Source organism: Cryptomeria japonica, chromosome 7 (genome assembly GCF_030272615.1).
Source record: "Cryptomeria japonica chromosome 7, Sugi_1.0, whole genome shotgun sequence".
NCBI lineage: Eukaryota > Viridiplantae > Streptophyta > Pinopsida > Cupressales > Cupressaceae > Cryptomeria > Cryptomeria japonica.
The window spans coordinates 840,822,131-840,894,219 of record NC_081411.1 but is presented as its reverse complement, the minus strand read 5'-3'; positions in this window follow the sequence as shown (position 1 = coordinate 840,894,219).

The following is a 72,089-nucleotide window of genomic DNA, read 5'->3' as shown; positions in this document are numbered from 1 at the left end:
AAGGTTACGTGGGAATTGTAGTTACTTGGGAAGTGATGACCCTTGAACTCTTTCTCATATCAACATCTAAGTAGGGCCTCACAGTCTAAATCATGCTTGCATGACTACATTTGTTTGGTATCTTGGTGGGCTTAATGTCTCAATCACGCTTGCGTGACATCAAGGAGTAACACTTAACATAAATCTTTACTAAACACCTTGTTTTTAGAGGCCAAAAAACCTTTCTAGTTGCTTGAGAAGGACAAGTTCGAATACTTGGAAGAGATACTAAGTTCGCCATGGGGAGATTTCCATGGGGACTGATGCTTGGCTGTCCTGAGAAGTGAGTGCCATGGAGGGGATCCCGTGGGGTCAAGCATCTATGTATTCTCCTTGAATCCCATAACAAGTCTACCTCTCAAGTATGTACTGTCCTTGCCTACCATAAGAAATGTGTGAATGAGCATGATTTTCTTGAGTCTATGATAAAATATCTTGTCTTCTTTACTTGTCAAAAGTTGAATTGCATCTCATTTCAAAAACAAAACAAATTGATTCAAAACAAGGTCAAACACAAGAGCATTTCATCCAACAAACTTCAAAACATCTTCAAACATGGTTGTCAAACATTTTTCAAAATCTTGTCTCAACATTCATGTCACTTATATTTAGGTTCATCCTAGGTTTGCATTTTGCAAAGTCATTGTCAACTACCAAGGTTAGGTTTCATCTAGGTCATACTCCTTTGCATATCAATAAGGGTCATCCATTTGCATGTGTCCTCTTACATTAGAGTAATACCATTTCATAATTCAACCTAATCTTAGGTCATTATCATTTCATATTAGGGTCATTGGCATAGTAATTGTCCCTTTGCATATAGTGCCAAAACTAGGTTTTGTCATACTTGAGTAATCCAAATCTTGGATAAACCCTAAGTCATTGTAAAGAAGTCTAGACCTTATCAAAACTTTTCTCTTTATGTCATTATTGTCATTTGGTCAAACCTAGCTTAGTATCCAAGAATATAGGGGAGACATTTTCATTTTGTCCTTTGAGGTCTAAACATCATTTCAATTTCCTAAGGGTCTCATTTTTAGAATTGCATTCATGAGTTTGTCAAAATCTTGAAAAAACAACAAAAACATTAAGTTGCATTGTCATCCTTTTAGGTTGCATTTGTCAATCCCATTAGTTGCATTACATAGTGACATGTTTGTTGAAATGAGGTCTCAACCTTCTTACGAAGCCATGTCATCACAATTGAGCAATCAATCATGTCAATCCAATCTCTACATGTCTCAGAACCTGGATCAAACTTATCATGATGATGTAAATGTCCAAATACAAAAACTAGAGGAGAAACTAGCTCATGAAAATGAGATTTTGGAACAAAGAGTGAAAAACATTGAGAAGAATAGATCACAAATGTCCAAAATGTTTCAAAAATTTCCAGGTCAAAATCCAAAGATTGAGCCAATTGATGTAAGATCTCTTCTTGAACGATAAGACATACTAGCTCTCCTCTCCCAAATAGAGATGATGAAACAATTTCAAGAAAGGAGACAACATCAATTTCAACATTATGTGCCTCCACAACAAGAACAAGAAGGTGTTTACTATCAATCACATTTTCAACCATCACAACCAATGGTTCAACAGGTCCAACATATTCAACCAACACAACCAATGGTCCAATTTCAACAATATGTCCAACCAACTATACAATGTCAACAAATGGTGCAACCAATGGTGGAATATCAACAAGTTCAATCAACATATTAATGTCAACAACCACAACAAAAAATTCAAAAACAAAGCTTGCAACATGCACCAAGCCAAATTTTGAGCATGTCAAACCAATTTGAGCAACATCTAGTTCAAAATCAAAACATGACATTAGATCAGAACCAACTCCTTGTCAAACAAGTTCAAATTCCATATACTACCATGTCAAAACCTTGAAAGAAAGGTGGCTTTATTGCAATGATCTTAAGGAAATTACCAAGTGAGTTCTCTGAGGAAGATCAAAATAATACACTTATGTCTAGCAATGCCTCATCCCCTCGCAAGCAAATTGACTCTCCAATGGCATCTATCCCTACACCTTTAGAAGTTTCCCAAGAACCTTCTATATTGTCCTCATTAAACAATACACCCAAGGATGCAATTATCCAAGAGCTATCCATAATTGATTGGCATGATAATCTAATTCATGATGCACATCCTTGTCATGTTTCAGAAATACAAGACCCAATGCCACCATGCACTTTATTGCCATTACCTGTTTTAGAGGACCCCATTCGAAGTCCTTCTTCCTCATGTTCAAGCATTGATTCCTTGCCAAAATCCATCATAAATGTTCAAAGTGCATTTCCTTTATGCCAAACCATTGATCCCTTGTTAGAATCCCCCATTCATATCCAAAGTCTAACCTCATGTCAAGAGGATAATTTAGAGCATGAAGAAATGAGTCCTAAAGAAAATCAAGATCAAGATCCTGAAACCTTATCATCCCATCCAATTGTTGACCAGGATCCCATTTCCCCAGAAACTCATTATGATTCCCCTATTCTTGTCCATCCTATCCAAAGTTTGATTGACACTCCATTCCCTAAGCAAGATCAAGATATCCCAGTTCATCCAATCCCAAACAATCCCCTTCCATTCCAAGAACATAATATCCTTTCAAATCCCATTGACATTCTAGATATCCCTTCCATCCTTTCCGACAATCCCATTGAAAGTCAAGAGAAAAGCACCTTTAAAGAGGATTCCAATGATCTTCCTCCTTGTCAAGATCAAATTATTCCTTTAAATCCTCCACAAGATCTTTTTGTTCCTCCATCTCCTTGTCTTAATGCTCCATATAGACTCCAAGATCGCATTTCTTTTGATGATCCCATTATTTCTCCCATTCCATCTCTTGAAGAGCCTATCATTGAACCATGTCCACTACAAAATCCTAGTCCCTCTCATGATCCTAAACCCCCTCATGATTCTAACATGTCAGTGCAAGATGCTCATGAACCCTCGATATGCATAATGGGTTCTTCCACTTTGGTGCAATCCGATCCACTTCAAGATCTCATTATTTCTCTCATATCATATCCACCTCATAATGGACTCGTGTCTTCTTCCCAAAGAAAAGAGTATCCTACAAGTCAAGATATTCATAAAGGCAAAGGAGTAGATCTCCATAATCAAGAGTCCCTTCATGTTAAAGAAGATCTTAAGGGTCATGTCTACACAACTCACTCTCAAGACGTTGGTACCCCTACTAAATCCAACATCCCTTCAAAATCCAAACATATCCCTTCCCCATCATACCTTCCATCCATCTTAGGTCCTTATATCCCTTCGTCCTCTATACAAGGTCAGCAAAGGCACACATCCTTGAGTAAATTTCATCAATCCAAAATGACTCCATTTCATTCATATCCATCCATGCATTCCTTTCCCCCTCCAAGAAATTTGGATGCCAAGTATAAACGTCATAAGTCTAGCAATCCACATGTATTCAAGGATCAACATGTCCAATATAATTGACATGTCAAAACAAAGAACAATATGATCTATAAAGAAAAAGAAATATCCAAAAGGCCACAAAGGCCCATTGAGCAAAATAAAGCAAAGTCAAAATATATATGGGTTCCTAAATCCCTTGTGCAAGCAATGCACTCCAAGGAACCACAAAAGCATGAAAAATCAAAAACCATGTGGATCCCTAAGTGGCTCCTTGAAGCACAAAAGCCTAAAGAAACATCAAAATTGGCATCCAAAGTTGCTATTCCTCCATCCGGACCTCTCAAGTCTATTCCTCCACCACCTTCTTCATCCATTTTGGGCCCTTATGTCCCAAAATCCCAAGCCTTTCCTCCTTCAAAATCTCAATATCCAAAATACATCTTTCCTCCATCAGTCCATCACCCCTCAAGGTGTGTACCAATGTCGATCTTGCCAAAGTTTCCATCCACTCAAGCCCAATTCTTCCAATACCCTATTCATTATCCAATGCATATTTTCCATCCTTCCATCCCTTTGATCCAATCCTTTGCATAAATCATTGCCTTAGTTTCATCTCATTTTCCATGTCCTTATCCAACCAACGTCTTTGAGCATACTTTTAAAGGTCATGGTCTATTTTTTTTAAGGCTACTATCCAAACAAAAAGATGCTTGAGTCCTTCTTCCATCCCCTATCATGTGTCCATCTTCTATTGAAAAAGTCAAAATACAAAAACAAAAAAGTGAAAAAAGAAAAAGAAAAAAAAGTAAAGAAAAATAATTCGTCCATTGGTGAAAACCTGGCAAACAGGCACCTTGCGCAAGTACCGTGATGAAAACCTGGCAAATAGGCATCATGCGTAATCTATGAACTTCTTGCACACCACACTTGGGGGCAGGTTTTATCCTATCATATCCTTTTGTCCTTCATTGTTTCACTATCCTATCAAACCCATGTCATACTCCTTCATATCCTATTGCCCTTCATTATCCTATCGAACCCCTTTCATTACCCTTCATATCCTATTGTCCCTCAGGTCCATTTCTTCTTTCCACCTTTGATCTTGACAAGGCTGAGGATCATCATGAGCATCATGCATCTTGTTTACATCTTTTAGTCTATCATAGCTTTTGGTCTTTATCCATTTGCTTATTATAACCTTTCATCCATATTCCTTAGCTTATTGCAACTTTCTGCCATTATCCCTTAGCCAATCTCGACTTTCAGTCCATGTCCCTTATCCATTCTTGGTCTTGCTTATCCTATCCATATCTTATCACTATCCATACACTCTTTTTCATTCCTTGATCTTGATCTGACATAAGGACACAAAATTTAAACATGGTTTCAAAAACATCTTGACATGTCCCTCATGCCATGTCACTGCTTTACATTGTCATATCTAGTCTCTTGTCCCATCACGCAATAGCCCTTGAAAATTGCATCTGTATTGTCTCCATAATAAAAGGCCTTTGTCTTCCCTCTATCCACCAACATTTCAAAAAGCCTATTTATTCACCTGTCATATTCCTTGCCTTGCTAGACACTGGGGGCAAAAAAATCTCATAAAAATTGGAAAATGTCCTGAAAAAATCTCATAAAAAATTGAAAAATGTCTTGAAAAAATCCATAAAAATTGAAAAATGTCTTGAAAAAAAAAAATCATAAAAATCTAAAAATGTCCTGAAATAATTCAAAAAAATTGAAAAAATGTCCTGAAAAAATCTCATAAAAATTTGAAAAATGTCCTCAAATAATCCAAAAAAATTTGAAAAATGTCCTGAAATAATTCAAAAAAATTGAAAAATGTCCTGAAATAATTCAAAAAAATTGAATAATGTCCTGAAAAAACCCCTATCAAAATCAAATAAAGTCCTAAAAAAATGAACACAAAAAAATTGTAAAATCTCGAAAAGCAAAACAAAACATAAATAACCCCTCTGTGCATAGACAGCTCACTAAGTATACATCCAACAGCTCGTGATCCAACACTGTACTTTAATGAAATCATGCATAAACAGATGAACTTTTTCAATCAAACCAGACATTCAACCTGATCACAATTGTCATATCAATCGAACGTTACCATCAATATCATTTGTCCTTGTCTCTACTATCATGGGTCTTATACAGGGTGTGGTATACTCAAAACCAGACTGTGTCCTATCTTAGACGGGGTACCGCATGTCCTGAAATCAGACAGCATGATCGTCCTATCAGCACTTTTAACTTTTGACAATGAAGATCAAGATGTTTGTTTGATTTGTTGGAATTTGTGCATCTTATCTTTTTTTCTGATTTATCTTTGGCTTCAATCATGTTCCTATGTTGCTCGATGATGTCACTGAGTGATTTAGAGTGACTGAGATGGATCATGGTCCTTTTCTTTTTGGTTGTGATTGTTGTTTGTCTGTGATGTGTCTGTCTTTTGCAAAAAGGGTTGCATTTCAGCTCTAGCCTTCAATGCCATGATGCTACACATCCATTTTGCTACATTAAAATAAAGGTTCTCACTTACAAAGTGCATTACTGAAAGCAAGTTTTCCTTCATCTTTAACTATCCTCTGTCTAATTTCTTCTTACTAACATTTCTTCCATCAGTCTTGGTAGTCCGTTCGAACCTATTGTCTTCTATCATTCTTATCGATCACTTGGCCTCTTTTCTAGATTTTTCCGGCCAATTCCTCGAGGGGGCATGCATATGTCATTGTCAATGTCTAGGGCATTTTCATTATTGTTGTTTGAAACAACGCTTAAAATCGCATTGTCTCAAAGAGGGGCAAAATGTAGACACCTAAAAATGGTCAATGCTAGCGGAATCATACTTTAACATTTGCGCATTGCCTTATTTTAGGGTTTTTGCATCGCATTAACATTTCTTCTATGTTGTGCACTTGGTCTTTATCATTTTCAAGCATTGAGTCCCTCTTCGACATTCCTCATTTTTATCACTTCCGAATTAGGTCTTGTCGATAACAATCTTTAGTCATGATTTTGGTCAAACCTTGTCCTTGGCAGTCCTTGTCATTTTGCGATCGATTAATCATCAATCCTTGTCTTCTTCAATCATGTCAATTGGTGCCTATCAATTTGGTCTCTTTATCAATCTCAGTCAATTTGTCAACCAAATCTCAATCATTTGTTAGCATTGGTCTTTTATCAAGTCAAAATCATGATCAAATCGATCCTTCAATCAGGACCTAATTGTCATTTTTGCATTTCTAATTCATCTTCTAGGGTTTCATGAGTTAATCATTTAACCTTGTTTTTCATTTCTCCCTCTAGGATTAATAAATTATTTATTTATCCTAAGTCTTCGTGTCACAATTAAATGTTTATTTAATTGGTTAACTTATTCCTCTTTTTGTGAATTAATTAATAAATGACAAATTATTGATTAATTTACCTAATTTTCCAATTTGCCTAATTTCCTCATTTTCTAATTTTCTAATTTTCTAATTCCTAATTTCCTAATTTCTAATTCAATTTCCTCCTATTTCTCTCCTAATTTCATGGGAATGACATTTCAATTTGTCATAATTTGTCATAATTGACAATCAATCAATTTTGACATAGAAAATTGTCATAATTTTGTCATAAATTATCAATCAATCAATTTTGCATAGAAAGTGCATAATTTGTCATAATTGACATTTTTGATTTATAATTTCCTTTTGAATTGAATCATGCTAATTTGATCATCTCTCCAATTTGTCTATAAATTGGATGAATTTCTTCAATCTCGGCTAATAATAACAATAATCACTTTGTCGAATCACATTATCAAATAATAATAATAATCACTTTGTCGAATCACATTATCAAATAATAATAATAATCATTTGTTTGAATCACTTTGTCGAATCAATCACACTTTGAGTACTCTTGTGCTAATTGTCAATCTTGCTTGCACATTAGGTTTATGCAGTTGAAGGTGAGATCCACAAACAAAGGCTATTTGGAGAAGAAAAAAGGACAATGGAGCCGCATGAAGGAACATTCAAATCTACATCTGGTTTGCTTAGTTTTTAGCTTTGAATGTTTTGATTTTCATGTCTCTATTTGATGTAAGTAGGATTGATCATTGCATTTGTGCTTTCGTGATTGAGCTATGACTAATAATGATACTTGCTTGTGATGATTTCCAATTTCCTAGCTACATTAATTCAGATGACACCAAGGTATGTAAGATTAAATCATTTTGAAGATCAAATCATTGGAGATTGGAACAAGGGAGTGATGACAAGAAAAAAATTGGCAAATGAAGTGGTATACCTTATTTCTCAAGTTGAACCAGAAACTGTTATTAAAGCTTGTAAGGATAAACATTGGTTAAAGGCTATGGAAGATGAATTAGATCAGATAGAGAAGATTGAGACTTGGACTTTAGTTCCCTAGCCTAAAAATAAAAATGTCATTGGAACTAAATGGGTTTTTAGGAATAAACTGAATGAGGATGGTAAAGTTGTAAGAAATAAAGGTAGATTGGTTTGTAAAGGATATTCTCAAATGGAAGGAATTGTTTATGGTGATACATTTGCTCCTATATCTAGAATTGAAGCTGTTAGATTATTTCTTGCCTATGCAGCATATGAGAACTATAAGGTTTATCAAATGGATGTTAAATGTGCATTTTTGAATGGTGAACTTGAAGAAGAAGTATACATTCAGAAACTTGATGGATTTTCACTGACAGATGATAAAGATATGGTTTGCAAATTGAACAAAGCTTTATGTGGATTGAAACAGGCTCTTAGAGCTTGGTATGCAAGGTTGGATAAATATCTTTTGAAGCTTGGTTTTACTAAACACAGTGTTGATAGTAATTTATATTATAAAATCATTGATAATGATATTCTAATTATTGAAGTATTTATTGATGATATCTGTATACACATAAAAATTGGCTATGAGCAATTAAATAAATATTTTATATTTATTTAATAATTATTCTTCTATTAAATAGTTAATTTGAAAAGATTAATTTATTTAATTCATTTTCATGTCTTTCTATTAATTAATATTTTATTAATTAATTCATCTATCATGTTCTTTTAAATAATTAAATATCTAATATTTAATAGTTATTCTCCTATCCTATAGTCTCAAATATTAAATAATTCTTAATTATTTAATCCCTTTTCCAACTCACCCTCCATCTCCACTTCATCTTCCCTTTGCCAACTCATCAAACATGTGGCTAAAGAAATTAATATTTATTAAATATTAATTCATCATTTATCTTCAACTTCCAAACTTAATGAAAATTGTGTATGTACACATATTTCATAACCATATTCTATATTCTCTCCAACATCGCTACATCTTAGGAAGGACTTGAGTCCACTTGTCCTCTCATGCCTAAATTTCCTCTAACCATCCCTAGATTCTCTCAGTCAGCAACTCAGTCAAGGTGAGATGAGTGACACTTGTCTTCTCCTCCCCCCTTTCTCTCAACCTTCATCTTTGCTCATAGCCATCCAAATCTATAGATTTGATCAGAACCGTTGATCTAAGCCACATCATCTAATCCTCTCAAAGTCTATAAAATCAAGAGCTTTAGTTGAGAGAGAGTTAGACTTCAAGTGCATTTTGCAAGCTAATCTTTTGCATCTATGAGTTTTTGAAGCAAATAGCAAATATCATATATCATTTTAGCATAATCATGTAGTATTTGCATATCATAGTATCAGTTAACTACAAGTTATCAGTCCATTCTTCATATGCCATCTTGGAAGCCAACAATGCATTGTCTGAGAGCACACCATCTGCAACTTGGAATAGTGGAGTTAGGACACAATGAGACATGAGCCATTAAGGTAAAAATAGCATTTTTATTTCATATGTACTTCATGTAGTTTCATTGGTTGAATTTGGATTTCTTATATGCATTTCCATTTGTATTTTGTGAAACTAACTTGTTATAGGTAACATTCTAAGGATGAAATTCAAGCTCACACATTTTGGCACCCACCGTGGGGCTCATAGACCTCGCATATACCTTTAAAAATCTTGCAAAAGTAAAATTAATGCATTTGTAATGTAGATTCACACATGTGTGAATTCTGATAATGCTTTTGTTCAATAGGTTAGTGCATATGTCATGTAGGTTAGTGCTTTTGTCTGAAAAACTATGCATTTGCATCATAGGTTAGTGCATATTTCATGTACGTTAGCGCTACTATCTCAAATTCTGCACATTTGCATTACAGGTTCGCGTATTTGTGTCTTAGGTTAGTGCATATGTCAAAGAAATCATGCTTTTGTATCCACAAAGTAGTTCTTTTGTAGTCTAGATTAACGCTTTTGATCTGCAGGTTAGCGCTTTTGAACAGAAAGATAGCGCATATGTTAGGTTAGCACTTCTTTTTATAAAATTGACAAAATTTTCTTGCAGGTCCGAATGTCCAAGAAATCAGATTTTTTAGATTACTAACATGCATGTGCAGGATGGCATTTAAGGCAAAATTTATGCATTTCCTCATCTAGTTAATTAAAAGTCTTCATTTGAGAAGTAATATATCATATCTTGTTCATCTAGTTTAACTAAGAGGATGAATTGACAACATGCAACTTGCATTTTTGGTATTTTCTCTAAAATAGTTGCACATAGACTTTTAAAAGGGCTAAAATAAACACCATGTTTGTTGGAGCAACATCTCCAAATAAGAATTAGCCAACAATTGCTTTGAAAAGGTTAAAAAGAACACTTATATTCTGTGTCTCAAAAGTGGTAGGTATATGCTCTCCTTTTAATTAGGTGACCAAAAAACCAAACCCACTCTTTTACGCTTTCTTTGCTTTCAAGCAATTAAATCCTTTAGAGGGCCTACCTTCCCGAGCTACCTTGAGGGGGCCAATGAGAGGGGAATGATCTAAAGTGGAAATGGGCTAATACCGAGTCCTTCCAATCCACTATAAATAAATCGTGTTTGTGACAAAAGTCTCAAACAACATGTGCTGATAAGTTCATACCGACACTATGTTTCCCCATAAACCCTATGGAGCATAACCTCTATAGGATAGGAACCTTTTGTATTTATAGAGGTGAAAGTGCTGCATGTATGGCCAGATGATCGGAAGCCTTTACTAAAAACTACTTATACTAGTTGCCAAAATCCTTCTAGTTGTTGGCGCAAGAAGTTGGACCTCTGAAGTGGCTCACATACATACGGTTCCTAGTAGAGATATGTTAGGTCCAATATGGAAAGCTAATGTACTGAGAGGGGAGGGGTGAATTAGTACTTCAAAAATTTTCTTCAATAGAAACTTTACTCTTAAGCATAAACTGAATATTGCTGAAACATAATATAAAGTTAAAACATATAAATAACATTCATACATGTTTCACTCCATAACACATATATTTTGGTTACGCAGAAACTCTTTGTTAGAGAGAAAAAATGCGGTGGGGATGGCACCCACAACTTCACTGCTACAATAATAAAGGTTGCTCAGTTAGAGTTACATGTTTAGCTATTTCTGATAGCTTACCCTGTTAGGAGTATCAAGATCTTTAGATCTACCTTGCTAAAGGATTTTACAACACTTATACTAAATGTTGTACCTGGTTAAAGGCTTTATAATTTATAGACTTTTTTAGAGTCTTTTACCCTGTTAAAGGTTTCTCTTACAACTCAAAATAATACAATCAAAATCTTTACAAAATATCTGCAACTTCACATCTGAAATGTTATAGCAGATTCTATGTGCTGAATTATGAAATTACCTTGCTCATAGCATACCTCGGTAATTGATAAATCAACTCGGCAAACCCTTATGTTTACTTTGTTCCTTAACTGTTCTCTGAAATCTTTCTTGGTGACCTTTGAATATCTCTGTCAGTCGTAATAGTCACAACAAATTGTGCTTTCTCATGATTTTACCTTTCAGCTTATCTATCACACATGTCTTGCTTCATACTTTATGACCCTCATTTCATGTTGTATAAATAGATCTCTTATGATGGTGATCTATTCATGCTTCGATCTTACAAACATGATTCATCGAATGAATAACCATAGAAATTATTTCATTGGATAGATGTCCTCAAAATCATACAAAATCTTAAGGTGCAATTTCCTATGTGATAACGGATCCTTGTTCCTCGATCTTGTAACACATTTCCACATATGTGTCCAGGTTCAATGAATCTAGTAACACATTTCACTCGGTTCATATTAACTCGGTATACCATCTTTGCTACTCGATAGACATAGAGCATTACTCGGTAGATAGCTCGGTGTATACTAAACTTTGTGACTTTTTTCTTGTATAACCGACTGCTGTAGTGCTTACCGACTAAGTATTTTAGTAGTATTAACTAACTAGAGTATATAGGATGACTTTGGACATAAAACTAATGACAACTTAGTAAATAGTAACAATCTCCCCTTTTGACATTAGTTTGGTATGTTTGACAAAACTCTTTTCAAAGTCATAACTCAAAAATCTATATACTTACAAAATTTGACTAAAACTGACAGTATATACAATTGTCAATAAATAGTATACTCAGATATACTCCCCTTATAAATATATTGTACCTAACTTTGATTTTGCATGTAGCTTTACTATTTTGTATTCATTGCTCGGTGTTCACTGCTCCCCTTGTCAAAATTACCTATACATCTGGATACTCTAATCTGCTTGGCATACTTCCTCTTGTATACACTATACTCCCCCTTTTTGACAAACATCAAAACTAGTTACCATTTGGTGGAGGCAACTGATCAAAAATAGATTTGTACTTAGTTCAAGCATCGGTGAGAGCATTGGTAAGGGCACTCTTCACATTTTCCACTAGGGAATTTTGAGCTATAATATCAGCTAACAGTGAAATCAGACCATCTAAAGTGCTTCCCTCTTGTTGAGTGGATAAATAGGTAGCTCAGTTAATCTTCTCTTAGACGGAGGACAAGTGTGGAATGAATAAGGTTTGAAGAGTCATGACATCCATTCTTATTTTGTGCTCTTCATTTCGAAGTTCCAACTATTGAGCCATGAGAGATTGTAACTTGGTATAGAAATTCTAAATAGAATTGGGCTCGGTGGTCAATTTATTTGAGAGATCGCTGATCTCTTTTTCAATAACTTCGGTTTTATTCTTGATATATTTAATGAATAAAGAAAATATACAGAGCTTTTGAAATAAATAAAGAATATGTTTGAGTTGAGGGGACAACTCAGCAATGAGTCTGGCTAGCTTAACTTTACTGATAGCAATGGCTTTCTATACCTCTTCAATCATTTTGGTAGTGAGCTCTTTGTCCTTCAATTTGCTAAGGTATTCTTATGCATCTACTCATGATGCTTCTATTTTAGTGAGGAGTTCATCCAGTTGAATATGGATGGCTGCTCTTTTGTCATGGTAGCTTCAGGTAGCATTTTTGTTAATAATTCTTTAACCTTCTCAAGTACTCTATTTTTCTTCTGTATAGCCATTTGTCTCTCTTGTTCTGCTTTGGATTTGCATATTTCCCCGAATTCAATGAGTGCTTGCCCTTTCAGTTTTGAAATGTCTACATTTGGCAACACAATCGGCTTTGATAGATCTAGCTTGAAACTATGCTTCTTCATTTTCTTCTCTTTAGATGATGAGGCTTTCATTGGTTGAACCAGTACAATGGCTTGGGAGGTTTTTTCACCCTCAGTAGGTTGCTCGGTAGAGGCAACACTTTTGTCAGTTTCTTTAGCCTCGGATGTAGCCTTCGGTGATTCCTTGCTTGGGGTCTTGGTGGCAATAGTTTCAGTGCTTGTTGGGGCTTGAGAAGTCTGTTCCCCAATGGTCTAAGAAGTAGCTTCTCCTTTGGTAGACTATTGACCCTCTTTACCTTGTTCAATGTCCTGAGGTGTCTCGGTTGAAACATGCTGAGTTATCGGAGGATAGGACTTGACTTGTTCCAAAATTGATTCACTTGATACCAGTTTGGCATAGGCATTCCCTTCTATCATCTCTTGTTCCTGTACCTTAGTGTCCATGATATCCTCATCAAGTTGTATAGTACCAACAGGACCTTGCTTGATGATATCAACTATTTCAACTTCACCTTTCTCATCAGCACTCTTGATTCGAAAAATTTCTTGCCATTTTTTTTTGTCTCTTTCTCTACTTCAAGATAAAGGCCATTCATCAATTTCAAGGCTCTTTGCTTGACTAGGAAGTTTATCTGGTAGTTTTTCAGATGTTCACTTATCTCATCTACCGACATGTCTGGAAAGAGATGTACCAGACTTCTTTCTCCCATCTGCTTTTCTGAGTCCATAGCATATTTTCACCTGTTATCAATGTGTAAGTACAACGCTTTTGGAATAGAATTAGTTACTTCCAATGGGACTAATCAGAATTTAAGAAGTGTGCAAATTACAACTTCTTCAATTTGCCTCTTTTCTGCATCAGTTCTGGATTCATATTTTACATATCTGAATGCTCCAAATCCACCATATTGTTTCAGATTTGCACAAAAATTATCAACACTATGTACATATTTCTTTGTGCTCTTAACAATCTGAAATTTACTTACATTTTCAGATTCGGTGTCACTTGACTCTTTATTCAAAATGAGTCTTCGAGTAGACTTCTTATAAGTTTTTGTTACCTTAGGCATTGAAACATTTTTCTGCTTCTTACTCAATGACACTGCAAATGATCTAGTATTGGGGCGCTTCACTAGAGGAGTAGGTGATACCTGTGATGTATCCTGTTTCTTCTTTTTCAAAATTTTGCCTTTTGGCAACTCGGTGCTCAATGTAATTGCTGCTTCTTGGGCTTCAGATTCCTCCTCAGTGATGACTTGATCACTCTTGATAGGAGTGGAGGAAGAACCTTCTCCAAATTTCTCTATTAATACTTTGGTCATTTTGGTTGCTTTCCTTGTAGCCTTAGGAACTACAATGCTCATCTTCACTTTTTCTTTGACCTCTTCATAGGTACCATACCTGATCTCAGTAGCATGCCTTGGAAGTACAAGAAAGGCATCTATCTGCTGCTACATAATGTCAGAATCAATCTCATAATCCATAGGCGACAAGGATTGAGTTCTTGGTTCTACTGCATTGACATAACAATAGTCGGTGTCCACTTCAAAACATATATTATCCTTGTATTTCTCCACTAACTGGGGTGGTATTCTATGCCTGTTATGCATCTTTTCCTGAAATTTGCTAAAGTAATCATCCATTATCTCATTGAATTTATCACCTGGCTGATTGATGAAGTCATTTATTTGATGGGTGATTGGTCGGTGTAGCTCCCAAACTATGTTATTGACTGATGGAAAGAATTTCTGAAAATAGAAAAACATGCATACTAAGAGTGACCCAAACTTTAGTGTGTTTTCCGAGTTGTTCTTCTTCGGCTTCCTTATGGTGTTGAGATTTTCAAAAAGATTTTTCAACAACACTTCACATAGGTCAATCTTCATACCCTTTTTCACAATTTTGTATGCTAAATCAACAGCTGCACATGGTACACTATTTTCCCTTGCCGACTAAAAGAAACAATAACCTATGACTCTAATTGCAAACTTCAGCTTTGCATTTGTAACATTATTCAATTTTAGACCTCTACAATCATATTCAACTCTGGTTAAAGTGATCAATTCTTTCTGTGAAATCATTTTCTGAGCTCAGGCATGGTCGAATATAAGGTATCCAGTGATTAAGTGGATGATTTCCTTGGTGATTTTGAATGGTTTCTCCTCTAACCACATAAAGTCATCATGAACTCTGCTCCAAACAAATTTAACCCATTGGGGTTTCAAGATGCGCGGGTAGGTTAGGGTTTCGGTCAATCCCTTGACTTTGATATGCTCATATTTGCTATCCAGATTTCCATCGGTGCATAATTCATCATACCTATCCTTGATCTCAATATGACCTAGTTCCTCAACATGACACTTAGTGTAGAATCTGACATCCTCAACCAATAGAATGTTGGTATTTTGGTATGGTTTTGTCATTGATGTCAACACCTACAAAAACACTAGCACTTTGGAGATCCAGCAACATTCACTGGTAAGCAAGTAATTATAGCACAGTTACTGGTATATGGGTCAACGGTAGGATATAATGTTCACCGGCACTTGGAATGATATGGAAGACACTTGGTAATGTCAAAGACATCATGTGGGCACTTTGTTTTGAAGAATTTATCATTGGTATATTCATATTTGTATATTTGCTTTTACCGACAAATAGGTCCAGGGTTATCTAGGGTTACACCGGCAGGTTTATCTTTTCTAGATCAGCATGGCACACTATGGAGATGATTTATTATTGTTGTAAATGCATTAAGCCAACATGTTCAATCAGTTATTGCATCATATATTATATTGTATATAAAATTTTTTTATTGTAATATCTTGTAGAGCCGACCTACTAAAATTGGTCTTAGGTTATGGTATAAATGTAAGATCTTATTTGTAAGATCGAATGTGGAATGCGAAAAAGGATTGTGTGAAGGTATATGCTGTTGGAAATATGGATGGAGTAACTGAGAGGGGAGGGGTGAATCAGTTACCACAAAAATAAATCCACAAGTCCCTTAGATGTCTTAAATATAAACTGCTGAAACTCGGTAAATTAACTTATCATTGTTCATTAAGCATTAACATGCATAAAACAAATAACATGAACACAAGTAACACCAGATATAACGTGGAAACCCAATTTTGGGAAAACCACCAATGTAACTAGTTACTGATTTTCACTCTTCTGAAGTGAGCCCTGTTAGGAGCCAACCCTGTTAAAGGTTACAAAACACACTGTTAGGTGTGACCCTGTTAGAGGATTTAATCACCTTGCTAGGAGTGGCCTTGTGAAAGGTCTTAAGAACAATTCAACCGAATTGTCACCTTGTCAGAGGATTTACAAAAATGGTTGTTAGACCAACTCTGTTAAGAGATTTTGGTATCACTGCTACAATGGTTAGAAAGCAACAATGAAGTGATCTGAATTAAATACAACTTATCTTGCTGATATAGATCTCTGTTCTGCGCCAATAGATCCTTACTGATCACATATATCTTTTCTGTACCTCAAGGATATCACTGATCCTTCATCAGAATTCGCACATTTCTGCTCCTTCACATTTCCATACTTCTCACACTTCACCACACTTCGAAATCGCAACTTGATCTCTCATATATACCATTCAGGTTACCAAGTCGGCCCAATTACAAGTTGCAATAAATATTACATAGGTCGGCTACATATACAAGTTTCAATAAATATTGCTTCGGTCGGCTGCATAAATATTTCACTGATGCTCGGTGAACACTGTTGATTCTTCGGTAACCGACTGAACTCGGTAAGTACTGCGAACTCGGTAAAGACTGACTTTCCTTCACATATTCTTCGAAGACCGACTGAACTCGGTAAAGACTGTGAACTCGGTATAGCATTCTGGAGTGCTAGGTAGACTTTATAACTTGCTTCTCTTACCGTCTGAACTCGGTAGACTCTGTCTAACTGCCTTGCCGAACATTCTGAGCTCGGTAGACTCTGTCTAACTGCCTTGCCGAACATTCTGAGCTCGGTAGACTGATATGACATTTGTGTAACATCAAAGACAATACACAATTAAACAATTGTATCCAACAATCTCCCTCTTTGGCATTGATGGCAACACAACATGTCATAGCAGAATGAAATTTGAAAACATGTCTTTTCTTTTATGACAGCAACATGCCAACATATCTTTCCCTTTGGATAGAGAACACTCCTTCTTTCAATAATCTCCCTCTATGAAGTAACTTCATCTTTGGATGGTAAAACTCTCCCTCTTTATCAAACAACTCTCCCTCTTTATCTTAATGAACTTTCTTTCAAATTTTAGTAGGATATGACAGTAAAACTCTCCCTCTTTGACAACACATGCCAAAGATAATAAGACTTCATCTGAGTTATAATGTACCTTTTGTACTGATTCATATGCAATATTTTCCTGATTAAACTGCATCAACTAGTAGATTTTTCACTTAGGATGAGTTGATGCATCACTAAAACTTTTCTTTAGTGAATTTCAGATAGGGGAGTGACCCCTAACTTACCTCTTAGATACAAGAATGCATCCTTAGCCAATGGTTTTGTGAATATGTTAGCAATTTGTTCCTTTGTGTGAATATATTCCAATCTGATCTCCTTGTCCTGCACCAATTCTCAGACAAAATAATATTTTATTGCAATGTGCTTGGTTTTGGGATGCATCACTGGATTCTTGGACATGTCAATTGCACTTGTATTATCACAGAACATAACAATTGGTTCTTTGGTTTCTATTTTCATGCCTGCCAATAGCTGTTTAAACCAAACAACATTTGAACAATTTACTGCTGCAGCAACATATTCTGCCTCTGCTGTAGATTGGGATATACAGTTCTGCTTTTTGCTTGTCCAGGAAACCAATCTCTTTCCTAGAAAGAATGCTCCTCCACTTGTACTTTTTCTGTCATCAATGTTTCCTGCCCAATCAGCATCAGTAAATACTTTCAAATCAAAATTTCCTCCAAATTTGTACAATAATCCATACTCTTCAGTTCCTTTCAAATATCTCATTAATCTTTTGATTGCCGTCATGTGACTTTCTCTTGGTTTTGCTGAGAATCTTGCAACAATACCAACTGCAAGAGCAATATCTGGCCTAGTATGAACAACATACTACAGCTTTCCAATCATAGATCTATACAGTGTTTGATCTACTTCTTGTGATTCATCTTCCTTGGTAAGCTTCAATCCAGTACACATAGGAGTTCCAACTGGTTTACAATCTTCCATACCGAACTTTTTCAGTATCTCTTTGATGTATTTTGATTGTGTAATGTAGATACCATTTTTGTTCTATTGAATTTGAAGACCAACAAAGAATTTGATCTCACCAAACATAGACATTTCAAATTCCTTATTCATTTGTACTGAAAATTCTTTGCAAAGATCATCATTTCCTGTGAAAATAGTATCATCTACAAATATTTCTGCTAAGACAATTTTGTTATCTGATCCTTCCTTGATATACAAGCTGCTGTTATCATTAGTTCTTTGAAATCCAATCTGAATAAGATAGTTATGCAATCTTTCATACCATGCTCTAGGGGCTTGTTTCAGACCATACAATGCTTTATGTAATTTGTAGACCATGTCCTTCTTTTGTGGATCAACAAAACCTTCAGGTTGTTCAATATAAACCTCTTCATCCAATATACCATTAAGAAATGCAGATTTAACATCCATCTGATAAACTTTGAATCCTTTGTAGGCGGCATAAGCAAGTAAGGTTCTGACTCCTTCCAATCTTGCAACAGGAGCAAAAATTTCTCCATAGTCTATTCCTTCTTGTTGAGCATATCCTTTGCATACTAGTCTTTCTTTGTTTCTTGAAACTTTGCCATCTTCATTCAGTTTATTTCTGAATACCCACTTAGTTCCAATCACATTTTTATCCTTAGGTCTGGGTACAAGAGTCCATGTCTTGTTTTTCTCTATCTGTTCTATCTCTTCTTTCATAGCCTCTGTCCAACTATCATTTCCCAATGCATCTTTGACATTTCTAGGTTCAAAATCAGCAAGTAAACAAGTGCTTTTCAACTTACCTCTTGTCATGGTTCCTTCAGATTTGTCTCCAATGATCTGATCTGCTGAGTGATGTCGTCTGACATACTCGGCTAATATAGGTTTCTTGCCTTTAGAATGAATTTCATCATTGTCCTCTTGTTCTTCAACTGGCTGGTCCGGCTCGGTAAATATTGGCTCGGTTTCTTCAGACTCGGTAGACACTGGTTCTGGTTCATCAGACTCAGTAGATACTGGCTTGGTTTGCTGTTTCTGTAACTTGGTTACTGATGACTCAGGAGTAGAAGATTCCTGATTAGCAGATGTATCTGGTATTGTATCAGGTTCAATAGACACAAATCTTCTATAATCTTCTGGTTCTCTTTTGCTTTCTTCTTCAGATCTTTCTGCAAACTCATCAACTTTCACATGTGCACTTTCTATAACTTTATGAGTAGACAAGTTCAAACATCTATATGCTTTACTCTTGCAAAAATATCCGAGGAATATACCTTCATCACCTTTCACATCAAATTTTCCTTTTCTAGATTTTTTCAAAATGTAACATTTACTTCCAAATACTTTTAGGTAACTTACATTAGGTTTGTAGCCATACCATAATTCATAGGGGGTTTTGAATGAGTCCTTCTTCAGCTATACTCGGTTCAAGGTATGAACAGCAGTGCTGATAGCTTCCTTCCAGTATTTGATAGCAATATTCTTTTCAATCATTAAGGTTCTTGCACAATCCATGATAGATCTGTTCCTTCTTTCAGCTATTCCATTTTGCTCAGGAGTTCTAGGGGCTGATACTTGTCTTTTGATTCCTCTTTCAATGCAAAAGTTATTGAATTCATGAGAGATGAATTCACCACCTCTATCTGACCTTAGACATTTAAGTCTTTTACCTGTTTCTTTTTCTACTCTGGCCAAATACCATTTGAACTTTTCAAATGCTTCTGATTTGTTCCTTAAATACATGACAGTCATCATTCTTGAGTAATCATCAACAAAAAGAATGAAGAACTTTTCTCCAGTATAACTTTCAGTTCCTATGGGTCCACATAAATCAGTATGCACAATTTCTAATATATCTTCAGATTGATAGTTTTTGCTTTTGAAACTAGTCTTTCCCATCTTTCCAATTTGACAATTCTTACATAGACCAACCTCAGGTTTCTTTATATCTGGAATACCTCTTACTTTTCTGAATTTACTTATTTTCACTAGGTTATCAAAATTTACATGACATAACCTTTTGTGCCATAACCAACTTTCTTCAACTTGAGCAATAAAACATAAATTTTCACTTGTTTCAAGTTGGAACAAATTACCTTTTGTTTGAGTGCCTGATGCAATCAGCTTTCCTTGATTATTTAGCAGTTTGGCCTTTCCATGCATGAATTCCACCTTGAGTTCACTATTAAGTAGCTGTGCTACACTCATCAAGTTGTGATTGAGACCTTCAACCCAGTAGGCATCATCAAATACAAGTTCTTTGGTTATAGGGATTCTACCTCTTCCTTTTATGTAGCGAGGTTCATTATTACCAAACCTTACACTACCTCCATCATAGTCTATAAAATGTTCAAACTTGGTTTTATCACCAGTCATATGATGAGAGCAACCACTGTCTATGATCCAAATATCAGTTTTGCTTATATGAGAAATAAGTGCCATCTTATCTTCCTCATCATTATCAGAATCATCTCTTATAGCAATATAAACAATTTCATCTTCACTATTATCAGAATCCTTAGCCATAAAGCATGTTTTCTTACCTTTGAATGATTTGTAGTCCTTTTTGCCATTCCATTTGTGATCTTTCTTCTCATCTTTGCTCTTCTTGTTTGGACATCTAGCAGCAATATGACCGACTTCATCACATGAAAAACAGATTAGAGGAACTTTGCCTCTGTATTTTCCTCTGCCTTTGGAATATTTCCTTACTAGAAGAGCTTCAATTATTTCAAGATCACTGTCTGAACTTGGTTCTGATTCATCTTCACTATCTGACCGAGATTCCTTTTTCTTTTTGCCTTTCTCCTTGAGTGAAACCTTAGCTTCAAATACTGATTCCATGTTTTTGGAAGCTGGAACATAGTTGTCATAGTTGTCTAACTCAAATGCAGTTAATCTTCCAACTATGGCCTCTAAATTTATCTTATGATTTGCTTCACATCTTCTTTCCTGAATTGCAGAAATTCTGATTGCATAAATGGGTAGTAATGTTCTGAGAACTTTGCTTATGACTATTTCCTCTGAGATATCACCTCCAGAAGCTTTGATTGCACTGACACTGGCTTTGACTCTTTCAACATATTTTGCAATATTTTCATCCTCACTCATTTTTAATTGATCAAACTGTCCTCTCAAGCTTTCTGCTTTGGCTCTTCTCACATTGTCATCACCACCATAGATATCTTTCAGCTTGTTCCACATTTCAAATGCACTTTTGCAATCTTTGACATCATCAAACTCTTCATAGCTTAGGGCAGATGCAATGTCTATCATCATGGTGTTATGAGTCTTCTTTGCAGCAATATCAGCAACAATTAGTGTACCAGTGGGTGTCACATATTCTGTGTCAAGATGTGTCAATCCTGTATCTCCAATGGAAGCCAAATGGAGTCTCATGAGACCTTGCCATGCTGAAAAGTTATTTCTGTTTAGCCTTGGAATTTCCCTCTTGTAAGACATCTTGATCATTAGCTTAGATCCTTGAAATCCTTCCTACAAGCACCAAAAGCTCTGATACCAATTGTTGGAAATATGGATGGAGTAACTGAGAGGGGAGGGGTGAATCAGTTACCACAAAAATAAATCCACAAGTCCCTTAGATGTCTTAAATATAAACTGCTGAAACTTGGTAAATTAACTTATCATTGTTCATTAAGCATTAACATGCATAAAACAAATAACATGAACACAAGTAACACCAAATATAACGTGGAAACCCAATTTTGGGAAAACCACCAATGTAACTAGTTACTGATTTTCACTCTTCTGAAGTGAGCCCTGTTAGGAGCCAACCCTATTAAAGGTTACAAAACACACTGTTAGGTGTGACCCTGTTAGAGGATTTAATCACCCTGCTAGGAGTGGCCTTGTGAAAGGTCTTAAGAACAATTCAACCGAATTGTCACCTTGTCAGAGGATTTACAAAAATGGTTGTTAGACCAACTCTGTTAAGAGATTTCGGTATCACTGCTACAATGGTTAGAAAGCAACAATGAAGTGATCTGAATTAAATACAACTTATCTTGCTGATACAGATCTCTGTTCTGCGCCAATAGATCCTTACTGATCACATATATCTTTTCTGCACCTCAAGGATATCACTGATCCTTCATCAGAATTCGCACATTTCTGCTCCTTCACATTTCCATACTTCTCACACTTCACCACACTTCGAAATCGCAACTTGATCTCTCATATATACCATTCAGGTTACCAAGTCGGCCCAATTACAAGTTACAATAAATATTACATAGGTCGGCTACATATACAAGTTTCAATAAATATTGCTTCGGTCGGTTGCATAAACATTTCACTGATGCTCGGTGAACACTGCTGATTCTTCGGTAACCGACTGAACTTGGTAAGTACTGCGAACTCGATAAAGACTGAGTTTCCTTCACATATTCTTCGAAGACCGACTGAAATCGGTAAAGACTGCGAACTCGGTATAGCATTCTGGAGTGCTAGGTAGACTCTGTAACTTGCTTCTCTTACCGTCTGAGCTCGATAGACTCTGTCTAATTGCCTTGCCGAATATTCTGAGCTCGGTAGACTCTGTCTAACTGCCTTGCCGAACATTCTGAGCTCGGTAGACTGATATGACATTTGTGGAACATCAAAGATAATACACAATTAAACAATTGTATCCAACATATACGAGATTAAGCAAAGGTATACATGAAGACATCACTTGAAGGTGAAGCTAGGTTTTTGTAGAAGCAAATCAGCATTACACTGGTACTGAATCCAGCATATGAAGATGCTATTTTGTGTAGTTCATTCTTATTGGATTTAACCAATCCAACTGTAGTCAGTGTGACTCCCATTTTGTGATTAGCAGTGAGCTCTAGGTTGTTGGCCTTTCTACATGTGTAGACCCCATTTATGTACACTTATTATCTGTAGTAGTATCATCTGATTGTGGGTAAGGTTTCCCACCGTGGGTCTTCCCCTTACAGGGTTTCCATGTACAAATATTGGTGTTATGTGTTGTGGATAACTCTATGTTTATGTTTCATGCATTAATCTCTACCGGCATAGCAATTTTTTGTTAACATTGCCTACCGGCATACTTAACTGGTTTACCGGTATTAAGCATTAAACTGGTTAATTGGTTTTTGGTTTGAATTTATTTGACAACTGATTCACCCCCTCCTCTCAGTTGTCTCCAGGACCTAACAATTGGTATCAGAGCCTAGTCCTCTTTTGTAGAAGTTTAACAACTTGAGGAGATCCAATGTCTACTAATTATTTCAGGAAGGATAGTCCTAAACTTGATGGAACCAACTATGGTATATGGAAGATCGCGATGGAGACATATCTGAATTGCATCGGTAAAGACATCTGGGAAGTTACAAAGAATGGTTATACTATTGCTGTAACTGGTCAGACTGCTCCAACTACCTTAGCTAAAGATGAAGAGAATGATTGCAAAGCAAGAGAAGCACTTTTGAGTGCATTATCAGATCAACAAATCATGGGATTATCAAATAGGTCTACTGCTAAAGCTATTTGGGATCATTTGGAGACACTAAATGATAGAGATTCCATAGTCAAGATTGCAAAACCTGAGAGCTTCTGAGTCAGGTATGAACATCTGAAAATGGAAGAAGATGAAAGGATTTCTACTTTTATGGAAAGAGTAAATGAAATTGTTTTGGGTATTAAATGTTGTGGAGAAACCTTGAGTGAGGATGAAATTATTTCAAAAATCTTAAGAGGATTGCCACCGGCATATAAAATGAAGGTTACTACTATAAATGAGTTGAGAACAATTCCTAATACATCAGTAACTAGGGATACATTGATTGGCAAACTTTCAGCCTTTGAAATTGAGGAATTTGGTCCTCTTGCTACTATAAAAATTGATTTGGCCTTTAAAGCATCAACATCATTTGCTCCATCATTTGACAAATCAGACTAGAAAGCCTTTTATGCAAGAGAATTGAAGAAACCGGAAAGGAGAATGAAGAGCTTGAAGAACTTGAAGCACTATTTGCAAGGAAAATGCCAAAAGGTCTAGTTGGAAGTAAGTATGAAGGTAAAGCACCCTTTAAATGTTTCAACTACAATAAGATTGGTCATATGGCTTCGAGATGCCCTAATAGACATGCTAGACTAAGATAAGAAGCTAGAAGAACATACAAACCTAATCCTGAATATCAGAGATAGATTTAAGAAGAACAAAGACAAATCTTGTTACATTGCTGATGAAGGTGTCACTGATGATTTTGATGATGATCCACCAGACAATGAATGGTTTTTGTTGCTATAACAGAAGATCAACCGGCATCTACTACTCAACTGGTAGAACAAGCCCTAGCAGCTAAAGTTGAAGTAAAGGATGAATAGATCATTGACTCAGGATGCTCACATCACATGAGAGGAGACAAAGGTAAATTCTTGAACTTTCAAGAATACAATGGAGGTTTAGTAAGATTTGGAGATGACAAAGCCTGTTCAATCAAAGGTAAGGGTTCAATATCTCTTGATGGTAAGCATAGCACTAACAATGTCTACTATGTTGCAGGATTAAAGCATAATCTTTTAATTGTTGGTCAATTATTTGAGAAAGGATTTTAGTTACAATTTAAAAATGAAAAATGCAAAATCATGAATAGAACTGGTTTGGAAATTGCAACCGGTAATCAAACTAGAGGTAATATCTTTCATTTGAATAACAGTGAAAAGGCATGTCTTATTGCACATATAGATGAAAGTTGGTTATGGCATAAGAGACTATGTCATGTAAACTTTGATTGCATGGAAAAAATCAGTACTTCTAAGGCAGTTAGAGATCTACCTAAAATTGTGAAACCTTAGAATACAATTTGTAAGGAATGTCAATTTGGAAAACAAGTTAGAGCTAGTTTCATAAATATTCCAGAATAATCCAATAATGCTCTTGATTTGATTCACACTGATTTATGTGGTCTAGCTAGAACTAAAAGCTTACAAGGTGATAGATATTTCATGCTAATTATTGATGATTATTCTAGAATGTGCTGGGTTACTTTTCTGAGAGAAAAATCAGAAGCACTTGGAAAGTTCAATCTGTTCAAAACAATGGTTGAGAATGAAACTGATAAGAAAATCAAATGTTTAAGATCAGATCAAGGAGGAGAATTCACATCTAAGGACTTTAATACATTCTTTGAAGTGAATGGAATCAGAAGACAGTTATTAGCACCTCAAACACCACAACAAAATGGAGTTGTTGAAAGGAAAAATAGAACTATCTTGGATGCAACAAGAAGTATGTTATCAGAAGCAAATCTACCATGTGTATTGGAGAGAAGCAATTAGCACTGTTCTCTATACATTCAACAAAGTTCACATCAAAGGTGAAACCGGTAAGACCCCTCATGAACTATGGTTTGATAATACTTCTACTCTTAAGTATTTCAAAAATTTTGGAAGTAAATGTTATATTAAAAGAGATGAGTGTATTGGCAAATTCGATCCTAGAATTGATGAAGGAATATTTCTCGGTTATTCATTTAAGAGAAAGGCATATAGATGTTTTAATAAGAGAATGCAGAAAATTGTTGAGAGTACAAATGTAAAGATTGATGAACAATTCAGAGGAACTTCAAGGTATATAGACTCTGAATCGGCAACAGAAATTGTGACAAATGAACCTACACTAAATCCACCGGTATAGAATGAAGATTCAGTTACCCCGGTATCATCAAAGAATTCCATAGTAATAGAAGAACAACAACAAACTAAGACACCCCAATATGTAAGATTGAATCATTCTGAAGATCAAATAATTGGAAACAAATTTAAAGGAGTTATGACAAGAGGAAGATTGGCAAATGAAGAGGTATGTCTTATTTCTCAAATTGAACCATCATCTATCAATGAGGCATGTGAATATAAATTTTGGATTAAAGCTATGGAAGAAGAATTAGGACAAATTGAGAAAAATAATACTTTGACAATAGTTCCCTGGCCTAAAGATAAAAATGTAATTGGAACCAAATGGGTATTTAGAAACAAACTTAATGAAGATGGTAAGGTTGTCAGAAATAAAGAAAGACTAGTGTGTAAGGGATATTCTCAGAAAGAAGGAGTTGATTACAATGAAACCTTTGCACTGGTAGCTAGAATTGAGGCAGTCAGATTATTCTTGGCTTTTGCAACTCACAAGGACTACAAAGTTTATCATATGGATATTAAATGTGCATTTTTGAATGGAGATCTTGAAGAGGAAGTATATATTGAACAACCTAATGGATTTTCTTTGACAAATGACAATGATATGGTTTCCATGTTAAGAAAAGCTTTGTATGGATTAAAACAAGCCCCAAGAGCTTGGTATGCAAGGTTGGATAAGTATCTTTAAAAGATTGGTTTTACTAAAGGAAATGCAAATAACAATTTATATTACATAATAACTAATGATGACATCTTGATTATAGAAGTATTTGTTGATGATATAATTTTTGGAGGAGAAGATGGATTATGTAAGGAGTTTTCTATTAAAATGCAGCAAGAATTTGAAATGTCTGTGATTGGAGAAATAAAATTCTTTTTAGGATTACAGATTTCACAGACTGATAAAGGTATATTTTTGAGTCAATCCAAGTACTTGAAAGAATTACTAAAGAAATTTGGGATGGAGAACTCTAAACCAGTAAGCACACCTATGACTACAAATGACAAATTATCTCAAAGGGTTGAATCTACACCTGTTAATCCAACTAGATACAAATCTATGATAGGAGGTTTACTGTATTTGACACAAACCAGGCCTGATATTATGAATGCAGTATGTATTGTTTCAAGATTTCAGAGTAATCCTAGGGAAAATCATGAATCAGCAGTAAAAAGGATTTTCCGGTACTTACAAGGCACAACAAATCTTGGATTATGGTATCCTAGAGATGACAATTTTTACCTATGTGCATACACAGATGCAAATTGGGCAGGAGATGTGGATGATAGAAAAAGAACCACTAGAGGAGAATTCTTTCTTGGAAAGATATTAGTTTCTTGGTTGAGTAAGAAACAGAGTTGTACATCTTTATCAACAGCAGAATCAAAATATGTTGCAGTAGCAACTAACTGTACATAGGTACTATGGCTTAAGAAAATGTTGAAAGACATAAAGGTAAAATGCAAGGAACCTATTGCTATATATTGTGATAACACTACAACAATTGATATATCTAAGAATCCGGTATTACATTCTAAAACAAAACATGTTTCTATCAAACTGAATTTTTTAAGGGAAAAAGTTCAAAAAAAAGAGATAAAACTGGTTTATGTGAATACTAAAGAACAACTTGCAGATATTTTCACAAAACCTTTGCCTAAGGAGACCTTTGAATATCTGAGAGATCAGCTTGGAGTCATACCACCACTGGTAGAAACTTAGACAATTGATGGTTGTCATCAACCGACAGAATTGAAAGACAAATCTTTTACTCCTGTCTTTGATGAGGAAGCTACTTCTTAGGGGAGTAGTTGGTATTTTGTATATGAACTTGGTATTATTGTAACTTTGGCATTTGATGTCAAAGGGGGAGAGATATCTATGGAAAAACACATTATCTTTTGAGGAGAGATTGGTATTAAAGATTAATCTTTGGATAAACAAATGTTGCTCCCAGGGGGAGAAATTGTTGTTTAAAGGAGATTGCTGGTTTTTGGTATTTGGCATTTCTGTTTTGACACTTTGATGGTTTTTCCATCTTGTGTTGCCATCAATTCCAAAGGGGAAGATTGTTGGTATTTTGGTATGGTTTTGTCATTGATGTCAACACCTACTGAAACACTAGCACTTTGGAGATCCAACAACATTCACCAGTAAGCAAGTAACTATTGCAGAGTTACTGGTATATGGTTCACCGGTAGGATATAATGTTCACCGACACTTGGAATGATACGAAAGACACTTGGTAATATTGAAGACATCACGTGGACACCTTTTTTTGAAGAATTGATCATTGGTATATTCATATTTGCATATTTGCTTTTACCGGCAAATAGGTCCAGGGTTATCTAGGGTTACACCGACAGGTTTATCTTTTCCAGATCAGCATGGCATGCTATGGAGATGATTTATTATTATTGTAAATGCATTAAGATGACATATTCAATTGGTTATTGCATCGGATATTATATTGTATGTAAAATGTTTTTATTGTAATATCTTGTAGAGCCAACCTACTAAAATTGGTCTTAGGTTATGGTATAAATGTAAGATCATATTTGTAAGATCAAATGTGGAATGCGAAAAAGGATTGTGTGAAGGTATATGCGAGATTAAGCAGAGGTATACACAAAGACATCATTTGAAGGTGAAGCTAGGTTTTTGTAGAATCATATCAGCATTACACCGATACTGAATCCAGCATATGAAGATGCTATTTTGTGTAGTAAATTCTTATTGGATTTAACCAATCCAACTATAGTCAGTGTGACTCCTATTTTGTGATTGAGCAGTGAGCTCTAGGCTATTGGCCTTTCTACATGTCAAGACCACATTTATGTACACTTACTATCTGCAGTAGTATTATCTGATCGTGGGTAAGGTTTCCCACCATGGTTTTTCCCCTCAAAGGGTTTCCATGTACAAATATTGGTGTCATGTGTTGTGGATAACTTTATGTTTATGTTTCATGCATTAATCTCTACTGGTATAGCAATTTTCTATTAACACTGTCTACCGGCACACTTAACTGGTTTACCGGTATTAAGCATTAAGTTGGTTAATTGGTTTTTGGTTTGAATTTATTTGACAACTGATTCACCCCCCCCCCCCTCTCAGTTGTCTCCGAGACCTAACATAGAACCCTATCCAGAATGAGAGAAAATGTTGTTTTATCATCGGGTTCAAATGCTACTTTGGGAGTTAAGGAATATTTCAGTGAGGGCTTCTCAATGGTTTCAACAACAACAGGTTTCTGAATCTTTGGAGCCATTTCAAACTTTGGATAATTGCTAATGAAAAAAGCTTAGGGTTTGAAACTTAACTAGAAAATGCTTTCCACTTAGTAAATATAAAGTAGGTATTCTCAACTAATATGGTCAGTTGACTTGCTTGAAAAATGCATTGGGATTGATGAATAAATACCTTGAAATTTGCTCAGGAGGAGTTTGATCACCTTTGAATCGCTTAGCTCTACTTTCTGAAAGCTTGGTAAGTGTAAAATGACCATGCAAAAGGCTTTAAGTACACATTTTACCTTATCGGGCTTCATGTAGTTAGGTCATAAAATATTAAATGCACTCGGTTCCTTTAAACTGATTACCTTCCTTTTTATGCTTTTATCGACTGGATAGGCTTCCTTCATTTATCGACTTCTTTGGTATTCCAAAAGACTAGATAAAATTTCAAAATTGCTATTGCATCTTAGCTATGTAGATTATGGAATAAGACATGATAAAATAGGAACTATTAAGATATAACCTTGAAAGAATGTAGTCCCTTCATACCTTTACTGATTAATTTGAAATAGATGCACCTAACTCGGTAGGTAAGGTTCTTTCTTCATTAGTTGACACATTTTCCTTCCTTTTCCAAATCATCTATAATTTGCTTCTTATTTCCTCGGTATCTCCTCTGGGTTGATCTCTGCAATCTCTGGCCAAGTATCCAACTTTGTGACAATGAAAACATGCCATACTAGGATTTTTCCATGATCTTCGGTTGTTCATTCCAAACCTTATAAAGCAGTTGGCACTTATATGTCCATATCTTCCACAGCGTTCACACCATATCCTTATATTGTAATCCCATGGTACTATAGTATACTATCGGTTAGGATCTGTGTAAGTTTGGTAGCTTCTAGTATTTGCTCGGTGTGCAGACCACATATAGTTCTTCTACTTAAACCAACACTTCTCGGTACTGTGTCCATATTTATTGCAGTTTTTACAAAACCCCTTGAATTTTGCCTTCTAATAATTGCTAACAAACTTTGTCCTACATCAATTAGATGTGTGACCATACTTATTGCAATTGTAACAATAACCATTAGACCTAGTGACATTCAGTTGCTTACCTTTTCTGATTTGGCACATGTTGGTAGTATGTCCTTGTTTTCCACAATAGTTGCAAATAGGATTCTTTCCTTTGATGTTCTTCTTGTTTCTAGCTTGTTTTGATGATTCTCCTCTCTCAGTGATGTGGATTCCTTTCTTGGTAGAGTCTTTTCCTTTGTAACCGAGTCCTGCATCTTTGTTGGGTCTTCTTGTAGTTAGTTGCTCATCCAACATCCTTGATGCTTCATAACTTTTTTTAGTGTTTCTTTTGACTTCTTATTTGTTTCAAGTTCATCAGTCAATCTTGATAGTTCAAGTTTCAATGCTTGATTCTCATTTTCCTTTAGATTTGCTTCGTGCATAACCCAATTGATAAGACATATTACTTTGAATTCCATTCATCCTTGTGATTTCATCATTCTTTTTAGACACCAATGCTTCTAGCTGTTTTTTTTCCCTTTCCATATCTCTTATGTTATCCTCAGTTGTTCTCAATGCATCAAGATTTTTAGTCATCAGTGTGCTGAAGTACTCATGATCTCTTTTCATTGCTTTTAGCTGTTCATTTAGTGTTTTATTCTTTTCTTTCAGTTCTCCAATCATTTCTTCAGTCTCTTTAGATATACTATTCTTAGATGATGTCTCAATTTGTTCCACTAGCTCTTGTGAGTCCTGCAAATCATCAAACAATCTTCTTCTAACTTTCAGTGATCTTTGCATTTTTTTTTGCATGTCTGCAATCACTTGATTAGCATGATCCAATTCATTTTGAAGATTCACAATTCTCTGAGATTGTTTGTAGCCTTCCATTGATAAGATCTTTCTCTTTAGGCAGTTAAACCCTTTTCCAAGATTGAAGCTCTGATACCAATTGTTAGGTCCAATATGGAAAGCTAATGTACTGAGAGGGGAGGGGTGAATCACTACTTCAAAACTTTTCTTCAACGGAAACTTTACTGTTAAGCATAAACTAAATATTGCTGAAACATAATATAAAGCTAAAACATATAAATAACATTCATACATGTTTCACTCCATAACACATATATTTTAGTTATGCAGAAACTCTTTATTAGAGAGAAAAACTGCGGTGGGGATGGCACCAAAAACTTCACTACTGCAATAATAAAGGTTGCTCGGTTAGAGCTACATGTTTATCTATTTCTAATAGCTTACCCTGTTAGGAGTATCAAGATCTTTAAATCTACCTTGCTAAAGGATTTTACAACACTTATACTAAATGTTATACTTGGTTAAAGGCTTTACAATTTATAGACTTTGTTAGAGTCTTTTACCCTGTTAAAGGTTTCTCTTACAACTCAAAATAATACAATCAAAATCTTTACAAAATATCTGCAACTTCACATCTGAAATGTTATAGCAGATTCTATGTGCTCAATTATGAAATTACCTTGCTCATAGCATACCTCAGTAATTGATAAATCAACTCAGTAAACCCTTATGTTTACTCTATTCCTTAACTATTCTCTGAAATCTTTCTCGGTGACCTCTGAATATCTCTGTCAATCGTAACAGTCACAACACATTGTGCTTTCTCATGATTTTGCCTTTCAGCTTGTCTATCACACATGTCTTGCTTCATACTTTTTTATCCTCATTTCATGCTATATAAATAGATCTCTTATGACAGTGATTTGTTCATGCTTCAATCTTACAAACATGATTCATTGAATGAATAACCATACAAATTATTTCATTGGATAGATGTCCTCAAAATCATACCAAATCTTAAGGTGCAATTTCCTATGTGATAACGGTTCCCTGTTCCTCGATCTTGTAACACGTTTCCACATATGTGTCCAAGTTCAATGAATCTGGTAACACGCTTCACTCGGTTCATATTAACTTGATATACCATCTTTGTTGCTTAGTAGACATAGAGCATTACTTGGTATATAGCTCAGTGTATACTAAACTCTATGACTTCTTTCTTCTATAACTGACTTTTTTAGTGCTTGTAAACTAAGTATTTCAGTAGTATTAACCGACTAGAGTATATAGGATGACTTTGGACATAAAAATAATGACAACTTAGTAAATAGTAACAAGATATAAAGTTTGCCATGGGGAGTTTTCATGTAAATTGGTGCTTGGCTGCCCCGAAGAAGTAAGTGCCGAGGGTGGAGCCAATGGGGTCAAGCATCTAAATATCCGCTTTGAATAGTGTAGCCTCGAGGGAAACTCCATGTGAGATTCAACAACTATTGTCTCAGCATGCCATAGGGATTGTACTTACTTGTGCATTTTTTTTATTAAACATTGTGTCTTCCATATCTATAACATGTTCGAAATGGTCAAAAATTGAAGAAAATTATCATCTACGAGTGAGCAAAAATCCAACAAATTTATAAAAAAAAAAAGTTTGATCAAAAGTGTAATACAAAATATTTCCAACACTTGAAACACAAGATCAAAATCAAAGTGTCAAAACATCAATGTCAAAATAGTTCTTGAAGTAGGTTTGTCTCTAAACCATCACATATTTTCAAAGTATCTCAAACAACTAGGTTGCTAATCCAACAGGTTATACTCAAAAGGTTCTATAAACATCAACATTTAACAAGCTATCAATTCAACCATCTTAAGTGCAAAAATAAACATCTTTGTCAAGTTTCTCATCAGTATAATCAAATCTTCTATCACAAAGCTTGATCAAATCTATACTAGGTTCCTAATCTTGGGTATATCTTTCCTATTTTGAACCTAGGTTATATCAAAACCAAATGCGCACCAACATTGGAATCAAATAAACTTGTGAATTGTCAAATGCTTATATGACTTTTAAGTATCACCTTAAGAAAAGAAAACCCAGTTACAAAGCTACTCATAAAAGGATAAGATTCTTGTATATCAATCGCAAGATCTTATTGAAACATAGGACATTCCTACACCATTTTCATCACTACTTATATGGCTGCGGTATAGAATTTGATGGTGAAACTTTACAAAGAGATTCTTTATCCCAACGAAAAAACAATAGTGGTAAGATCAACAAAGCATATCTTTCAAAACCAATAATCACCTATTGACTTTGTCCTTTGAAACTTTAAACAACTTTGAAATAAACACATGCCAGTTTGGACTAGAGCCCAACACGAACAACTTAGAAAACAACAACAAATGGAGGAAGAAGATACTCTTGTATTCCACACTTTTGGATTTACCATTGTTGATGAAGAAGAAGTCAATAACACCATTAGAGACCTTGAGCAAGATTTCAAATTTAATAGGCTAATGGAAAAATTGTTGGCAAAACAAAAAGAAAAATATCTCTTGATGTTGGCAAAATCTGGAGCTAAACTACCACAAGCCTTTAACATGGAAAGCATGAAACAAGATGCAGAGACAAGTAACACCCAAAACACAGATGAGCAAAATAATGAAGATGTGAACAAAGAAAGTAATGAAGAAACAAGGAAAGAAAGGGATGATAAAAGGAAAGAGCGCATTGACAAAAAGACTCATGAAGAAACAAGGAGAAACTATGTAGATAATCCCTTATCAAACCTTACTCAACAAATACAAACTCTACAACAAAAAATACAAGACATGCAAAATGGGACAAGCTCCAAGAAATCTTCATTAGAAGATATATGCCCATATCCTTTTGATAAAAATCTAAATATGATACCATTTCCGCAACATTGTGAGATTCCTAAATATGACAAATACGATGGAAAATCTAATCCTCAAGATCACATTAGAGAGTTTTATACTATGAGCATGGAATTTTCTCATGATGAAACTTACCTTATGCATCTTTTTCCTAGGAGTTTAAATGGACAATCAATGGAGTGGTTTTCAAGATTACCATCTGGAATCAAATCCTTTGAAGAGCTTGTGAATAGGTTTATTTCACAATATTCCTATAATATAAGGAATGAAATAACAATGCTGGATCTTTGCAATGTTAAAGAAAAGAATGGTGAATCCTTTATGATTTTCTTGCAATGATGGAAATGCATGTTTAATAAGTATCCCAGAGATGTACCTGATCAAGAAAAAATGGACATATTCATTGATAATCTTATCAATGAAATGAGCTATCGACTAAAGATGCAATGTCCTCCCTCTTTTGCCAAAATGATTGAAAATGGTCTGAAAATAGAGAACGCAATGGTAAAGAAAGGAGAACTAAAACTTTACAATAATTCATACTGTTGGCATATGCAGCAACTCACCAGTACAGTTCAAAGAATAGAGACAGCAATAAAAGACAATAAGAAGTTTATGGAAAGAATAAATTTGGTTTTGGCGGATCTATTTCATATTGTAACCACCTAGCTACAAGGTTGAGACAGAAGACTACAACTCTATTGACACCTTAACAACCTTTGTCATTGATGCCAAAGGGGGAGTAGTAGTATGAGAAAATAATTAGCAAAAGACTTATCTGCTTAGGGGGAGCTCACATATTTTTGGTAATATTTTGGTACACAATTTTTGGATTACAAGTTTTGGAATTTTCTCATGAGTGTTGCCATCAATGCCAAAGGGGGAGATTGTTGGCATATGCACACTCCAATAAGATATTATAGGTGATTTAAGGTTTCGTCATTGATGGCAACCTTACAATCCTATGACACCAGCAAGGCATTCCACCGGCACTAGAAAGATCAAACTCTACACTAGCGCTCACATCACCAGCACCGACAGTGAAAGGAAGCATACTGGTAGAGAAAGAAATCATACTGGCACAAAGGCTGACAGGATTTTTGTTATATTATATTTTGTTTATTATTGTAAAATCTTTATAAGCCGACTTGGCAAGTTGTAAAATGACTCTTATATAAGAGAGATCATTGTAGAACATTTGTAGGTAAGTAAGAGGAATATATTAGGCGAAATAAGGCAGACCTATTATGCGAATTATAGGTTAAAGGTTTATGTAAGAAGCAGAGTAGAAACTGGTACTGGATCTAGCATTATAGATGCTATTTTGAAGCAGTACAAGACACTGGATTTATATAATCCATTTTTGTAAGTCAGTGAGACTTCCCATTTTGTATTTGAGCAGTGAGCTCTAGGCAATTGGCCTTCCTGCATGTGCAGGCCCCTCTTGTAGTAGTAATATTCTCTTATTGGCTAGTAAGTGAATATTGTGGGTCACAAATCCCACCGAGGTTTTTCCCACATCGGTTTTCCTCATTAAATTCTTGTGTTATGGTGTGTTTTTCATGTGGTCATTACTTTCTACTTACCGGTACACAGTATTAATATGCTCTACATGTTTTAAGCTACGAAATTCAATTCACCAGTCAGATATTGATTCACCCCCCCCCTCTTAGTATCTGTGGGAATCCTAACACATACAACAACAACAACAATGGAAAACCTAAGTTCTGGTCAAAGAATATGAATGTCAACAATGAAGGGAATGACGATAATAGTAATACAAAACAACAACAACCAATTTTCAATCTATCAAGTCAAATCTCAAGCAATAACAATCCAGAAAACAATAAAGCTAAGTCCTTTTTCTCCAATCCATGGAGGAAATTCACAAAAATTGGAGAATCTTTGGAATCAGCTCTAAAAACTTTGCCAGCTAATAAATTGATTGTTTTGCCGGAAACAAGAAATTATGAACCACCAGTCAAGCCCAATTGGTGGAATGACAATAATTTTTGCAACTATCAGCGGAATAAAGGATACCTAACAAATGATTGTCAAATATTGAAACACCTTATCCAAGATCTAATCGATAATGGAACCATCACAGTGGATAGCCATAAAACAAATGAATCACACTTGGCTTTCAAAACTCCACTTCCAAATTATGACAAAGGTGAATCATCTCAATTAAAAGATGACAAAGGAAAAGCCAAAGTGAATTAAACTTATACATATGATGATGTGGTGAATGTAATCATTGTTAATGAAAATTCATCTTCCAAACCAATCAATGTTATCATGAGAAACAAAGCAAAGGTTACTTTTCTAGGTGTATTAAAAGATCCAACACCCAATCCACAACAATACAATTTAGTAGAGCAATTACAAAGAATACCTGCTCAAATATCAATTCTAGAACTTCTCAAGATTTCACCTATTCATAAGGAAATTTTGGAGAAAGCTTTAGTGAAAACAATAGTTTCAAAAGATTTGGATGTAGATCAATTCCAAAACATGGTAGGACACATTATAGCTCCTCATTGCTTATCATTTTCTAAAAATGATGATGCATCCTTACAACATCCTCACAATGCTCCCTTACATGTTGAAGTCTCCATAAATAAAACTCATGTCAAACGTGTGCTCATAGATGGAGGAGATGGCTTAAACATTTGTGCATTAGGTTTGATAAAAGCTTTGGGATATTAAGAGAATGCAGTAGATCCGAAAAGGAAAATAACTATCAAAGCCTATGATGAAACAGAGTGTTCTTCTAAAGGAACTGTTGTGCTACCAATTAAGATAGGAACTGTGGAAAAGGATACATTATGTTAGGTTTTAGATTTAAACCTCTCCTACAACATTCTTCTAGGGAGACCATGGATTCACAAGATGCAAGTAGTTCCTTCTACATATCATCAATGTGTGATATTTCCTCATGAAGGAAAAGAGATCACTATAATTGCAGATTCCAGTCAATATTGCAATAATTTGAAACCCACACAAGATACAAGGGTTCCATATAACAGAGAATCAATATATCCTACCAAAGAAATTCAAGCAAGGTTATGGGAAACTTTTGAAGAAAAGCTCAAGTTAAATGATGAAGGAATGGGAAAGTATTCTTTGCAAAATTTTCCACTTTCCCCTAAGTCATATGGAAAGCCTATAGATTTTAATCAAAGACATTAGGAAAATCAAAACATATGTTTAAAGGAACCTTTGTTAGTGCTGGAACTCTTAAAGAAGAAAATGAAGACAAAGACATTCTTGGTTGGTTGTACAAAGATGAAGATAAAACTATAGCAACAGCAACAAAATTCAATATTCCCATAAAACAATATGGAAAAGGATATGAAATCATGCAAAAGATGGGATATGAAGGAAAAAGACCAATTGGTAAGCAACATCAAGGTATTTCAGAACCTATTTGTCTGCACTCACAATATAGAGAAGATAAATCCAGGTTGGGATATCTAAAGTCTAATAAAAAATAAGATAATCATTAACACCAAAAATGGAGAAAGAAATTAGTTTCTAAAGAAGAAAATGGGCAAGAAAAGCTACATCAAGCGGTAAAAATAGTAGCCAATAAGAAAAAGAAGCAAGAAGAACATAAAAAGAAAGAAGAAGAGACTACCATCAAAGGTGAAGAAAAATATTGTCAACAAGTTTTGAAGATACAAACAAAGGCAAAATCTGAACAAGATATTCCAGAAGCAGTAAAAATAGAGATGGCGGAAATCGGGGAACTTTTTGCACCACACGACATTCTAGTATGGTATAGTGGAGTAATCTTAGATCAGGATTCAGAGACAGATTCCAATGAATATGAATGGAGACCAGATGCCTTATCCACTACATCAAGTAAGGAACACAATGAAGATCAAGAAGCTATCACGAAAGAAGACTTGTCTATTGCAGAATAAAAGATGAAGTTAGAAAGAAGACAAGAGAAACTCAGAATTTAGAGAAAAGAGGCGTATGCAAAAAGAAAAGGGAATGACAAAGATAGAGAAGCAATTCCACAAGAAGTGCAAACAAAGATCAGATATGGAAGAACCATAGAAGAACTAAGAGATAGTCAAGTTGGACTAACTATTAGTCTAGAAGAAGTTGAGTTTGAAAGGAGACAAAATCTATTAAAAGAATCTACTTTACCATGTGCACAAATATGTCTGTTGGTATTTTGGTATGGTTTTGTCATTGATGTCAACACCTACTAGAACACTAGCACATTGGAGGTCCAACAACATTCACTAGCAAGCAATTAACTATTGCACAGTTACTGGTATATGTTTCACCAGCACTTGGAATGATATGTAAGACACTTGGTAATGTCGAAGACTTCGTGTGGACACTTTTTTTTGAGGAATTAATCATTGGTATATTCATATTTGCATATTTGCTTTTACCAACAAATAGGTCCAGGGTTATCTAGGGTTACACCGACAGGTTTATCTTTTCCAGATCAGCATGGCATGCTATGGAGATGATTTATTATTGTTGTAAATATTTGCTTTTACCAACAAATAGGTCCAGGGTTATCTAGGGTTACACCGATAGGTTTATCTTTTCCAGATTAGCATGGCATGCAATGGAGATGATTTATTAAGCCAACATGTTCAATTGGTTATTGCATCAGATATTATATTGTTTGTAAAATATTTTTATTGTAATAACTTGTAGAGCCAACCTACTAAAATTGGTCTTAGGTTATGGTATAAATGAAAGATCTTATTTGTAAGATCAAATGTGGAAGGTGAAGAAGAATTGTGAGAAGGTATATGCAAGATTAAGTAGAGGTATACACGAAGACATTATTTGAAGGTGACGCTAGGTTTTTGTAGAAGTATATTAGCATTACACTAGTACTGAATCTAGCATATGAAGATGCTATTTTGTACAGTACATTCTTATTGGATTTAACCATCCAGTTGTAGTCAGTGTGACTCCCATTTTGTAATTGAGCAGTGAGCTCTAGGTTGTTGGCCTTTCTGCATGTACAGACCCCATTTATGTACACTTACTATCTGCAGTAGTATCATCTAATTTTGGGTAAGGTTTCCCACCCTAGTTTTTCCCCTTATAGGGTTTCCACATACAAATATTGGTGTTATGTGTTGTGGATGACTTTATGTTTATGTTTCATGCATTAATCTTTACTAGTATAGCAATTTAATGTTAGCACTGTCTACTGGCATACTTAACTAGTTTACGGATATTAAGCATTAAGTTGGTTAAATAGTTTTTGGTTTGAATTTATTAGACAACTAATTCACCCCCCCCCTCTCAGTTGTCTCTGGGACCTAACAATTGGTATCAGAGCCTAGTCCTGTTTTACAGAAGTTTAACAACTTGAGGAGATCCAATGTCTACTAATTATTTCAGAAGGACAGTCCTAAACTTGATGGAACCAACTATGGGATATGGAAGATCAGGATGAAGACACATCTAAATAGCATTGGTAAAGACATTTGGGAAGTTACAAAGAATGGTTATACTACTACTATAGCTGGTCAGACTACTCCAACTACCTTAGCAAAAGATGAGGAGAATGATTGCAAAGCAAGAGAAGCACTTCTAAGCACATTAACAGATCAACAAATCATGGGATTATTAGATAGGTCTACTGCTAAAGCTATTTGGGATCATTTGGAAACACTAAATGAAGGAGATTCCATAGTCAAGATTGCAAAACTTGAAAGCTTCTGAGTCAGCTATGAACATTTGAAAACAGAAGAAGATGAAAGAATTTTTTCTTTTATGGAAAGAGTAAATGAAATTGTTTTGGGTATTAAATGTTGTGGAGAAACCTTGAGTGAGGATAAAATTGTTTCAAAAATCTTAAGAGGATTGCCACCGGCATATAAAATGAAGGTTACTGCTATAAATGAGTTGATAATAATGCCTAATACATTACTAACTAGGGATACATTGATTTGAAAACTTTTAGCTTTTGAAATTGAGGAGTTTGGTCCTATTGCTACTATAAAGATAGATTTGGCCTTTAAAGCATCAACATCATCTGCTCCATCATTTGACAAATTAGATTGGAGAGCCTTTTATGCAAGAGAACTTGAAGAAACTAGGAAGGAGAATGAAGAGATTGAAGAACTTGAAGCACTATTTGCAAGGAAAATGCCAAAAGGTCCAGCTGGAAGTAAGTATGAAGGTAAAGAACCCTTTAAATGTTTCAATTGCAATAAGATTGGTCATATGGCTTCAAGATGCCTTGATAGACATGCTAGACTAAGAGAAGAAGCTAGAAGAACATACAAGCCTAATCTTGAATATTAGAGATACAGATTTAAGAAGAACAAAGTCAAATCTTGTTACATTGCTGATGAAGGTGTGACTGATGATTCTAAAGAGGATCCAGTAGACAATGGATGGGTTTTTGTTTCTATAATAGAAGATCAACCATCACCTACTACTCAATTGGTAGAACAAGCCCTAGCAGCTAAAGTTGAAGTAAAGGATGAATAGATCATTGACTCAGGATGCTCACATCACATGAGAGGAGACAAAGGTAAATTCTTGAACTTTCAAGAATACAATGGAGGTTTAGTAAGATTTGGAGATGACAAAGCCTGTTCAATCAAAGGTAAGGGTTCAATATCTCTTGATGGTAAGCATAGCACTGACAATGTCTACTATGTTGAAGGATTAAAGCATAATCTTTTAAGTGTTGGTCAATTAGTTGAGAAGGGATTTCAGTTACAATTTAAAAATGGAAAATGCAAAATCATGAATAGAACTGGTTTGGAAATTGCAACAGGTAATCAGACTAGAGGTAATATCTTTCATTTGAATAATAGTGAAAAGGCATGCATGATTGCACATATAGATAAAATTTGGTTATGACATAAGAGACTATGTCATGTAAACTTTGATTGCATGGTAAAATTCAGTACTTCTAAGGTAGTTAGAGATCTACCTAAAATTGTGAAACTTCATAATATAATTTGTAAGCAATGTCAATTTGGAAAACAAGTTAGAGCTAGTTTCAAAAGTATTCCATACAAATCCAATAATGCTCTTGATTTGATTCACACTGATTTATGTGGTCTAGCTAGAACTAAAAGCTTATAAGGTGATAGATATTTCATGCTAATTATTGATGATTATTCTAGAATGTGTTGGGTTACTTTTCTCAAAGAAAAATCAGAAGCACTTGGAAAGTTCAAACTATTCAAAGCAATGGTTGAGATTGAAACCGGTAAGAAAATCAAATGTTTAAGATCAAATCAAGGAGTAGAATTCACATCTAAAGACTTTAATACATTCTATGAAGTGAATGGAATTAGAAGACAGTTATCAACACCTTAGACACCACAACAGAATGGAGTTGTTGAAAGAGAAAACAAAACTATCTTGGATGCAGCAAGAAGTATGTTATCTGAAGCAAATCTACCACATGTGTATTGGAGAGAAGTAGTTATCATTGTTGTCGATACATTCAACAAAGTTCACATCAAAGGTGAAACCGATAGGACCCCTCATGAACTATGGTTTGGTAATACTCCTACTCTTAAGTATTTCAAAATTTTTGGAAGTAAATTTTATATTAGAAGAGATGAGTATATTGAAACATTTCATCCTAGAAATGATGAAGGAATATTTCTTGGTTATTCATCTAAGAGCAAGGCATATAGATGTTTTAATAAGAGATTGAAGAAAATTGTTGAGAGTACAAATGTAAATATTGATGAACAATTCAGAGGAACTTCAAGGTATATAGATTCTGAACCGGCAATAGAAATTGTGACAAATGAACCTACACTTAATCCACCAGTACAGAATGAAGATCCAGTTACCCTAGTACCATCAGAGGATTCCATAGTGATTGAAGAACAACAACAAAGTAAGACACCTCGGCATGTAATATTGAATCATTCTGAAGATCAGATAATTGGAAACAAATTTAAAGGAGTTATGACAAGGGGAAGATTGGAAAATAAACAGTTATGTCTTATTTCTCAAATTGAACCATCATCTATGAATGAGGCATGTGAAGATAAATTTTGGATTAAAGCTATGGAAGAAGAATTAGGAAAAATTGAGAAAAATAATACTTGGACATTAGTTCCCCGACCTAAAGATAAAAATGTAATTGGAACCAAATGGGTATTTAGAAACAAATTTAATGAAGATGGTAAGGTTGTCAGAAATAAAGCAAGACTAGTGTGTAAAGGATATTCTCAAAAAGAAGGAGTTGATTATCTTGGATTTTGCAGCTCACAAGGACTACAAAGTTTATCAAATGGGTATTAAATGTGCATTTTTGAATGGAGATCTTAAATAAGAAGTATACATTGAACAACCTGATGAATTTTCTTTGACAGATGACAATGATATGGTTTGCAGGTTAAGAAAATCTTTGTATGGATTGAAACAAGCCCCAAGAGCTTTGTATGCAAGGTTGGATAAGTATCTTTTAAAGATTGGTTTTACTAAAGGAAATGGAGACAACAATTTATATTACAAAATAACTAATGATGACATCTTGATTATAGAAGTATTTTTTGATGATATAATCTTTGGAGGAGAAGATGGATTATGTAAGGAATTTTCTATTAAAATGGAGCAAGAATTTGAAATGTCTATGATTGGAGAAATAAAATTCCTTTTAGGATTGCCGATTTCACAGACTGATAAAGGTATATTTTTGAGTCAATCCAAGTACTTGAAAGAATTACTAAAGAAATTTGGGATGGAGAACTCTAAACCGATAAGCACACCTATGACTACAAATGACAAATTATCTTAAAAGGATGAATCTACAACTTTTAATCCAACTAGATACAAATCTATGATAGGAGGTTTATTGTATTTGACACAAACCAGACCTATTATTATGAATGCAGTATGTATTGTTTCTAGATTTCAAAGTAATCCTAGGGAAAATCATGAATCAGTAGTAAAAAGGATTTTCTAGTACTTACAAGGTACTACAAATCTTGGATTATGGTATCCTAAAGATGAAAATTTTGATCTATGTGCATACAAAGGTGCAAATTGGGCAAGAGATGTGGATGATAGAAAAAGAACCACTGGAGGAGCATTCTTTCTTGGAAAGATATTAGTTTCTTGGTTGAGTAAGAAATAGAGTTGTACATCTATATCAATAATAGAATCAGAATATGTTGCAGCAACAACTAACTGTACACAGGTACTATGGCTTAAGCAAATGCTGAAAGACATAAAAGTAAAATGCAAAGAACCTATTACTATATATTTTGATAACACTATAGCAATTGATATATCTAAGAATTTGGTATTACATTCTAAAACAAAACATGTTTCTATCAAACTAAATTTTCTAAGGGAAAAAATTGAAGAAAAAGGAGATAAAACTAGTTTATGTGAATACTAAAGAACAGTTTGCAGATATTTTCACAAAACCTTTGCCTAAGGAGACTTTTGAATATTTGAGAGATGAACTTGGAGTCATACCACCACTGGTAGAGACTTAGATAGTTGATGATTGTCATCAACTGACAGAATTGAAAGACAAATCTTTTACTCCGGTCCTTGATGAGGAAGCTATGTCTCAGGAGGAGTAGTTGGTATATTGGATGAGTTGGTATTTTGTGATAAGTTATTTGAACTAATTATATTTGGTTTTGTATTGCTTTGGAATTTGATGTCAAAGGGGGAGAGATTGATATGGAAAAACACATGGATAACACATATTTTTCCTAGGGGAAGAGACTTTATTCCTTGGGGAGAGATATTATATATTTTTGAGTTCTGGTTATGATCTCTTTGGGAGATTGTTGATTTTTGGGTTTTGGCATTTCTGTTTTGGCACTTTGATGGTTTTTCCATCTTGTGTTGCCATCAATGCCAAAGGGGGACATTGTTGGTATTTTGGTATGGTTTTGTCATTGATGTCAACAACTACTGGAACACTAGCACTTTGGAGATCCAGCAACATTCACCGGCAAGCAAGTAACTATTGCACAGTTACTGGTATATGGTTCACCGACAGGATATAATGTTCACCGGCACTTGGAATGATATGGAAGACACTTGGTAATGTCAAAGACATCATGTGGACACTTTGTTTTGAATAATTAATCATTGTTATATTCATATTTGCATATTTGCTTTTACCAGCAAATAGGTCCAGGGTTATCTAGGGTTACACCAGCAGGATTATCTTTTCCAGATCAGCATGGCACACTATGGAGATGATTTATTATTTTTGTAAATGCATTAAGCCGACATGTTCTATCGATTATTGCATCGAATATTATATTGTTTGTAAAATGTTTTTATTGTAATAACTTGTAGAGCCGACCTACTAAAATTGGTCTTAGGTTATGGGATAAATGTAAGATCTTATTTGTAAGATCAAATGTGGAAGGTGAAGAAGAATTGTGAGAAGGTATATGCGAGATTAAGCAGAGGTATACATGAAGACATCATTTGAAGGTGAAGCTAGGTTTTTGTAGAAGCATATCAACATTACACCGGTACTGAATCCATCATATGAAGATGCTATTTTGTATAGTACATTCTTATTAGATTTAACCATCCAACTGTAGTAAGTGTGACTCCCATTTTGTGATTAAGTAGTGAGCTCTAGGGTGTTGGCCTTCTTGCATGTGTAGACCCCATTTATGTACACTTACTATCTGCAGTAGTATCATCTGATTGTGGGTAAGGTTTCCCATCGTGGTTTTTCCCCTTACAGGGTTTCCACATATAAATATTGGTGTTATGTGTTGTGGATGACTTTATGTTTATGTTTCATGCATTAATCTTTACTGTGTGTGTAAAAAGTGGTATGAGAATCTGTATCTGCAAGACACAACACTTCAATTAAGTCATTACATGTATGGTTAATCAGATATAATCAATGAATAAATAAACCATAACAAATTGACCCATTGCCTTCTAAAAGATGCGAGTATAAGATTGCTCTCAGATTATAAGCAATACCAGTGACTAGACAACATCAAGACGAAGGATTTTATCTATATGAACATGATGAATGCTAGATGGATGCAATATTAATCTAACAACATTTTTGCAATATTAAACTAAATGATTTAATTAATATGAAATAATTAATATGCAATATATCAATGAAATCCTAGAGAAAAAATAGTATAATAACAATATATTCTCCAGCCTCTTTTTGAATGAAAGGTGAGCCTGAATTTATAGAAAATTCAGAAAGAAACCAACAGCTAAGATCAAATGATGATGAGCGGTCAAGATTTTCCAAGAGGAAGCACAATCTAGGTGAATTGATGTGATTGGATGCTTTTCTCAGTTTTAAAGGAAATTGAACTAAAAATAAGATTAAATCAAGAAAAAACTGATTTAAACGAAATTGAACTAAAATTAAGATTAAAATCAGGAAAAAACTGATTTATTCTCTATTTCATTCAATTTTAATATTTAATTGTTTTAATTCTTTTCTTTGAGATTATCTATCAATTTTTAATTTGTTTTTTTCAAGATTATCTCCAATTGATTTCTTTTCTCAAATTTTAATTATTTTTTGTCAATTAATTCTTTTTTTGATTTATTTCCATTTTTGAAGATTTGTGCTCAATTGATTTATTTAATTGAATTAATTCCTCTTTCTTGATTTGTTTCATTTTTTGAAGATTTATGACAATTTGATTTATTTAATTAAATATGCTAAGATATTTAATTAAAATAAATAAGATAATTGTTTAAAATGATTTACTTGGAATGATTTAATTAACTAAATAAATATTTAATTAATATTGATTGATTGATTTGCCATGTGACATTTGATGATTTTATGAATTAATTGTGTGCTCAAGATTGATTTAATTGCCTTTGGTTAGAACCTTGGTGACGTTGTCGAGATTAGGGGCCCATGGTTTAGATGACCATTTTTAGGGTATTACATTTTCCCCTCTTTGAATTAATGTACGAGCAGCACGTTGGTTCAGAGAAAATTTGATGTCTAGGAGATGTCAGTTCTGAACTTGATTGATCACGAACTACATAAAAAAGCGAGGTGTTTAATTTGATTCGAAGCGACAAAGCTGAATAAAGTCTAATTAACGTGATACCGTTCCAGAACTTGATTGAACTTGGGAACAATAGAAAATAATAGATATCGAACTTGAACTTGATTGATCAAGAAGCAGATCTTATTGATCTAGAACTTGATTGAACTTAGATACAGTGAGTGATGATAAAAATCGATCTTGAACTTGATTGATCAAGATACAATGAAGATAAATTGTTTAGCTTGATGAAGAAATGAATAAAATGTAACACTCTTTAAACCCTTAATTGAGTTTAAACGAAAAATCAGCTTGATGAAAAGTGATGGAACTAATTAACGTAAAGAGTTTGATTCAGATAAAAGACAAATATCAGCTTGATATGAAGCGGTGAAACTGATATGCCCCTAGAGATTTATTTGGATGAGATGATTGAGAAATCTCAACTTGATATAAAGTGATGAAGTTGAGATGCCCCTAGCGATGAGGTCTTATTTGATTTTCTTTAGTTGAAAAGATTTTTGCCCGACTTTCGATGAAGATTTAAAAAAAATTTTGACATTGAAGAATGTGAGGTCATAAGGTCATGAGTATGCCCCCTCAGGAGCGAAATCAAAAAATAGCAAGGGTTTATGATGATTATAGGCAATTTTGAGCGATGATAAGTTGTTTTGAGCACAAATGATTCAGAGGAATTTTTGAATTTTAGTGAGAAATTGAGCGCAAAGTTGATTTGTAGAAATTAAATTGAGATTCAGCGTTGATTAATGAGAAATTGAGCGCAATTAGAAGAGAGAATGAACTTTTGATAAAAAGCATTAAGTGGTCCAAATTTTGAAATTGACTAGCAAAATGATCTCAATTTTTGATTTCGATCCCAAAAATGGACTCAGGACAACCGATTTACAAGCTCGTGATTTGATTTCATCGTACTTGTGTTGATAGATTATGAGATGTTGTTCTATATGCTTTATTCTATATGTATGCATTTCTTTTTAGCATGAATGTATGCAATGCAAATGATCATGGATGTCTATTTTTGTTTCTTTTCATATGCAAATAAATGATAATGCAAATGAGTAAGGAGAATGAGTAATGCAAATTTTTTCATCTTTCTATGCAATAAGATGAATGCAAATGAATGATAGTGAATGTATGAATCTATATAATATGCTTATGTATGGAGCTAAACATCTCAAAACACAAGTACTCGATCAGAGAAATGATGAAAAGAGACCACTTAGTGAAGAAATGATGATGCTCCAACTCTCATTCAACAGACAAAGAGGAAGTATTGTTACTATACCGAAATCACTCCAAATTCACAAAATGCAGAATGAAATGCAAGATGAGATGCAAAATGAGATGCAACCTAAACCTAGTCACTAGACTTTGAAAAGCTTAATTGTCATCATTGAGCATTTCACAATTATAGCAAGCAAAATAGAGTTCATTTCTTTTCATGTGCAATATTAATTATCTTGTCCGCAATGACCCTTTTTTCGTTCATATCCTTGGACAAATTATGCATGGACCCAGATTGCACAATGAAGAAATTCCCTCAAAACAAACAAAGAAATGATGGGAACCTCCCTGTAGCATTCAAATAAGTAGAGTCGAGGTATGTGAGGTGATTCCACCTTGATGTGAAGGCTCTTATCATAGACACCCAGCTAATTTAGATGTTTCCAGATCATTGGGATCATTCCTTCAAGCAGCAAGCAAGAAAATATTATGCCCCCAATCCTTGCTCCTCTTAGTCAAGATAGACTTCCTCGAGTTACTCAGAGGGATAATAATCAAAAACCAATATAAAAGAAAGCACACAAATACAATTTTCATGCATAGCTCAAATAGTTTAGTGATTGTTTTCCATTATGTTGTTTTGCTTGTTAATTCAGTGATAAAACTCTTTAGTAGTCAGGAGATAGGTAACTGACTCAGAGTGGACGACCAGGTTTCACTGACATAAGGTTGACTTGGTTGATACTGCTTAGGACATATAATGTGCTCTATGGATTACCTAAGACTATGACATTAATCGATTTCAAGCCATGAGGGTTCCAACGAACCAGGATGTCACAAAAGTGACTAAAATATGTACAAGCGAAAGAAAATATGCAGGAAAGCAAGAATGCCAACGTTGCATTGATAGATGGAGTGCTTGAGTACAAGAGGCACCTGTTTACCAGGTTTTCACCTGCTTGGCAGAGATTCTTTTTTTTTTTTACCAAGGTGCCTATTTACTAGGTTTTCACCAGGGCATTTTCTCTTTTTTTTCCATTTTTTTTTTTTTTTTTGTTTTTGTTTTTCTTTTTTTTTTTGAATTTCTTCAGGACTTTTTCTGCTTTTTATGATTTCTTCAGGACATTTTCTGATTTTTAGGATTTCTTCAGGACATTTTTTTGATTTTTATGATTTCTTCAAGACATTTTCTGATTTTTAGGATTTTTTCAGGACATTTTCCACTATAAAAGTTGCTGGAACAGAGAATATCTAGGTGAAGAATTTCTTCAGATGGATGGTGTTAATTGGTTCACGGAGTTGTTCTCCTTCTGATGTTGAGAGTTGATAGGCACCAGAGCCGAAAGCTGTAGTGATGATATAGGGACCCAGCCAGTTGGGTTCAAACTTCCCTTTGTTATCTCGAAACTGTTGATTTTTAGGATTCTCTCTGAGAACTAAGTCACCAACCTGAAATTCTCGGTGTCGAACTTTCTTGTTATATCCTCTGAACATTCTCTTTTGATACACTCTGAGATGATCAAATGCCACTTGTTGACGCTCATCTAGCAATTCAAGCTCTTGCAATCTAGATATTCTATAGTCTTCATCAATAACAAGACCTTGCAAGGAAACTCTTAGAGATGCTATTTCTATTTCAATGGGTAATACTGCTTCAGACCCATACACCAAAGAAAAAGGTGTAGCCCCAGTAGGTGTTCTGATACTTGTTCTATAAGCCCACATTGCAGGATTGAGCTGCAAATGCCAATCCTTCCCAGATTTGTTCACTGTTTTGTGCAAGATAGTCAGGAGGTTTTTGTTAGATGCCTCTACTTGTCCATTACCTTGAGGGTAATATATTGAGGACCAGTGTTGTTTGATTTTAAAATTCTCACAAAGTTCATCTAGATCTTTGTTCTTAAACTGTCCTCCATTGTCTGTTATAATTGATGAAGGTATACCATACCTGCAGATGATATAGTTAAGAATAAATAGAGCTACTTTTTTTCCTGTTGCCTTGATGAGTGGAACTACTTCTACCCACTTAGTGAAGTACTCAGTGGCAGTGATAATAAATTTATATCCATTAGATGATGTAGGATATATTTGGCCTATTAGATCGAATGCCCACTGTTGGAAGGGCCTATGTGCTACAAATGGTATAAGATCTCTTGCAGGATAAGGTGCCCATGTAACTGACTCTTTTCATAGGTTTTAGAAAATTTTATGGCTTCCTTCTCCATTTCTGGCCAGTAGTATCTAGCCCTTAGTAGTTTTCACGCTAAATTTAGACCGTTTGAATGAGATCCACAAACACCTTCATGAACTTTGGATAATGCGCCTTGGGACTCCTTAGTTTCTAGACATCTAAGCAAAGTATTATCTAAACCTCGCCTGAATAAGTCATTAGCAATGATGACGTACCGAGATGCATTTCGGATTTGGTTTCTTTTTTCCTTTCGAGAAAGATTGGTAGGAACAACTTGGTCACATAGGTAAGAGTAAATATGACTATAATGAGATGAGTCATGTCCAATAATAGAATAGACTACCTGGGACTCGGGAGAATCATAGGCAGGGTAATGTAACTCTTCCACTAGGAGTTCAAAGCAAAAATTAGACTCTTGTAGCTATGGTATAGATGCTAAAGTGGCCATTGCATCTGCCGCTCTATTTGCTATTCTGGGTATCTGCTGAAATGATATGGAGGTGAAATATTTCTTGAGGTCATCCACCATCCTCTTGTAAGGCATCAGTTTCTCATCTTTCATCTGATATAGGTCATTAATCTGGTTGATAATGAGTTGAGAATCTCTATAGATGTGTAATTCCATGATCTTCCACTCGATGGCCAGCTTGATCCCATTTACCAAAGCTTTACACTCTGCAATATTGTTTGTACAAGGGAAGAGAAGTTTGTAAGCTTTTGGAATTGAGTATTTCTGGGGAGTAACAAATAGTATCCCAGCACCAGAGCCATGTTGAGTAAAAGACCCATCAAAGAACATCTTCCATGATTGTTCAGTAAGGTGCATGATTGATTCATTTGGGAATTCTATATGCAGGGGTTGATCATCTTCAAGTGGAGCTTCAGCAAGTTGGTCTGCGATAACCTGTCCTTTGATAGTTGTACATTCTACATATTCAATGTCAAATTCTGTAAAGACCATGACCCAATTGGCCAGTCTTCTTGTAAGCATTGCTTTACTGAGAAGGTACTTAAGTGGATCAATCTTGGCTACCAGCTTAATAGAATGTGCCAACATATAGTGCCTTAATTTTTGTGATGCAAAGACTAATGCTAAGCATGCTTTTTCTATTATAGTGTAATTCATTTCATATGACACCAATGTTCGGCTGATGTAATAGATAGCTCGTTCCTTTTTATTGTCATCTTGCTATGCTAGAAGTGCCCCTGGTGAAGTATCTATAGCTGATATGTATAGGATCAGTGGCTTACTTTGAATTGGTGGCATTAATATGGGTGGATTAGAAAGATATTCTTTGATTTGTTGTAAATGTAGTTCACAATCTTTATCCCAGTTGTATTGAATCCCTTTCCTTAATACCTTCATGAAGGGTTGAGCCTTGTCAGCTAGCTGAGATATAAAACGCCTTATGGATTGAAGACGACCTTGTAGACTTCTCATCTGACTGATATTCTTAGGTGGAGGCATGTCCATTATAGCTTGGACCTTTTCAGTATCAACCTCAATTCCCTTTTTTGAAATTATGTAACCAAGTAATTTTCCTGATGTGACTCCAAATGCACACTTTTTTGGATTTAAGCGGAGCTTGAATCTTTCCATTCAATCTAATATGAGGCCTAGCTCTTGAATGCGTGTAGATCTCTTCATAGTTTTTACCAGGGTGTCATCTACATAATCTTCCATATTTTTATGCATCATATCATGGAAAATAGTGGTTACTGCTCTTTGGTAAGTTGCTCCTACGTTCTTTAGACCAAACGACATAACATTCTAGTAGAAGGTTCCCCACACACATGTGAAGGTTGTCTTCTCTTGATCTTCAGGTGCTATCTTGATCTGATTGTAACTAGAGAATCCATCCATTAATGAATACATCTCATATCTAGCAGTCATATCTACTATCATGTCAATGTTGGGCAATGGAAAATCATCTTTTGGACATGCCTTGTTGAGATCTCTAAAATTTGTGCAAACTCTAATAGATTTGTCTACTTTTGATACAAGTACTATGTTGGATATCCATTCTGCGTAGTCTATAGCTCTAATAAATCCAGCTTTTAGCAATTTCTCTATTTCAGCCTTGACTAGTAGTGCCACATGAGGATGCATTTTTTTGAGTTTTTGTTTGACTGGTTTAACTCCTGGTATAATAGAGAGATGATTCATGATGAGATCAGGATCTAGTCCTGGCATATCTGAGTATGTCCATGCAAAGTTAATCTTCTTTTCTAAAAATAGATTGGTGAAATCTTTTAACTCTTTTGCTGACAGTGATTGGGCTAAATGAATGACATGTGGTATCTTTTGACTCCCAATGTTCACTGGTTGAGTTGGTTTGATCAATATGGAAGATCTCTCCTGGAAGTGGCTCGGTAGTATATCAAGAACCTCACCTTTAGGTGCCTCATAGAGGTTTTCACCTTTGGGTACGTCCTTTATTTTCTCTTTTTTAGAGTCTGACACCACCACAATGTGGTTTTCGCTATCAGATCTTTTATTCTTATTTTTCTTGTTTTTGCGACTAAGATACTTGATATTCGCTTCAGTCATGTTTTCATTTTGTTCGCTGGTGGAAGAGTACATGGGTTCAACTGCATGGAGATAGTAGGCTAGTGTATAGTCATTGGCAAAAATAGGCACGTTCAAGGGTTGGTTATAAAGAGTATTATCAATCAGTTCTGGATGTATTAAGGATAAGGTTGGTACAGGCTCAAGGGAGTTCACGGTACTATCATCATTGTTTCCAACTAACCAGTCGAGTTCCAGAAGACTACCTTGCGTATGTGTCTCGAGACCAGGAAGAGTTATGACATTTATCGTCATTCATGTTAGTATTTATTGGACCTAACTCAACTGACCTACTTCTAGCATCGTCATGTACTTCATACTGGGCTACATACCGTGGTATAACAGTAGACAATATTTCATTATTCATGATAGAGTAGTCATAATGTGTTGTTGAATAGTTTTTGTCATAGATAGAGCTCTTGTCTGAGCCATCAGAGTCATAGTATGGAGTTGCTCACTCATCTTCAAGTGGTTTAGTGAAGGTATATATAGTATCAACACCCACATCCTTGATGTTGCAAGTTCCTTCTTGATTTGGTTCAGTGATTGCTTGCATTTAACACACTTGTGGATATGACTTTGACGATTTTGTTAACCCCTGTCGTCTGTTCCATTCAACTTCTTTTGGATTGATGATTGGTTCTCTTGCTCTAGCTTCTAGTTTTACTTGTGTGATTCCATACTTGATTTGTCCTGTCTCATTAGGATAATTGGTAAGTGAAGGACTTGCTTGTGTCCTTTCTTTCTTTAGTTGTCGGTCATAGTCTTCTTGTCATTTTAATCTGATTTCTTCTATTTCCTTTTGCATTCTTAGGCATATCATCTCTTGTGCATCATCTATGGTATCCCTGAGTTCTTCAAGTGTTTCTATAGTAGATGTATCTGAGATGTGATCTAGAACCCATTCATACTCATTTGAATCAGTTTCTGAGTCATCTACCTGTTGTCTGCTAGTATATGTGACCGGAATGTTCAGTGGTGCAAACAATTCTTTGATTCTGTATATTTCATCTCTCATATTCTTTGGAGTGTCTACTTCATGTGGTATCATAGCTGATACAACTGGAAATTGATTACCATCTATTTCCTTTCCCGGGGTGGGTAATTCTTTTTGTTCACCATCACATTCCTCCTGAGTTTGTTGAGTATTAATTTCTTGTGTTGTTAGAGGTATTACCTTTTTCTTCCACTTACGTTGATGGCAAGGTGTGTGCTTCTGATCTGACAACTTTCTTGGATCATATCCTAGTCCAGCTTTATCATTGGTTGACTTAGTTTGTAGCTGAATAGGTTCAACAATACCTTTTTTACATTTGTCGAGAGGACCAGTACCTGAATATCCCATGCATTGAAGCATCTTATAACCTGGACCATATTGCATTGGAGAAATCTCACAATGTCGTATTTCTTTATCTGCACTATCTTCTTTGAAGAGTGATTTAAGGACATCATCCCCTTCTATTTCATCTGCAAGAGAAGTAGAGGACTGTATAAAGCTGCCATCATAAATGACTTTTGGAGTTGAAGTTTGTGGCCTCATGCCCTCTGATGGTTTTCTTGATGGTCTTGGTGATGGAGGAAGAGACCTGAGTGAGAGTATAGGCTCTATCTTGTAACCATCCATCCCAGTGTTTGTGATTTTCAATTTCTTTTCCAAATCTTTTAGCAGAGATTCTGAACTTTTAGCTGCGGAAGCTGCTCTATTATTAGGAACAAAAGCATCAACACCTTGTGTTAATGCATTGCAGGCATAGCTTGTATCGGCAGGAATACTGACCTCTACTCCATTATAAGGAAACTTCAGACATTGATGGTATGTAGATGGTACTGCTTTAATTTCATGAATCCATGGCCTACCCAATAAGATTGTAAGGAAGTTAAGTAGCGGAAACAACTTCCTACGCTAACCTTGAGAGGAGGGTAATGCAAAACTTTTTCAGATCGTTACAATAGTTACAAAAAATAGAAATAGATATAATAGCATTCATACCACAACACAGTGATTTACGTGGGGAAAACCCTTTCAGGAGAAAAACCCCACACTCCAAAAGCAGCTCAATATTTTATTCAGCAATCAAAAATAGATTACAACATACTTGCAGAGAAAGCTCTTCGCAGGAGTACCACTAATCAGAGATTAAGAGGCAACTCAATAGCCATAAGACTCTTACACACAACCTCTATCTCACACACCTCATAAATAGGAGATACAATACAAGAAATCTTCAAACGGTATTACAAAACCATGGGCTAAAACCACCCAATAAGGTGTAGCCGACCTTATCTCCCTTCTAGATGCCCTATGACATGTTAGAGCACACATCAACACCTGTCGCTCCCTTTTACAGCTCATTTATGTATCCAATACAAATTATTTTTCCTATTTCAGGAGTACAAACTTCCGGAGGCCATAACTTGAGAACCGGGTGTCCGATTGACGAACCGTTTGAAGTGCCGGAAAGCTCGTGAAGTGCTCTATCACCTCATAACCAGTTGTGCTGGTTATGGCCACTTTTTAGGGCATTTCGGAGCCCCTAAAGCCCCCAAAATTAAGTTTAAACATTTTATCGCACCCATCCAAGACGAAAACTTTAATATCTTGAAAACTAGCTGTGACCTTGTGACACAACTTTATCGGAATGCTTATCTAGCCAACCAGAAGCTTCAGGGAGAGTTTCGCACCATTTCGTGTTCAAATAAAAACTTACTATAAATAGTAACCTCGCATAAATGCAAGATTGAGACACCATTTTTCCCAACAAATCTCCCACTTGTCGAACACCTTGCAGGAGCGGAAGGACATGTCAACACAATGAATCAATTGCTAGGGGCCATAAGGCCCATAGACTCTGAACACCATCTGAACTTCTTTGTGCTCATAGCCTTAGTTAAAGCATCTGCAACATTCATCAAAGTTTCCACCTTAACCAGCTTCACCCTACCATCTTCGACCATATGTCTAAAAAAATGATACTGAACATCAATATGTTTGGTCCGGGCATGAAATGTTGGGTTCTTAGCTAGGCTAATTGCACTTTGACTGTCACAGTAAACTGTCACTGTACCTTGTTTTATTCCAATATCTGAACACAGTCTCTTAAGCCAAATGGCCTCTTTACAAGCATGAGTAGCTGCCATATACTCTACTTCAGTAGTGGATAAAGCAACCACAGCCTGTCGCTTACTCATCCAACTAATTGCACCACCAAACAAAGTAAACACATAAGCACTGGTGGATTTTCTGCTATCAATATCACCTGCCCAATCTGAATCCACATAACCATGGATATCAAGGGAAGTCATGTCTCTAACTGAATTACCATGATAACACAAAGAATACTTTGAAGTACCCTTCAAATATCTGAAGACTCTTTTGACTGCATCCCAATGAACTCTACCAGGATTAGACATATATCTGGAAAGTACTCCCACTGCTTGGGCAATGTCTGGTCTAGTACAGACCATAGCATACAACAAGCTTCCAACCACACTCTAGTAAGACACTTTGCTCATGTCTTCCATCTCCAATAGGGATGTAGGACAATCTGAAACAGATAGTTTCGTTCCAACTGTAAAAGGAACACTCAATGGTCTACAATTGTGCATGTTCAACCTCTGTAACACTGAATTCACATACTTACTCTGGCCTAGCCATAGCTTTTTGTTCACCCTATCTCTTCTAATTTCCATCCCAAGAATGTGCTTTGCTGCACCAAGATCTTTCATTTCAAATTTAGCAGCGAACTGAAACTTCAGTTCTGAAATCATACCTTTCCCATTACCAATGAATAACATATCATCAACATACAATGCAATGAATAAGAAATGATCACCATCAGATTTATAATAAACACAGTGATCTGATTTAGAACGTTCAAATCCCAAACTCAACACATATGTATCAAATTTCTGGTACCACATCCTAGGACTTTGTTTGAGACCATACAAAGATTTCTTCAATTTACAGACCAAATTACTTTTGCCTTTCACCACATAATGCTCCGGCTGTGTCATATAAATATCTTCCTCCAAATCACCATGAAGGAAAGCAGTTTTCACATCCATTTGCTCAACCTCTAAATCATAAGCAGTAGCAATAGAAAGCAAAAATCTAATGGACGTCATTTTTGCAACAAGAGAAAATATCTCACCGTAATCAACACCCTCAACCTGAGAGTAGCCTTTTGCAACCAACCTTGCTTTATACTTCTCAATGCTTCCATCTGAACCAATCTTTTTCTTATAAACCCATTTACAACCAATAGGTTTTCGTCCTTCAGGCAATGGTACAAGATCCCATGTATCACTCTTTTTCAAAGCAGCCATTTCTTTCTCCATAGCAATCTTCCAGGATTCTGCATCATTCATACCTAATGCCTCTTCTACAGATTTCGGTTCATCCACACTAGTATTCAGAGCAAAAATACATCTCCAATCATTAGGTGAATACCTTTCAGGTGGTTTTCTATGTCTTGTAGAACTTCGAACAAGATGAGTGGGAGGTTCGTCCTCCTCTTCTAAAGATTCAGAGCTAGACGAACTATCCTCAACTTCTTGCCTATCTAGGGGTCTCGATTCAACTGTTTCAAGTATAGAAGGAAGTTGAATCACATCTTCTTTTTTAGTCTATTCTAGCTACAATGTAACAAAAGGAGACTTAATTTCTCTAAAAATAACACTTCTATTGTGAATTACTTTTTGTGCAACAGGGTCCCAAAGCTTGTATCCTTTCACAACATAACTATACCCGATGAAGATATATTTCACAAGCTTGTTCTCCAACTTTGTTTGTTTCTCCTTTGGCACATGTGCATATGCCTCGCAACCAAAAACTCTAAGATGTCTCAATGAAGGCTTGTGACCTGACCATGTTTCCATAGGCATTTTATCAACAAGAGCTGATGTAGGAGACCTGTTAATCAGGTAGCAAGCAGTGGCAACAGCCTCAGCCCAAAACATTTGTTCGAAACCAGCACCACTCAACATACTCTTAGCCTTCTCCATCAGTGTCCTGTTCATTCTTTCTGCAACTCCATTCTGCTGTGGAGAATACGGAGTTGTCTTTTGCCTATTAATTCCATAGTCTTTACAGAATCTATCAAAATCATTAGAGCGAAACTCACCGCCATTATTAGTTCTCAAATATTTTATTTTCTTTCCAGTCTGCAACTCAACCATTGCTTTAAATTCTTTAAAATGACTAAAAACTTCAGATTTACTCTTTAGAAAATATACCCATGTCCTTCTACTAAAATCATCAATAAATGAAACATAATATGTGGATTTTCCAATCGAAGAGACATCTACTGGACCAAACACATCAGAATGGATAAGATCCAAAACACCACAAGTTTGATGAGAACTCGAGTAAAACTGAACGCGGTTTTGTTTTTGACAAATGCAATGCTCATAGAAATCAAAGTCAAGATTACAATCATTCAAACCTTCAATAAGGTTTTTATTTTTCAAGGTCCTTAGACCCTTTTCTCCAATGTGGCCAAGTCTCTGGTGCCATAACATAGTCTTCTCTGCAGGTAACTTTGCTTCAGATGAAAGAGCACCCTTAGGTACCCAAAAACCATTTCCATCTGTTGAAGGTGAAACCTTCAAATCTTCCAGTGAAGTATCCGCAGATTTACTTTTTACAGAAGTGCTATTCCACTCAACAGTGTATGCTTCAAGCTTATACAAAGTGCCAAACCTGACACCTCTAGCAACTACCATAGCACCTTTAATCATCTTACATCCTACTTTAGAAAAGACTACCTGCACACCCACATCTATCAGTTTTCTCACAGATAACAGGTTTCGTTTTAATCAAGGGATATGCAGCACACCATTAATCCTTTTTATTCTACCATTAGAAAACCTGATTCTAACTTTACCTCAACCAACAATGTCTAGAGGTGAATCATCACCCAAGTACACCTTACCTCCATTAAATCTTTCATATTCAGAAAACCAATCTCTATTGGAAGTCATATGAAAAGATGCAACTGAGTCAATTAGCCAGGCATCATTACCTGCATGAGTCACCAAAGCCTCAATAAATGCATCACCATTTTCCTTGTCGGACTCAGAATTAGAATTGAACGTTTTCTTTTTTTTCTTCTTCTTTTCTTCTTTGCAGTGCTTACGGATGTGACCCGGTTTACCGCAATTTTAGCAAATGACTTTGGACTTTCCAGGAGATTTCGATCTCCCTTTGGATGTGAACTTGTCCCGCTTCTCATTCTTCTTGCCTTTCTCCTTAGGTCTTCCACGAAACGTTAGGGCTTCCTTTGAACTGATGGATACCTTCCTTCGCATCTCTTCATCGAGTAGGGCATCCACCACGTTTTCAGATTTCAAAACAACAGAACTACTACCGATAGTCATAACAAGAGAATCTCACGAATCAGGCAAAGAACAAAGCAAGATCTGACTTTTCTCCTCCTCGTCCATCTTAACACCGACGGATACTAATTGAGCCACCAACATATTGAATGCTTCTAGGTGGTCTGCAATTCATCCACCCTCTTCCATCTTCAAGGAATACAATTTCTTTCTAAAGAAAATTTGATTTAATAAAGATTTCACTTGATACATCTCACCAAGCTTAGTCCATAGCTTCTTTGCAGAGTTTTCTTCATGGACATTGATTAGAACAGAGTCTGCTAGGTACAGTCTGATTAGACCCTTGGCTTTTCGGTCCATAACATCATACTGAGCTGCTGCAGTAGGATCTGAGGGCCTTTGGACATTGGCATCAACAGCATCCCAAAGATCTCGATCTATTAGCAGATCTTCCATCTTCAGCTTCCACATCTCAAAATTACTTCTATTAAATTTCTCCACCTCTATTCTCCCTTACGAACTCGCCATCTGAATATTCCTACAACAAGATCAAAAAGTGTCTTCTGCACAAGCTCCCACTCAAATCTGGAGTAGTTCGAAAAACCCAACTGCCCACGATTGAAACCAAAGGTGATCAGGCTCTGATACCACTTGTAAGGAAGTTAAGAAGCGAAAACAACTTCCTACACTAACCTTGAGAGGAGGGTAATGCAAAACTTTTTCATATCGTTACAACAGTTACAGAAAATAGAAATAGATATAAAAGTATTCATACCACAACACAGAGATTTACGTGGGGAAAACCCTTTCAGGAGAAAAACGCCACACTCCAAAAGCAGTTCAATATTTTATTCAGCAATCAAAAACAGATTACAACATACTTGCAGAGCAAGCTCTTCGCAAGAGTACCACTAAGCAGAGATTCAGAGGCAACTTAATAGCCATAAGACTCTTACACACAACCTCTATCTCACACACCTCATAAATAGGAGATACAATACAAGAAACCATCAAACAGTATTACAAAACCATGGGCTAAAACTACCCAATAAGGTGTAGCCAACCCTATGTCCCTTCTAAATGCCCTATGACATGTTAGAGCACACATCAACACGTGTCGCTCCCTTTTACAGTTCATTTATGTATCTGATACAAATTATTTTTCCTATTTCAGGAGTACAAACTTCCGGAGGCCATAACTTGAGAACCGGGTGTCCGATTGACGAACCGTTTCAAGCACCGGAATACTCGCGAAGTGCTCTATCACCTCGTAACCAGCTACGCTGGTTATGACCACTTTTCAGGGCATTTTGGAGAATCTAAAGCCCCCAAAATTAAGTTTAAACATTTTATCGCACCCCTCCAAGACGAAAAATTTAATATCTTCAAAACTAGCTGTGACCTTGTGACGCAACTTTACCGGAATGCTTATCTAGCCAACCAAAAGCTTCAGGGAGAGTTTCGCACCATTTCGTGTTCAAATGAAAACTTACTATAAATAGTAATCTCGCATAAATGCAAGGTTGAGACACCATTTTTTCCAACAAATCTCCTACTTGTCAAACACCTTGCAGGAGAGGGAGGGAATGTCAACACAATGAATCAATTGCTAGGGGCCATAAGGCCCATAGACTCTGAACACCATCTGAACTTCTCTGTGCTCACAGCCTTAGTTAAATCATCTGCAACATTCATCAAAGTTTCCACTTTAACTAGCTTCACCCTACCATCTTCGACCATATCTCTAACAAAATGATACTGAACATCAATATGTTTGGGCCGGACATGAAATGTCGGGTTCTTAGCTAGGCTAGTTGAACTCTGACTGTCACAGTAAACTATCACTGTACTTTTTTTTATTCCAATATCCGAACATAGTCTCTTAAGCCAAATGGCCTCTTTACAAGCATGAGTAGCGGCCATATACTCTACTTCAGTAGTAGATAAAGCAACCACAGCCTGTCGCTTACTCATCCAACTAATTGCACCACCAAACAAAGTAAACACACAAGCACTGGTGGATCTTCTGCTATCAATATCACCTGCCCAATCTGAATCCACATAACCATGGATATCAAGGGAAGTCAGGTCTCCAACTAAATTACCATGATAACACAAAGAATACTCTGAGGTACCCTTCAAATATCTCAAGACTCTTTTGACTACATCCCAATGAACTCTACCAGGATTAGACATATATCTAGAAAGTACTCCCACTGCTTGGGCAATGTCTGGTCTAGTACAGACCATAGCATACATCAAGCTTCCAACCGCACTCTGGTAAGGCACTCTGCTCATGTCTTCCATCTCCAATGGGGATGTAGGACAATCTGAAATAGCTAGTTTCGTTCCAACTGTAAAAGGAACACTCAATGGTCTGCAATTCTACATGTTGAACCTCTCTAACACTGAATTCACATACTTACTCTCGCCTAGCCATAGCTTTCTGTTCACCCTATCTTTCCTAATTTCCATCCCAAGAATGTGCTTTGCTGCACCAAGATCTTTCATTTCAAATTTAGCAGCGAGCTGAGACTTCAGTTCTGAAATCATACCTTTCACTTTACCAATAAATAACATATCATCAACATACAATGCAATGAATAAGAAATGATCACCATCAGATTTATAATAAACACAGTGATCTGATTTAGAACGTTCAAATCCCAAACTCAACACATATGTATGAAATTTCCGGGAACACATCCTAGGACTTTGTTTGAGGCCATACAAAGATTTCCTCAATTTACAGACCAAATTACTTTTGCCTTTCACCACATAGTGCTCCGGCTGTGTCATATAAATATCTTCCTCCAAATCACCATGAAGGAAAGCAGTTTTCACATCCATTTGCTCAACCTCTAAATCATAAGCAGTAGCAATAGAAAGCAAAAATCTAATGGATGTCATTTTTGCAACAGGAGAAAATATCTCACCGTAATCAACACCCTCAACCTGAGAGTAGCCTTTTGCAACCAACCTTGCTTTATACTTCTCAATGCTTCCATCTGAACCAATCTTTTTCTTGAACACACATTTACAACCAATAGGTTTTCGTCCTTCAGGAAATGGTACAAGATCCCATGTATCATTCTTTTTCAAAGCTGCCATTTCTTCCTCCATAGCAATCTTCCAGGATTCTGCATCATTCATACCTAATGCCTCTTCTATAGATTTCGGTTCATCCACACTAGTACTCAGAGCAAAAATACATCTCCAATCATTAGGTGAATACCTTTCAGGTGGTTGTCTATGTCTTGTAGACCTTCAAACAAGCTGAGTTGGAGGTTCTTCCTCCTCTTCTAAAGATTCAGAGCTAGACGAGCTCTTCTCAACTTCTTGCCTATCTAGGGGTCTCGATTCAACTCTTTCAGATGTAGAAGGAAGTTGAATCACATCTTCTTTTTTAGTCTGTTCTGGCTGCAATGTAACAGAAGGAGACTTAATTTCTCTAAAAATAACACTTCTACTGTGAATTACCTTTTGTGCAACAGGGTCCCAAAGCTTGTATCCTTTCACACCATAACTATACCCGATGAAGATACATTTCACAGCCTTGTTTACCAACTTTGTTCGCTTCTCCTTTGGCACATGTGCATATGCCTCGCAACCAAAAACTCTAAGATGTCTCAGTGAAGGCTTGTGACCTGACCATGTTTCCATAGGCATTTTATCATCAAGAGCTGATGTAGGAGACTTGTTAATTAGGTAGCAAGCAGTGGCAACAGCTTCAGCCCAAAACATTTGTTCGAGACCAGCACCATTCAACATACTCCTAGCCTTCTCCATCAGTGTCCTGTTCATTCTTTCTGCAACTCCATTCTGCTATGGAGAATACGGAGTTGTCTTCTGCCTATTAATTCCACAGTCTTTACAGAATCTATCAAAATCATTAGAGCAAAACTCACCACCATTATCAGTTCTCAAATATTTTATTTTCTTTCTAGTCTGCAACTCAACCATTGCTTTAAATTCTTTAAAATGACTAAAAACTTCAGATTTACTCTTTAGAAAATATACCCATGTCCTTCTACTAAAATCATCAATAAATGAAATATAATATATGAATTTTCCAATCGAAGAGACATCTACTGAACCAAACACATCAGAATGGATAAGATCCAAAACACCACAAGTTTTATGAGAACTCGAGTAAAACTGAATGCGGTTTTGTTTTCCATAAATGCAATGCTCATAGAAATCAAAGTCAAGATTACAATCATTCAAACCTTCAATAAGGTTTTTATTTTTCAAGGTCCTTAGACCCTTTTCTCCAATGTGGCCAAGTCTCTGGTGCCATAACATAGTCTTCTCTGTAGGTAACTTTTCTTCAGACGAAAGAGCACCCTTAGGTACCCAAAAACCATTTCCATCTGTTGAAGGTGAAACCTTCAAATCTTCCAGTGAAGTATCCGCAGATTTACTTTTTACAGAAATGCTATTACACTCAACAGTGTATGCTTCAAGCTTATACAAAGTGTCAAACCTGACACCTCTAGCAACTACCATAGCACCCTTAATCATCTTACATCCTGCTTCAGAAAAGACTACCTGCACACCCACATCTATCAGTTTGCTCACAGATAACAGGTTTTGTTTTAATCCAGGAATATGCAACACACCATTAATCCTTTTTATTCTACCATCAGAAAACCTGATTCTAACTTTACCTCAACCAACAATGTCTAGAGGTGAATCATCACCCAAGTACACCTTACCTCCATTAAATCCTTCATATTCAAAAAACCAATCTCTATTGGAAGTCATATGAAAAGATGCACTTGAGTCAATTAGCCAGGCATCATTACCTGCATGAGTCGCCAAAGCCGCAATAAATGCATCGCCATATTCCTTGTCGGACTCAGAATCAGAATTGAACTTTTTCTTTTTTTCTTCTTCTTTTCTTCTTTGCAGTCCTTACTGATGTGACCCGGTTTACCGCAATTCTAGAAAATGATTTTGGACTTTCCAGGAGATTTCGATCTCCCTTTGGATTTGGACTTGTCACACTTCTCATTCTTCTTGCCTTTCTCCTTAGGTCTTCCAAAAACGGTTAGGGCTTCCTTTGAACTGATGGATACCTTCCTTCACATCTCTTCACCGAGTAGGGCATCCACCACGTCTTTAGATTTCAAAACAATAGAAGTACTACCGATAGTCATAACAAGAGAATCCCACAAATCAGGCAAAGAACAAAGCAAGATCTAACATTTCTCCTCCTCGTCCATCTTAACACCGATGGATACTAATTGAGCCACCAACATATTGAATGTTTCTAGGTGGTCTGCAATTCGTCCACCCTCTTCCATCTTCAAGGAATACAATTTCTTTCTTAAGAAAATTTGATTTAATAAAGATTTCACTTGATACATCTCACCAAGCTTAGTCCATAGCTTCTTTGCAGAGTTTTCTTCATGGACATTGATTAGAACAGAGTCTGTCAGGCACAGTCAGATTAGACCCTTGGCTTTTCGGTCCATAACATCATACTGAGCTGCCGTAGTAGGATCTGAGGGCCTTTGGACATTCGCATCAATAGCATCCCAAAGATCTCGATCTATTAGCAGATCTTCCATCTTCAGCTTCCACATCTCAAAATTACTTCCATTAAATTTCTCCACCTCTGTTCTCCCTAACGAACTCGCCATCTGAATATTCCTGCAACAAGATCAAAAAGTGTCTTCTGTACAAGCTCCCACTCAAATCTGGATTAGTTCAAAAAACCCAACTACCCACAATTGAAACCAAAGGTGATCAGGCTCTGATACCACTTGTAAGGAAGTTAAGAAGCAAAAACAACTTCCTACACTAACCTTGAGAGGAGGGTAATGCAAAACTTTTTCAGATCATTACAACAGTTACAGAAAATAGAAATAGATATAAAAGCATTCATACCGCAACACAACGATTTACGTGGGGAAAACCATTTCGGGAGAAAAACCCCACACTCCAAAAGCAGCTCAATATTTTATTAAGCAATCAAAATCAGATTACAACATACTTGCAGAACAAGCTCTTCGCAAGAGTACCACTAATCAGAGATTCAGAGGCAACTCAATAGCCATAAGACTCTTACACACAACCTCTATCTCACACACCTCATAAATAGGAGATACAATACAAGAAACCGTCAAACGGTATTACAAAACCATGGGCTAAAACCACCCAATAAGGTGTAGCTGACCTTATCTCCCTTCTAGATGCCCTATGACATGTTAAAACACACATCAACACGCGTCGCTCCCTTTTACAGCTCATTTATGTATCCGATACAAATTATTTTTCCTATGTCAGGAGTACAAACTTCCGGAGGATATAACTTGAGAACCGGATGTTCGATTGACGAACCGTTTGAAGCGCCACAAAGCTCGCGAAGTGCTCTATCACCTCGTAACCAGCTATGCTGGTTATGGCCACTTTTCAGGGCATTTCGGAGCCTCTAAAGCCCCCAAAATTAAGTTTAAACATTTTATCGCACCCCTCCAAGATGAAAAATTTCATATCTTCAAAACTAGCTGTGACCTTGTGACGCAACTTTACCAAAATGCTTATCTAGCCAACCAGAAGCTTCAGGGAGAGTTTTGCACCATTTCATATTCAAATGAAAACTTACTATAAATAGTAACCTCGCATAAATGCAAGGTTGAGACACCATTTTTCCCAACAAATCTCTTACTTGTCGAACACCTTGCAGGAGAGGAAGGGAATGTCAATACAATGAATCAATTGCTAGGGGCCAAAAGGCCCATAGACTCTGAACACCATCTGAACTTCTCTGTGCTCACAGCCTTAGTTAAATCATCTGCAACATTCATCAAAGTTTCCACCTTAACCAGCTTCACCCTACCATCTTCGACCATATCTCTAACAAAATGATACTGAACATCAATATGTTTGGTCCGGGCATGAAATGTCGGGTTCTTAGCTGGGCTAATTGCACTCTGACTGTCATAGTAAAATGTCACTGTACCTTGTTTAATTCCAATATCCGAACATAGTCTCTTAAGCCAAATGGCCTCTTTACAAGCATGAGTAGCTACCATATACTCTTCTTTAGTAGTGGATAAAGCAACCACAGCCTGTCGCTTACTCATCCAACTAATTGCACCACCAAACAAAGTAAACACATAAGCATTAGTGGATCTTCTGCTATCAATATCACCTGTCCAATCTGAATTCACATAACCATGGATATCAAGGGAAGTCATGTCTCCAACTGAATTACTATGATAACACAAAGAATACTCTGAAGTACCCTTCAAATATCTGAAGACTCTTTTGACTGCATCCCAATGAACTCTACCAAGATTAGACATATATCTAGAAAATACTCCCACTGCTTGGGCAATGTCTGGTCTAGTACGGACCATAGCATACATCAAGCTTCCAACCGCACTCTGGTAAGGCACTCTGCTCATGTCTTCCATCTCCAATGGGGATGTAAGACAATCTGAAACAGATAGTTTTGTTCCAACTGTAAAAGGAACACTCAATGGTCTACTATTCTGCATGTTGAACCTCTGTAACACTGAATTCACATACTTAATCTCGCCTAGCCATAGCTTTCTGTTCACCCTATCTCTTCTAATTTCCATCCCAAGAATGTGCTTTGCTACACCAAGATCTTTCATTTCAAATTTAGCAGCGAGCTGAGACTTTATTTTTGAAATAATACATTTCCCTTTCCCAATGAATAACATATCATCAACATACAATGTAATGAATAAGAAATGATTACCATCAGATTTATAATAAACACAGTGATCTTATTTAGAATGTTCAAATCCCAAACTCAACACATATGTATCAAATTTCTGGTACCACATCTTAGGACTTTGTTTGAGGCCATACAAAGATTTCTTCAATTTACAGATCAAATTACTTTTGCCTTTCACCACATAGTGCTCCGGCTGTGTCATATAAATATCTTCCTCCAAATCACCATGAAGGAAAGTAGTTTTCACATCCATTTTCTCAACCTCAAAATTATAAGCAGTAGCAATAGAAAGCAAAAATCTAATGGACGTCATTTTTGCAACAGGAGAAAATATCTCACCGTAATCAACACCCTCAACCTGAGAGTAGCCTTTTGCAACCAACCTTGCTTTATACTTCTCAATGCTTCCATCTGAACCAATCTTTTTCTTGAACACCCATTTACAATCAATAGGTTTTCGTCCTTCAGGAAATGGTACAAGATCCCATGTATCATTCTTTTTCAAAGCTGCCATTTCTTCCTCCATAGCAATCTTCCAAGATTCTACATCATTCATACCGAATGCCTCTTCTAAAGATTTCGGTTCATCCACACTACTATTCAGAGCAAAAATACATCTCCAATCATTAGGTGAATACGTTTCAGGTGGTTGTCTATGTCTTGTAGACCTTTGAACAAGCTGAGTTCGAGGTTCTTCCTCCTCTTCTAAAGATTCAGAGCTAGACGAGCTCTCTTCAACTTCTTGCCTATCTAGGGGTCTCGATTCAACTCTTTCAAGTGTAGAAGGAAGTTGAATCACATCTTCTTTTTTAGTCTGTTCTAGCTGCAATGTAACAGAAGGAGACTTAATTTCTCTAAAAATAACACTTCTACTATGAATTACCTTTTGTGCAACAGGGTCCCAAAGCTTGTATCTTTTCACACCATAACTATACCCGATGAAGATACATTTCACAGCCTTGTTCTCCAACTTTGTTCGCTTCTCCTTTGACACATGTGCATATGCTTCACAACAAAAAACTCTAAGTTGTCTCAATGAAGGCTTGTGACATGACCATGCTTCCATAGGCATTTTATCAACAAGAGCTGATGTAGGAGACCTGTTAATCAGGTAGCAAGCAATGACAACAGCTTCAGCCCAAAACTTTTGTTCAAGACTAGCACCACTGAACATACTCCTAGCCTTCTCCATCAGTGTCCTTTTCATATTTTCTACAACTCCATTCTACGGTGGAGAATACGGAGTTGTCTTCTGCCTGTTAATTCCATAGTCTTTACAGAATCTATCAAAATCATTAGAGCAAAACTTACTGCCATTATCAGTTCTCAAACATTTTATTTTCTTTCTAGTCTGCAACTCAACCATTGATTTAAATTCTTTAAAATGACTCAAAACTTCAGATTTACTCTTTAGAAAATATACCCATGGCCTTCTACTAAAATCATTAATAAATGAAATATAATATGTGGATTTTCCAATTGAAGAGACATCTACTGGACCAAACACATCAGAATGGATAAGATCCAAAACACCACAAGTTTTATGAGAACTTGAGTAAAACTGAACGTGGTTTTGTTTTCCATAAATGCAATGCTCATAGAAATCAAAGTCAAGATCAAAATCATTCAAACCTTCAACAAGGTTTTTATTTTTCAAGGTCCTTAGACCCTTTTCTCCAATGTGGCCAAGTCTCTGGTGCCATAACATAGTCTTCTCTGCAGGTAACTTTTCTTCAGACGAAAGAGCACCCTTAGGTACCCAAAAACCATTTCCATCTGCTGAAGGTGAAATCTTCAAATCTTCCAGTGAAGTATCCGCAGATTTACTTTTTACAGAAGTGCTATTACACTCAACAATGTATGCTCCAAGCTTATACAAAGTGCCAAACCTGACACCGCTAGCAACTACCATAGCACCCTTAATCATCTTACATCCTACTTGAGAAAAGACTACCTGCACACCCGCATCTATTAGTTTGCTCATAGATAAAAGGTTTCATTTTAATCTAGGGATATGCAGCACACCATTAATCCTTTTTATTCTACCATCAAAAAACCTGATTCTAACTTTACCTCGACCAACAATGTCTAGAGGTGAATCATCACCCAAGTACACCTTACTTCCATTAAATCCTTCATATTCAGAAAACCAATCTCTATTGGAAGTCATATGAAAAGATGCACCTGATTCAATTAGCCAAGCATCATTACCTGCATGAGTCACCAAAGCTGCAATAAATGCATCGCCATCTTTCTTGTCAAACTCAGAATAAAAATCGAACTTTTTCTTTTTCTTCTTCTTCTTTTCTTCTTTGTAGTCCTGATGGATGTGACCCAGTTTACCGCAATTCCAGCAAATGACTTTGGACTTTCCAGGAGATTTTGATCTCCCTTTGGATTTGGACTTGTCACACTTCTCATTCTTCTTGCCTTTCTCCTTAGGTCTTCCACGAACAGTTAGGGCTTCCTTTGCATCTCTTCATCGAGTAGGGCACCCACCACATCTTCAGATTTCAAAACAACAAAAGTACTACCGATAGCCATAACAAGAGAATCCCACGAATCAAGCAAAGAACAAAGCAAGATCTAACATTTCTCCTCCTCATCCATCTTAACACTGACGGATACTAATCGAGCCACCAACATATTGAATTCTTCCAGGTGGTCTAACATTTGTCCACCCTCTTCCATCTTCAAGCAATACAACTTTTTTCTTAAGAAAATTTGATTTAATAAAGATTTCACTTGATACATCTCATCAAGCCTAGTCCATAGCTTCTTTGCAGAGTTTTCTTCATGGACATTGATTAGAATAGAGTCTGCTAGGTACAGTCTGATTAGACCCTTGGCTTTTCGGTCCATAACATCATACTAAGCTACCGCAGTAGGATCTGAGGGCCTTTGGACATTTGCATCAACAGCATCCCAAAGATCTCGATCTATTAGCAGATCTTCCATCTTCAGCTTCCACATCTCAAAATTACTTCCATTAAATTTCTCCACCTTTATTCTCCCTGACGAACTCGCCATCGGAATATTCTTGCAACAAGATCAAAAAGTGTCTTCTACACAAGCTCCCACTCAAATCTAGATTAGTTCGAAAAACCCAACTGCCCACAGTTGAAACCAAAGGTGATCACGCTCTGATACCACTTGTAAGGAAGTTAAGTAGCGGAAACAACTTCCTACACTAACCTTGAGAGGAGGGTAATGCAAAACTTTTTCAGATCATTACAATAGTTACAGAAAATAGAAATAGATATAAAAGAATTCATACCACAACACAGTGATTTACATGGGGAAAACCCTTTCGGGAGAAAAACCCCACATTCCAAAAGCAGCTCAATATTTTATTCAGCAATGAAAAACAGATTACAACATACTTGCAGAACAAGCTCTTCGCAAGAGTACCACTAATCAGAGATTCAGAGGCAACTCAATAGCCATAAGACTCTTACACACAACCTCTATCTCACACACCTCATAAATAGGAGATACAATACAAGAAACCGTCAAACGGTATTACAAAACCATGGGCTAAAACCACCCAATAAGGTGTAGCCGACCTTATCTCCCTTCTAGATGCCCTATGACATGTTAAAGCACACATCAACATGCGTCGCTCCCTTTTACAGCTCATTTATGTATCCGATACAAATTATTTTTCCTATTTCAGGAATACAAACTTCTGGAGGCCATAACTTGAGAACTGGGTGTCCGATTGACGAACCGTTTGAAGCGCCGGAAAGCTCGCGAAGTGCTCTATCACCTCATAACCAGCTAAGCTGGTTACGACCACTTTTCAGGGCCTTTCAGAGCCTCTAAAGCCCCCAAAATTAAGTTTAAACATTTTAACGCACCCCTCCAAGATGAAAACTTTAATATCTTCAAAACTATCTGTGACCTTGTGACGCAACTTTACCGGAATGCTTATCTTGCCAACTAGAAGCTTCAGGGAGAGTTTTGCACCATTTCATGTTCAAATGAAAACTTACTATAAATAGTAACCTCGCATAAATGCAAGGTTGAGACACCATTTTTCCCAACAAATCTCCCACTTGTCGAACACCTTGCAGGAGCGGAAGGAAATGTCAACACAATGAATCAATTGCTAGGGGCCATACCGCCCATAGACTCTGAACGCCATCTGAACTTCTCTGTCGTCACAACCTTAGTTAAAGCATCTGCAATATTCATCAAAGTTTCCACCTTAACCAGCTTCACCCTACCATCTTCGACCATATCTCTAACAAAATGATACTAAACGTCAATATGTTTGGTCCGGGCATGAAATGTCGGGTTCTTAGCTAGGCTAATTGCACTCTGACTGTCACGGTAAACTATCACTGTACCTTGTTTTATTGCAATATCCGAACATAGTCTCTTAATCCAAATGGCCTCTTTACAAGCATGAGTAGCTGCCATATACTCTTCTTCAGTAGTGGATAAAGCAACCACAGCTTGTCGCTTACTCATCCAACTAATTGCACCACCAAACAAAGTAAACACATAAGCACTAGTGGATCTTTTGCTATCAATATCACCTGCCCAATCTAAATCACCATAACCATGGATATCAAGGGAAGTCATGTCTCTAGCTGAATTACCATGATAACACAAAGAATACTCTGAAGTACCCTTCAAATATCTGAAGACTCTTTTGACTGCATCCCTATGAACTCTACCAGGATTAGACATATATCTAGAAAGTATTCCCACTGCTTGGGCAATGTCTGGTCTAGTATAGACCATAGCATACATCAAGCTTCCAACCGCACTCTGATAAGCCACTCTGCTCATGTCTTCCATCTCCAATGGGGATGTAGGACAATCTGAAACAGATAGTTTCGTTCCAACTGTAAAAGGAACACTCAATGGTTTAGAATTCTGCATGTTGAACCTCTGTAACACTGAATTCACATACTTACTCTCACCTAGCCATAGCTTTCTGTTCACCCTATCTCTTCTAATTTCTATCCCAAGAATGTGCTTTGTTGCGCCAATATCTTTCATTTTAAATTTAGCAGTGAGCTGAGACTTCAGTTTTGAAATCATACCTTTCCCTTTACCAATGAATAACATATCATCAACATACAATGCAATGAATAAGAAATGATCACCATCAGATTTATAATAAACACAGTGATCTGATTTAGAACGTTCAAATCCCAAACTCAACACATATGTATCAAATTTCTGGTACCACATCCTAGGACTTTGTTTGAGGCCATACAAAGATTTCTTCAATTTACAGACCAAATTACTTTTGCCTTTCACCACATAGTGCTCTGGCTGTGTCATATAAATATCTTCCTCCAAATCACCATGAGGGAAAGCAGTTTTCACATCCATTTGTTCAACCTCTAAATCATAAGCAGTAGCAATAGAAAGCAAAAATCTAATGGACGTCATTTTTGCAACAGGAGAAAATATCTCACCATAATCAACACCCTCAACCTGAGAGTAGCCTTTTGCAACCAACCTTGCTTTATACTTCTCAATGCTTCCATCTGAACCAATCTTTTTCTTGAACACCCATTTACAACCAATAGGTTTTCCTCCTTCAGGCAATGGTACAAGATCCCATATATCATTCTTTTTCAAAGCTGCCATTTCTTCCTCCATAGCAATCTTCCAGGATTCTGTATCATTCATACCTAATGCCTCTTCTATAGATTTTGGTTCATCCACACTAGTATTCAAAGCAAAAATACATCTCCAATCATTAAGTGAATACCTTTCAGGTGGTTGTCTATGTCTTGTAGATCTTCGAACAAGCTGAGTGGGAGGTTCTTCCTCCTCTTCTGAAGATTCAGAGCTAGACGAGCTCTCCTCAACTTCTTGCCTATCTAGGGGTCTCGATTCAACTGTTTCAGGTATAGAAGGAAGTTGAATCACATCTTCTTTTTTAGTCTATTCCAGCTGCAATGTAACAGAAGGAGACTTAATTTCTCTAAAAATAACATTTCTACTGTGAATTATCTTTTGTGCAACAGGGTCCCAAAGCTTGTATCCTTTCACACCATAACTATACCCGATGAAGATACATTTCACATCCTTGTTCTCCAACTTTGTTTGCTTCTCCTTTGGCACATTTGCATATGCCTCGCAACCAAAAAC